General features: G+C 47.6%; 6 protein-coding genes and 1 non-coding gene across 8 annotated transcripts in view; 1 reads left to right on the top strand and 6 right to left on the bottom strand.

The window, feature by feature from the left end:
* Window positions 1-25,050: 25,050 nt before the first annotated feature.
* On the bottom strand, window positions 25,051-32,257 carry LOC136464542 (uncharacterized). Its single transcript, XM_066463492.1, has 14 exons — window positions 31,851-32,257; window positions 30,975-31,051; window positions 30,250-30,408; window positions 29,389-29,602; window positions 29,223-29,309; window positions 29,004-29,143; window positions 28,729-28,809; window positions 28,141-28,205; window positions 27,810-27,985; window positions 27,235-27,365; window positions 27,055-27,142; window positions 26,648-26,861; window positions 26,264-26,370; window positions 25,051-26,075 (listed from the first exon to the last, which is right to left on the bottom strand). Exons 1-14 carry the CDS (start codon window positions 32,016-32,018, stop codon window positions 25,590-25,592), a joined length of 2,193 nt encoding a protein of 730 aa, XP_066319589.1. The 5' UTR covers window positions 32,019-32,257; the 3' UTR covers window positions 25,051-25,589.
* Window positions 32,258-36,148: 3,891 nt separating this feature from the next.
* On the bottom strand, window positions 36,149-37,579 carry LOC136466161 (uncharacterized). The gene has a single exon (XM_066464612.1). The coding sequence runs from the start codon at window positions 37,577-37,579 to the stop codon at window positions 36,149-36,151; it is 1,431 nt and encodes a 476-aa protein (XP_066320709.1).
* An 871-nt stretch (window positions 37,580-38,450) lies between these two features.
* Window positions 38,451-39,492, bottom strand: LOC136467781 (24.1 kDa heat shock protein, mitochondrial-like). Of its 2 annotated transcripts, none has more exons than XM_066466565.1 (2): window positions 39,137-39,492; window positions 38,451-39,026 (listed from the first exon to the last, which is right to left on the bottom strand). In XM_066466565.1, exons 1-2 carry the CDS (start codon window positions 39,387-39,389, stop codon window positions 38,614-38,616), a joined length of 666 nt encoding a protein of 221 aa, XP_066322662.1. In that variant the 5' UTR covers window positions 39,390-39,492; the 3' UTR covers window positions 38,451-38,613. The 2 variants fall into 2 exon arrangements, with proteins under 2 accessions (XP_066322662.1, XP_066322663.1); XM_066466566.1 differs by having other exon boundaries at window positions 39,140-39,492.
* A 302-nt stretch (window positions 39,493-39,794) lies between these two features.
* On the top strand, window positions 39,795-47,952 carry LOC136467782 (polyadenylate-binding protein 2-like). The gene is made up of 6 exons (XM_066466567.1): window positions 39,795-39,984; window positions 40,069-40,168; window positions 41,503-41,573; window positions 47,179-47,370; window positions 47,466-47,587; window positions 47,663-47,952. The coding sequence occupies exons 1-6, from the start codon at window positions 39,880-39,882 to the stop codon at window positions 47,709-47,711; spliced, it is 639 nt and encodes a 212-aa protein (XP_066322664.1). The 5' UTR covers window positions 39,795-39,879; the 3' UTR covers window positions 47,712-47,952.
* An 8,368-nt stretch (window positions 47,953-56,320) lies between these two features.
* On the bottom strand, window positions 56,321-60,333 carry LOC136467780 (F-box protein FBW2-like). The gene is made up of 3 exons (XM_066466564.1): window positions 60,066-60,333; window positions 58,787-59,648; window positions 56,321-57,478 (listed from the first exon to the last, which is right to left on the bottom strand). The coding sequence occupies exons 2-3, from the start codon at window positions 59,167-59,169 to the stop codon at window positions 56,821-56,823; spliced, it is 1,041 nt and encodes a 346-aa protein (XP_066322661.1). The 5' UTR covers window positions 59,170-59,648; window positions 60,066-60,333; the 3' UTR covers window positions 56,321-56,820.
* A 7,120-nt stretch (window positions 60,334-67,453) lies between these two features.
* Window positions 67,454-67,540, bottom strand: TRNAY-GUA (transfer RNA tyrosine (anticodon GUA)). Its single transcript is given in 2 exon segments — window positions 67,454-67,489; window positions 67,504-67,540. It is a non-coding gene; the product is annotated as a tRNA-Tyr (tRNA).
* Window positions 67,541-69,120: 1,580 nt separating this feature from the next.
* Window positions 69,121-70,081, bottom strand: part of LOC136464541 (protein PHOSPHATE-INDUCED 1 homolog) — a 1,211-nt gene continuing 250 nt past the window's right edge. The window contains exon 1 of the mRNA XM_066463491.1: window positions 69,121-70,081. This exon is cut by the window's right edge and continues 250 nt beyond it. Within this exon, the coding sequence (XP_066319588.1) occupies window positions 69,284-70,081 (798 nt within the window). The 3' untranslated portion in view covers window positions 69,121-69,283.

Here is a 70,081-nt window from a genome sequence, read left to right as displayed (position 1 = left end):
GGCGGTTCATGCCCTAACCGTCCAGGGGGTTCAGGCATATGAGATGAATGTGCGTATGGATGTATGAATGATTTGTGAAGAAATAGAGGGGGTTTTGGCAATGTTTACCTTGGCGACTAGAGTGATGGGGCTCGAAGAGCCTAAGTCAGAAAAGTCCGACTTGGACCTTGACGACCTGAGTGACGGGGTTCGGAGAGCTTTAGTCAGAGATGTCTGACCGAGACCCATGCTCGTCGTCCGCGACGGAGTCGGCATGGCCTACATGGGGCGCCCTTTTGCTTCCTTACCTATCATCCGGTGTCTATCCTTACCTGTTATTCGGGTTCCTTTAGGTCTAGCCTAGGGAAGTGGGGAGCCATCCACGTGCGGTGGCGCTTCGGTTCTTGTGCCCGTCGTGTGGTAGTGGTTAATCGTGTGGTAGTGGTGGGCCACGGCCAAGCCACGTCATGTTCGATCAGGAGCCATTCCATCAAGCGGGGCGCGTCTCATCGGTTCAGGGCACGTCTTATCTGCATTAAATGAAAGAAAAAGAAAAACTTGCCTCGTCATTCTGGCTTCCCTGATCAGCGTGTCCCTCCATAACCGCTGCTCCCTTTCCCTTAAGTAGGAGAGGGGAGAGGGTTTTTGTTTCGCTTTTTTGTCTGTTCTTCGTCTGCCACCGCCTTCTCTCTTCCTCTTTGTCATGAGCATTCCTGAGAGCCACGTAGGTTTCTAGGAAAGAAGGGGAGAGGGCGAGGGAGAAGGGAGGAACTTACCGACATGTCGGCCTGGAGGTTGTCCACCATGAGGGCATCGGTGCTGGAGGCATTCGTCGCGAAGGGGTTCCTGCCGCCGCAGGAGGTGGCGCACTGGAGGGTCCCCAGGAAGGAGGAGGAGTTCCCGCAACCTCATTCTGATGAGGTGGTTTCTTTCCTTACCTTCCATGAGCGTGGGTTAGGATACCCCACGCACTGTTTCCTGCGCGGTCTCCTCAATGAGTAGGGTCTGGAACTGCAGAACCTCAATTCGACAGGGGTGCTACACATCGCTGGCTTTGTCACCGTCTATGAGGCTTTCCTCTGGATGGAGCCGCATGTGGATCTCTTCCGGCTCTTCTTCTCCGAGAGAGCTATGGTGGATTGGAGATCGTTCGAGATCGCGCCAGTCGAAGGCTTTGCCCTACAGAGGAAGCCGCGTGTGGGAGGCTCGTATCCCTCATATTCCCCATGTGACTCCAACCGGGGATGGCATGGGGAGTGGTTCTACATCAGGAATCTGGCAGAGGCACCATTTCCAGCATTCACCAGTGGGAGGCCGGTGAAGCAGAAGAGTTGGTCATGGGGTTGCACCCACACGGAGAAGCACAAGGTGGAGGCCATCGAGGAGGAACTCTAGAAGCTCATAAGGGGTGGCCTCGATGGGGTGTGGGTGTTCCACACCCTTTACCACCGCTGGGTCACGCCGTTGGTGGAGAGGACGCACCCGATGTGGATGTATGACGGCCGATCGGACCCAGACCGTGCATCGCCGGAGGAGCTGGCGGACGATGAGATCTAGAGTCATGTCGGTCGAGTGCTGCAGCTGGGGCCTAGAGAGACGGTGGTGAGAAAACCCATACCATTCAATGCCTCGATCGTGCCCACGCTGGTATGCTCCCTTATTTTGTTCGTGCTTTTTTCTCTGCCCCTTCTTTTTTTATTTCGGTTCATTCGTTCTGCAGGGGCTTGGAAGGTACAAGTCCCGGCCACACCTTCCCAAGGGGCCAGCGGGCCGGGCTCGGTAGGCCACCCAGAAGGAGGTGGCAGACGCCCGGAAGAAGAAGAAAACCAAGGGGGTTTATCGGAAAGAAGAGAAGAAGGAGGTCGCCCGGCGCATGAGAGCCAGGGAACGTGCGAGCGACATCGAGTCGGAACTCGTGTCTGATGATCCTATGGATCTAGAGGGCATGGTCTTCTCTGATGAGGAGAGTCGGGAGGTCGTTGCGACCTCGGCGGTACGTCGCGACCCTACAGCGACGTCCGCTGGCGAGGAGCAGGAGGCCACGCGACGTGCGGAGGTTCCTGCGTCGAGGAAGCATGCTGCGAGTGCGGATGTCGTCGGTGAATGGGCAGCGAAGCGAACACGGTCACCGCGCCCCTCTGTGGCGTTGCCAGCTTCGTCGTCGCCTGTGGCGGACGCGATTGGATGAGTCGGGCGGTCTGAGGAGCGGCCCAGCGACTGTGCGGCGACGAGGCTGGTGCCAATGCTGGACTTGCGGCCAGAGGAGGCCCTGCCTGCCATGGGTGTGGTCGAGCAGTCCGGGCGGCCTAAGGGGTAGACTGGCGCCCGGTCGACGCGCGACTCACAATTGGGGGACGCCCCGCCCGCTGCTCTGGTCGGGGAGCCCCGAGCTAGAGGTCGTAATGACCCGCAGGCCAGGCAGGAGCGGGTTGGGATGACTCCAACCCCGTCTAAAGTGAGGGGCACGGGTCGTAGTCTAGGAGCGGTCCTCGTCCGGTGGGTCCGTCGTCATCGGAGCCTATCTTCAGAGTAGTGTCGCTCGCCACCCGATATGTTTCCTTTTGTTGCTTCTTCGACTTTTGGTGGTTGAGTCTTTTTGGAGTGTGGCTTACCCATGATTTTTGTCAGCGGCCGGGGGACGCCGGGGTTGAGCATCGCCCCAGCCTCCATGTAGGAGGTTTGGAGGCCCACTGTGCGGCGTGTTGCGGCGAGCGAAGGGGGCAGCAGGGCGGCGGCGAAGCCTTCCCTCCCGAGGGTGGTGTCCCCTAGGGCGGCTGCTGATAACGTGACAGCGGCGGCAACGTTGTTGGCGGCGATCCCAATGCCGACGGCGGAGGTGGAGTCAGAGGTAACTCTTGCGGACCCTCCTCTGCCGATCGCATTGGAGGAGACAAGGGGGGCAAGCTCCCCACCTCGCCGGGTGGAGGGCTGCATGACCCATTCTTGCCGTCGGAGCCGAAGGCATAGGAGGGAAGCATGGTCGGGACAGAGTTGGGACGCCAGGTGGCATCCCATGCGAACGTGCTGGTGGAGATCTTGTCTGACGATGAGGCGAATACCATGGTGGAACCACCGGTGTCGCCGTGGGAGCTGGCGGTGTTGCCACGGGAGCTGGCGTTGTCGCCGCGAGAGCTGGCGCTATCATCACGGGAGCTGGTGGTGGTCCGGTCAGAGGCTGGGCCCTTCGGTGGTTCATCGGAGGGTGACCTGGAGTGGCCCTTCCCCGAGGACCCATCAAAGGCGAGGTTCATCCTCCAGGATTCCTGGGAGCACCAGCTCTAGGACATTTTTGGGGGGCAAGGGCATGCTACGGTGTCCGAGCTCACCAAGTTGTCCGTGAAGCTGGAGAGTGCCCGGAAGCAAGCTCAGTTTGCTCGACAGCTAGTTGAGGTCGACCTACAGCTCACCGCGGAGGTGAGTTTCTGGTACTTCCCCTTGCCCTTTGAATCTTTCATCGGTTGTTTTTATCATGCCTATTTTTCACAGGAAATAAGGAAGGTGTCATCCCGTAAGTCTCACTTCCTCTGGGCGGAACACGCTCGGATGCCCGAGCTTGAGCACCGGGTGGAGTCCACCTGTCGCGAGTCCTAGGTCCGGGTGGCCAAGGCGGCCACGGCGCGGGCGGAGGGGGAGCGGGCGGCGGAGCGGGCGACTGCTGCCGAGCAAAGGCTCGAGACGGCAAAGGTTCATTAGGAGGAGACTGAGGTGGGGCTACAGACGTCCCTGGCGAACACCGAGGCAGCGCTTTAGGAGGCCCTAGCAGCCCTTGAGCCGGAGCGGGCCACCCTGGAGTTAGCACAGAAGGCCCTGGAGGTGGAGCAGAGGGCCCGGTCGAAAGCGAATCAGGAGGTGCTTGTGCTCCGAGACCAGGTGATGGGGATGGAGGACGCGAGTGCCCGGCTGCGCGAGCAGGTGGCTCGGTAGGTAGAGGATTTCTCCACCCTTGAGGCCTCTCACATTGGTGCATACCTTTTTGTTTTCTCATGGTGTTGATTTTTCCCCCAGCCTATTTCTGAGCTTGTTGCCCTTCTTGCAGAGCTGGGCGAAAAGGTGAAGGCACTGGAGCGAGACCTGGAGATGACCAAGGTGAACTTCAGCCAGAACATCAAGGAGCTGGCCAAGTCCCATGAAGAGCGACATGCTCTCGAAGGGGAGCTCGGACAGATCCACAACGCTGCCTAGCTCATCGTCTCGGAAGTCTTCGGGTCGGCGCCAAGTACCAGCGCCCCCACGGTTCAGCTGGTGGAGGTCCCGTACGCGGTGAAGGACCTTGTTAGGAGCGGGCTGTTTTATGGAGCGTCAGGGTTGCTAACTTCGGTGGTGACATACCACCCGAATCTGGACTTCGCCACTATCTACAGCGGGTATGCTGAAGGCCAGAGCATGGAGGCCATCCAATCAATCGGGGAGAGCTTGTTGCCGCACGCGCAGTCGGTGTCAGAGCAAGTCTCTGCCGAGTGGGTCATGGATGTTCGCCGTCAAGACATGGCCCGAAGCATGCATGGAGAGGATGCCTCCGAGCCTACAGATAGCATGGAGCCTGGTTCAGGGGGGAACATCGCCTTGGCCCTGATTGAGCCGAACATCGTGCTACCGAGGAGCGAGCAGCCTGCGCCTTCGTCGGTTGCGACGTCAGTAGATGCCTCCAGGCCAATTTAATACCTTGACGAATATAAGTAGTTAGTAAATGTAAGAAGTTTAAGTTCATGGGGCGAGGAACCCCTTTGTAAAACGTTCATGTGTGTTTAAATGACTGTAATCGGTTTTTGTTTTTGTGATGGAGTTGCTCCGTTCAGAGAAGCTTGTTCCCTTTCGTTCCTTAGTTTTCCCTTAGCATAATTTTGTTTTAAATTTCTTTTTTTCTCATACCTGCCTGTTTGTTCTATTGGCTGCAACTTTGCGAGCCCGGGGCGTGGCCCGCGAGGCTCGGTAGGTCGTAACTGTAGGAAAAGGCGGGGTGCAATCAGTCGGAATGTTTCAAAGCAAAGCTACATAAGGTAAAACAAAGGAACGAACTGCCCTTTTGTTTAGGTAGGAAGGAGTTTCTCAAAAGTAAAAGAGTACTTGAAGTTAAAAAACAAAAACAAAGGGGTAGTAGAGCCCCCTAGTGGAGCCCCCGAGCGCCCTGAGCCGAAAAGTGTTCGGGTCGGGGTGCTCTTATAGGAGTGTTCGCTAAGTAAAGGTAAGACTGAAACTTAGGAAAAGAAGAAAATGACATAGCTATTCCATGGTCCTCAAAGAGAGCGTCATCGTCGTTGTCCTTCAGTCGGTAGGCTTCTGGTCGGATCACTTCATGCTCTAGTCGTCTGGATCCTTGCCCACTACGCCCCCTTCTTCGGTCGCTGTCTCCTCGCCTTTTTCCTCCTTGGCCTGCCGGCCTACCTCAGTAGGCGCTTGAGGAGCTGGCAGTCCTTCTAGAGATGGTTGACGGGATAGTTGTGGTTGGTGCATGGACTCTCCATGAGCTTGTGAAAGTGGCCTGGAGGGTCTTGTTGGGGCTGAGTGCCCGCGTAATCTGCCACGGCAACCAACGCGGAGTTGGCCGATCGGCGGCAATCCTTTCTGTTCTTTTTCCCCCTCTACGTGGAGGGGCCCTCATCTTGATCCTAGCGCTTGGCCTTACCTTTGTCACAGCCTCTATTGAAGCGCGGTAGGAGCGGCGCTTGTTGGAGCGGTTGGACAAAGGTCTGTGGTAACAGGCGGTCAGGGCTAGGACTCCGTTCGACGCTGCACGCGTCTCGGTTCGGCCTGAGCCGCACGTAGATAGGCGGTCGGCATAGGGTGGTCGTCAAGTCAAGACGAGGTGCGGTTGTGGCTTCCTGTGCTGCACCCGGTGGTTGTGATGGTGACAGGGTGTAGTGCCCCATCTGCTGCATCCCTGTTCCCCGGACGGGAGCGAGGTCGCGAGTCGGCGTCGCGATACCGAGCACTCCGCTTGTTGAATGGCAGCGGTCTCCACCAGTGCCCGGAGGTTCCGGTGGATCGCCTGTTCACGAGGTCGTTCGGCTCGGACAGGCTGCACACAGGAGCATTGCCACAGCGGCAATGTTCTGACAGGCCCGAGAGAACTGTGGAGGGTCCGGTCCCGTCGAACCAGTTGTTGCGCCTAGGGCTGACGGGAGTGAAGAAACACCGAACGCCGTTCGCTGAGTCTATGCGCATGGGGCGTAGTGTGTGCGCCGAGGCGGCCTGGGTGTAATTGGTGGCTGATGCGGCCACTAATCATCGTAGATCCTCCCCGTGCTCACGGTGTGAGCTCGGGGGTCTTCGCGTGAGGGCCCGGTAGGGGCGTGGGGTCCGGAAGGACTCCGTTACCCCTAGCGGCTATTCCAGGGCGTCCACCATAGCGTACTCCCAGGGCCGACAGTGGCTAGGCGCCACGTCTCCGATGCTGGAGTTGTCACTCCCAACGTCATCATCCATGATGTCACGGAAATAGGTGGGAGCATAGCTCGCCATCCCCACGAACTCAGATGTGAGAGGGTGCGGCGCCAGCAACCTTTTGGAGTCCCCGGGCGTATGTGTTCGCGGAAGACGCGAGGCCATAGGGGAACCGGTCGTATGGCGGCTGCGACGGGACAACGGTAACCGCCGGGTATTTGGCGGAAGATAGAGCGTGGTAAGTAAACAATAGCATGTATATTACTCATAGCGGGGTTTGAGCAGAGAGTTTGCCCGGAATGAAGCGCAGATGCCACGTCGTTGAAGTCGCGTGTCCCAGAGTTGATGGAGGACGTCCCTCCAATGGGTTGCCAGGTCGCGAGTCTCCTCACAGAGGTGGAGTATGCCAAGCTAGTCGGCAATGAAGTCCAGGCTCCCAAAGCGGAAGGCCTAGGATGGCTCGAAGACAGGTGGAACCCACATCCCGGCGGGCGAGAGTGCGGGAACTCCAGTGAGCCGAAATGAATCATATCACCCGAGCCCACCACGACGGGGGGTGGCAGAAAAATGGGCCATCTGATGACCAAAAAGTGTTGAACGTACAACGTCTTCCCCACGGACAGCGCCAACTGTCGGGGCAGAAATGACCAACTAGTGAATATTTGTAGTTTTGCTGTACGTTGTGATCGGAGGGGGCCCTAGCACTCAATGACATAGGATTTATACTGGTTCAGGCAATGTGCCCTACATCCAGTTTTGGGTTAGTCGGTGACTTTATTCCTGAGCCTAGGTGCTCGAAGTTTGTAGTGGGGTTGCAAACGAGAAGGAGAAAGGAGGGGTGTTCAAGAGGTCCGGTCGGCTCCGACCGGAAGGGTTGCGGTCAGAACTTGGAGGTCCTACGGTTGTGAGCTATCGATCTAGTGAGTCTAAACTTGAAGAAGTCCGTCCCCCTATAGGAGGGAGCGCATCCCCTTTTATAGATGAAGGGGATGGCTTTACAGGCGAGAGGGAGAGAGTACAGATGTTTCTAAGCCTTGTTGCCCACGCTGATGAAGACTGAATAATGGTAGGCGCCCCCAACACTGTTGATGTCACTGTAGAATGTCAGCTGCGCACGGGAGGTCGAGCTATCTTCTTTAGGAAGGATGGACGCCGGTACCTACAAATACTTCTTGATGCCTAGCGGTATGTGAGGAGCCACGCTATGTTCACCCGGTATGGCAAATCCTGGAGCCCATACTGCGATCGATGTCCAGAGATACATGGGGGGCTTACCGTATGGGAGTTTTGAGCGGCCCCTACAATACTTTGTGTCTAGGTGGCTGCAGAGCACTATTTCATGTAGGGTATGGTCCCTAGTACAGTGGTTTTGACTTGTGAGCCATGCCTTGCCTTTCTCTGCACGTCTTCTGGTTCCTTCCGTACGGGGTGCCCCCGGTCGGATGGCTCCAGTCAGCTCTTAGTGCACCGGTTGGAGAAGAGTAGTGAGCAGGGTTCCCATGAGCCCCGGTCGTGGGGTCGAAGTCGCGGGGTCGGAGTAGGAAGCAGCGTTTTGGGCCAGGCCTTCCGATTGGAGAGACCGCTTGGAGACGGCTGGTGCCCGAAGCGAGTGCTCTGGTAAAAGAGGTGGGCTGAAGAAGCTGACGAACGGGCACTTGTTCTTTTGGGTAGACCTTCTGATCGGCGACCGGACTGCCCTTCCGGCCCGTTGTGTTTTAGACTCTTGGGCCAGCCCATGAACTATATGTTGTTTTCCTAGGCTGAGCCCAGGCGTGGAAGCCGGTCCTCGAGGGACCCTAGGTTTATGAACCCGGCAGAAGGCAAGCACTCCAAGGTGGATTTCATTACCTTCTCTCGCCTTCTTGGTTTGGGTCACACCGACTGCATTGCACCTAAGCTTACTGAGTATGAGGATGTGGCTTTGGAGGAGTATCAACACATGTACCTTGATGGATATCCAACTGATGGACAGACTGTGTATCTGAAGCCCTACTACTATGTTCTGAGCAACATCCTATGACAGATTTTGTATCCAAAGAGCAGTGACTCCACTTTCCTTCGTGATGACTCTTAGAAGGTGCTTCAGCGCTTTGGTGATGATTTTGAGCAGTTCTCCATTAGCCGATACATTTGGAACAAGATACATCATGCCAGTGAGGATCCTATGAGGCACCTTCTGTATGCCCCCTACATTATGCATGTGATTGAGCAAGTATCAGGCATCTGGTTCCCCATAGATTCCTAGCACAAGCTCCTCAAAATTTCCAACAAGACTTCTATCACAGCTACAAGGGACCTAAAGAAGAAAGCTAATGTAGCCAAAGGCAAAGGCAAAGGTCCTGCGGGCTCTCGCTCTCACCGTGGTGCTTCTCCTCCTGCTGCTTCTCGCACTTCTAGTGTTGAGCCACTCTCTTCTTCCTCCTCTGGTAAGAAGCCCAAAAAGTTTAAGTTCCTCATGACCTACATGTTTGGACAGTGTTGTGCTAGTGCTCAACATGAGCATGACATGCAAGAGAGGCTCTATTGTTTGGAGCAGCAAGCTGGTATTGAGTCTTCTCCTCCGCCGCCGTTTGTGCCTCCCCATGATCCTTTGGCTCTTTATGATAAGGCGTGTGTGGCGTATGAGGACGATGCTGCTTCTAGCCCTCATGGCTAGAGCAAGGCCACTGTAGAGGACGAGGACTATGTTGAGGAAGATGATGATGACGACGACGACGCTGGTGGTGATGATGGTGACCATGATGATGATGACGACTACGAGGATGAGTAGTCATTTCTTTCACACGGCCTACCCCTTTTGGCACTTGTTGACAAAGGGGGAGTGTTAGGCTTTGATCTATCATGTAATAAGTTAGTTGGTCACTTAGTTTTGAGACTTTAAAACTTTTAGCTTGTATGAACTATGTCGTGTGGTGGCTAGTGTGTGATGGACAACTATATATGTGTTTGTGATGGATGATTGTAGGACAGGTAATGGTTATCTATCTATCTTATTAGCTTGTGTTTGTCTATACTTGTGTTGATGAATGTTTTATTTTGGATGGCCATGTATTGCTTCAAGTTTCTACTTTGAATTTTTGGCCATCACATTCTCTTTTACTTGTTGTGTGAAGATAACATGTCATATTGCATCGATTGCAAAAATTAGGGGGAGCTTTTGTCTTGATGTATGCAAATCATGTATAGATGGTTCTAATTGAAATTTAAATTCATGCATACATCAAGGGGGAGCTCTTCATAAATTTTGGGGTTCAAAAGGTTTAAATTCTATCATTCTTATAAAAAGCCTAAGTTGTTTGTCATCAATTACCAAAAAGGGGAGATTAAAAGTGCATTTGCCCCCTATGTGGGTTTTTGGTGTATTCATGACATCCAAATTAGGCACTAATATGATCTTAATGAGATATGTCGCAGCAATTAGTCCCATGAAAGATTTAAAGAGTTGATAAAGATGAAATGGTGTCCCTCAATTCTTGAAGTTGAAAAAAGCGTCGAACTCAAAGCGGATCTTCAAGTTTACATTTTATGCTTTTGAGTTTGGGTATGCCATACTATAAAGAGGGATGCAAACTTAATTGGTCTGAGGAAGATAGAGTGCTCAAGTATAAAATTAAAATCAAAGAGAGACACTCTAGCACTTCACGAGCACGTAGAATAATTTTTTGTGACTTTTGGTGTCGAAAGTCCCGACGTAAGCTAGAACTCCCGATCGTCGGAATCACGACTCACGCCGGAAGTCCTAACGCCCAGTCACTTAGCCTGCGCGGTGACTGCAGCTGTTGGAAGTCCCAACGTGAGTCGAAACTCCCAACGGTTTGAAGTCCTGACCCAAGTCGGGAGTCCTGACACCCGGACTTAGCTGGCTAGCTGACTACGCCCGTCAGAAGTCCCTACTTAGGCCAGGAGTCCCAACACTTGGCCACCTGGTTGCCCTGTAGACAGTGCGCGTCGAAAGTCCCGACGTACGTCGGGAGTCCCACCGTTGGAAATCTCAACGCACGCCAGGAGTTCCAACATTGACATGTTCATAATGACTTTGACCTTGCATGAACAATGTTTTGTTTATAGGTCGGAAGTCCGGAGATCTAAGTTAGAACTTCCAACGTAGATCTAGATGGTTGGATTTCTACCTTGAGTATAAATAGCTCTCTCCTCTATTCAAACCGTTACTCACTCATTCATTGCAAACTACTCATGGCCAAAACAGCTCTCAAGCATTCAAGACTCCCCTCTCCTCTCCCCTTTGCTCCAATCTTCGATCCCCCTAGGGGTTTGAGTGAAAGGAGAGTGGATTGAGTGAGAGCATCACTTTGGCAAGCTTGAGCACTCGATTTCTTTGTCAAGCCGGTTGGATTTGCGTCTATTACTCTTGGGGCTTTGCCCCTAGCTAGCTAGGCATCGTCCAAGAGCTTCCATCTTGTGGAAGGGCCTTAGGAAGTTTGTATTACCCTCGATTTCTTAGTGGAAACCTTGAGTGACCTTTGTGGTTGCTTTGAGAGAGTCAATGAGGTGAAAGAGACTCCGACCATTGTGGTCACCTCAACAACGAGGACGTAGGAGCTCCTTTGTGGCGTTACCAAACCTCGAGATAAATCCTTGTGTCTTGCATGCTTGTTATTGTTGAGACTTGTGCTATCACTTTTATTCTTGTGTCTTTTCCTCCCCAAAGATTTTCTTAGAGTTTGGACTCGATCTATATAGTGGTGACCTTTCGGCGTCAAAGGAGCAACCCCAACACGTTACCTTACCACTAGGAAGTGGGGTAGTGAGTTATCAAAGTCACAAAATTCATTTTAGCACTTGTAGTACATTTCCCGTAGGTGTCGGGACCTCTGACAGTTTGCGTCGAAACTTCTGACGACATCGAGAGTTCTGACCCAAACTATCGGGACTTCCGACAGTTGCTGACAAGTGACTGTAGAATTTTTTAGATACGACAATTCACCCCCACCTCTAGGCATTGTTTAGATCATTTCACTTCATAAGGGTGCGTGTGCTTGGGTTATGAGTGTTTGAGTTGTATTGTGTAATCACAAAAAAATGTACTCTCAATTTAATATAACTAGAACCATATCTCTTTCGTTGTAGCGGAAATCACAAATAAATGTGGTTTGTGCTATGCTAACATAAATAAATAATATAGATGCCGTGAATTGCGGACATGGACAACTTGCATGAATAAATTATTCATAATTGCATGCGCTAATGAGCTAATGATGTGGGGCAGTACGACCTTGGATACCCACGGCAGACTACATGGGCTGCGTCCCTAGGGGTGGCCCTGCCCACAAGACAAGGCCTTGCGGAGCACGGTGCTACTCGGCGTGCCCCGCAAGACACCGGGAAGATATCTTGAAGATACTACGAGATCTGTTAGGATACGTATGATCCTATGATTTCTGTAACCTGTTATTACTTTTTGGTTATCTCCTAGATCTAACTGACTTGTAACCCTACCCCCTAGACTATATAAGGTGGGCAGGGACCCCCTCAAAACACACGTAATATCATACGGAGCCAATACAATCCAATAGAGCACAGGAGTAGGGTATTACATTGCGCTGACGGCCCGAACCTGTCTAACTCTTGTGTCTCTGTTGCCTTCTTGTTCTTGATTACACGCACCTCTGTCGATCAATCTACCATCATGGGATACCCCTCAGAGGACTGCCAACGATATTCTATCGATAGTTGGTGCGCCAGGTAGGGGTGTGTGTGTTGTTTACATGTCGAACAAGATGGTACGTTTTGTAGGCTCTTCGTCCCTCCCACTGCCCGACCAGATCTTCACGGTCGGATCTATCTCCTAGGCCATCAACGCTGACGGAGACGGAGAGCTCATCGAGCCAGTGCAGATCGATTCTGTGCCGATCACCCCAACGCCTGCGACTGTAGATTCGATCTCAAAACCGCCTCCGAGGTCATCTTTACCAACAATTCACCGCCCGCTCCCTCGCTACCCGAGAAGGCGGATCAACAACGATGATCTGATCGCATCCATCGATCAGGTTGGCCAGAAGCTCATCGATTACCTCTCCATCACAAAATCGGCTCTGACCACTCTGGTTCAGCGCCGACCACCCTCCGATTTAGATCTATCGAAGGCTGATTAGGAAACTCCAGGGGCTACGGCCCTACCCTTTGGGCTCACCAACGTTGCCGCCGCCTATCAAGATGCCTTAAGGGGCAAATTTGCTGACCAGGCAGGAGACATCTATCCTCTCGTCGACTAGATCATTGACCAGCTCTCCCCGACTATCAACATGCTACACGTCGGCCAATGCCCCAAAGCATCCCTCCAAACTATCATGGAGGAAAATCTAGACTCCGAGTCCTAAGGCTCTATGGAGACTATCGCCGAAACCACCGCCGTACAACCTCCTTTCCCACCCTTCTGTGGAGGCAGAATTTTCAATGTCAGCATCGACAGCTCCCCATGGGATGGGGAAACCGACGAGGACTGCATCGCTCGTGTCAATAGGAACGCCAACCGTGCACAACACCAAGCAAACAAAGCCACCATTGTGCTAGCCAAGGCTGCTTGGAACGAGCAGCTCGACTCACAAGGGAGGCCACGCCCACTCCAAGCAACCTCAACGATGAATTTGTCCTTGTTGATGGCCATGACGTCTACAGAACCCCAAGCCCAACTTGGTCGTGGCTACCAATGAGCTCGCCCGGCTTGAACAAACGCCAGAAGTCGCCAAGGTCGCCGCAATGCTCAAAGTTGCACACTGCTAGGTCAACGAGATCTGCTAGGATTAGAGACCTTCCTACTCGATGAGCTCGATTCACCGTTCCGCCGCACTAAGATCCAATCACCGCCCTAGCCAAAGTCGTTTCGCCGACCAGCACCGCGATGATGGACAACCTCTCCAGGGGGAGCTAGGGGGAACCACATCGACTACCCTCGCCAATACGACCAAGAAGTCGACCAAGACATCCGAGCACACATCAACAATCTCTAGGATGTGCGACGTCATATTGACGGGTGTCGTTTCTCTCGCCATGAAGAAGAAGTACACCGACATCAAGAATACGAGCAAGAGTTCAGTAATCTGGACTCAGCCCTCTAGCCACTCAACGTCGGCAACGCCGTAGATCATGACGGCGATGATCCCAAAGGGCCCCGAGCATTCACAAGGGCACTCCAAACACTCCAGTGGCCCCATGGTTTCAAATCACGAGGGTCGAGCCCTATGAGGGACAGATGAACCCCACATAGTGGCTACAAGCTTATGCCACTGCTGTGCGCACCACTGGAGGAGATACCAGTGTCATGGCGAACTATCATCCTATCATGCTCACACCAACTGCGATGAACTGGTTCACAAGCCTTGCCTCGGACTCCATCGGATCCTGGGAAGAGCTGAAGAAGGTCTTCACAGACAACTACATGGCTACTGTACTTGGCCGGACACCAAGCATGATCTAAATCGCTTCTACCAAAAACCGTCCGAGCTCCTCCGTAGCTACATCAGACATTTTTCCAAGATGAGGAATTTTATTCCCAACATCACAGAAGCTGAGGTCATCACCGCCTTCGTCCGAGGATTCCATCACCGTGACCTCCGCTCCAAGTTCAATCGCAAGCCGCCAAAAGGTTGGCGAGATGATTACGACTGCCGATTAGTACGTGGACGCCGACTAGGCCAAAGTGCGCTTCAATGAGGATGCAGGAACTCACAACCCAACTCGCCGCAGCGACGAGCATCCGACGACCGATGCCCCATCGGGACAGTGGTCGTGATCGGCCAAAAGGGGCTAAATGTAGTCAATATCGCCGTCGCCGACCACCACATCGTCGCCGCCGCTGATGAACCTCGCACCAAGTGCAACTACAACAAGTAGTACAAGAAGATCCTCGAAGGCTTGTGTCCCCTCCACAAGAATAGTAAGCACAAGATGAAGGACTGCCTTGGCTTAGCTAAGGAGTTCCAGGCAAAAAGTTGGACGACAACAACAACGACGGAGCCAGAGGCCGCCGACCACCTAGGGACGACAACAACGCCTTCTAGGATCATGACAAAGTGTCGCCACTATCTTCGGGGGCTCGCGCCACCGAGAGTAGAAGAGATCAGAAGCTCACCGCCCACCGGGTGCTCGCCATCAATGCAGAAGACGCCATAGCCAACCCCATTATAGCCCCTGGTCTGGTCCCTATCACCTTTAGTAGAGCGACCAATGGGCGGACATCCCTTATAGGGCATTTCCCCCTCGTTCTTGATGCAAGCATTAGGAAAGTGCTTTTCAGGAAAGTACTCATCGACGGTGGAAGTGCTCTAAACCTCCTCTTCGCCAGATCCCTAAAGGAGCTGGGCCTTGGGATAGGAGACCTCACACCCTCCAATTCCTCCTTCTAGGGTGTGGTACCTGACAGGGCATCCAAGCCGCTTGGAGAGATCACCCTCCTAGTACAGTTCGGCACGACTAGCAACTACCGCATCGAGCACATCAACTTCTACGTCGCCGACTTCAACACCGCCTACCACGCCATACTTGGTCGGCCGGCTATGGCCAAGTTCATGGCCATACCGCACTACGCCTATCTGTTCTTGAAGATGCCTTCGCCTATAGGAGTTCTGGCTTTGCGAACCAACCTCTCCATTGCTTACGCCTGCGAGACAGAGAGTCTCACCCTCACCATAGCCACCGACCTCTCCATCTAGATGGCTAGCGTGGTCATCGACGCCAAGACGGTGCCCGTTGATGACCTAAAGATCCTAGCGCTAGAGCCCCCTCGCGCCTCCGACAAGTCCAAGGAAACAAAGGAGGTCGGCCTCGGCCTCGATGACCCCTCTAAGACCGTCAAGATTAGGGCTCACCTTGACCCTAAATAGGAAAGCACGCTTGTCTCCTTCCTACGTGCCAACACCGACATGTTTGCCTAGAAACCTAAAGACATGCTAGGGGTACCATGGGAGAAGATCGAGCACTCCTTGAATGTCTTGCCGACCGCCAAACCGATCAAGCAGAAACTCCGACGATTCATGCCAGACAAGAAGGAGGCTATTAGGGTAGAAATAAAACGGCTCCTAGCTACTGGATTTATTAAAGAAGTGTATCATCCTGAGTGGTTAGCAAACCCTGTTCTTGTTCAAAAAAAGAATAAAGAATGGAGAATGTGCGTTGATTACACTGATCTCAACAAACACTGCCCTAAAGACCCCTTCGGTCTGCCTCGGATAGATGAGGTTGTAGACTCCACCGCCGGCTACGAATTGCTCTCCTTCCTCGACTGTTACTCCAGCTATCACCAGATATCCCTCAAAGAAGATGACTAGATCAAGACATCGTTCATCATGTCTTTCGGTGTGTATTGCTATACCACCATGTTCTTCGGACTCAAGAATGATGGGGTGACCTACCAAAGAGCCATCTAGATGTGCCTTGACCAACAGATAGGCCACAACATCAAAGCTTACATCAACGATGTGGTCGTCAAATCCAAAACCGTCGATAATCTTATCGCCGACCACAAAGAAATGTTCGCCAACTTGAAAAGATATAGATGGAAGTTGAACCCTACAAAGTGCATCTTTGGAGTTCCATCCGGCATACTCCTGGGCTACATCGTCAACGCCTGTGGCATCGAACCCAACACCGACAAGGTCTCCGCCATCACCAACATGAAATGGCCAACCTACATAAAGGACATATAGAAGCTTATAGGTTGCATGGTTGCTCTTAGCCACTTTATATCGCACCTCAGTGAAAAGGGACTATCGTTCTTCAAACTCCTCAAGGCATCCGAGCGTTTCTCCTGGTCGAAGGAGGCAGATATAGCTTTCGAGCAGCTCAAGTTGTTTCTAACAAAGCCTTCGATCATGATGGCGCCTCGACCAGACAAAACCCTATTGATCTACATTGCTGCCACTTCTCGTGTCGTTAGCACAGCTATCGTCGTCGAGCGCGAGAAAGCCAGACACGCCTATAAGGTGCAATGTCCGATCTATTTCATCAGCGAGGTTCTTAATGAGTCCAAAACTCGTTACCCTCAGGTTCAGAAGCTGTTGTATACCATTTTGATCACGTCACGCAAGCTCCACCATTACTTCGAGTACTACAAGATCATTGTGGTCACCGAGTTCCCTCTGAGGATATCATCCGCAACAAAGAGGCCAATGGCCACATCATCAAGTGGGTTGTCGAGCTTGGCACTTACTCCATCGAATTTAGAAGCAGGCCTACCATCAAGTCACAGGCGCTCGTTGACTTCGTTGCTGAGTGGACTGAGATCCAAGAGCCCATCCCCGCTACTTGCCTCGAGCACTGGGTGATGTACTTCGACAGCACCCTTAACATCAATGGTGTTGATGCTAGCATTTTATTCAATACGCCGACCAAGGACAAGCTCCAATACGTTCTCCGAATTCATTTTCTAGCCTCCAACAACACCGCCGAATATGAAGCATGTCTCCACGGACTCCGTATAGCCGTCAAGCTCGGCATCAAACGCCTCATGGTATACGGAGACTTCGTGCTAGTCATCAACCAGCTCAACAAAGACTGGTCCTATTCCAGTGAGAAGATGGACGCATATTGCGCCGAAATCAAGAAACTCGAGGGGAAGTTCTACGGTATCGAGTACCACCACGTGGTACGAAATCAAAATCAGCTCGCCGACCACCTACTAAGATAGGATCTTCTCATACCGTGATTCCACCTAGGGTCTTCGTTCAAGACCTCTTTACACCGTCTATTAAGGAAGAGAAAGAAGTTCAAGAAATCCCCCTCCCCCGCCGAGTAGCTAGTACTTACGGTACCTTCGCTGACCGCCAATTGGAGGGAACAATTCATCAAGTACCTCACCAGCGCCGATGTACCCACCGACAAGACCGAAACTAAATGCCTAATCCATCACAGCAAGCATTATATGCTGGTAGACAGAAACTTGATGAAGAAAAGTGCCAAGGAAGGGATACTACAGAAATGCATCACCCAAGAAGAGGGAGTGAAACTACTACTTGAAATTCACTCTGGTTCCTATGGCAATCACGCGGCCTCGAGAAACCTGGTCGACAAAGCTTTTCGAGCTAGTTTTTATTGGCCCACGGCCATCGCCGACGTAGAAGACCTCGTTCGATGTTGTGAAGGATGTCAAATTTTCACCAAGTAGATACATGTGCTGGTGTAGGAATTGCAGACCATCCTAGCTTCTTGGCCTTTCGTATGCTGGGGACTGGACATGATCGGGCCTTTCAAGCTAGTGCCAGGTGGTTTCCAGTATGTGTACATCGCCATTGACAAGTTCTCCAAGTGGATCGAATACAAACCGCTTGTTTCGGCTACTACAAAGAAGGCAGTCAAGCTCTTCAAAGATATCATACACAGATTCGGTCTTCCGAACAGCATTATCACCAACCTCGGAACTACATTCACTGGTCATTATTTTTGGGACTTCTGTGAAGACCGATGCATCTCCATCAACTACGTCTCTGTTGCCCATCCTAGAGCCAACGGCCAGGATGCCGGGTCAAACGGGCGAATGACATGATCCTCGATGCCCTCAAAAAGAGGCTATATCAGAAAGAGGAAAAGCATCTGGGCAGATGGCTCAAAGAGCTCCCAGCTGTGGTATGGGGACTGCGCACTCAAGCTAGTCGCAGCACCGATGTGTCTCCATACTTCTTGGTCTACGGCTCAGAAGCCATACTTCTAGCGGACATTGCCTTCTGAGCACCTAGGGTGGAATATTGCAATGACGAGCAAGCCACAGCTGTTCGGACAGAGGACGTCGATAGGGCCGAAGAAGAACACCTGATTACTTGCATCCGCATAGCCAAATACCTAGAAGGCTTGCGAAGATACTACAATCGCAACAACAAAGGTTGTTTATTTGTTGTCGGCGACCTCATTCTCCATAGAAAATAGAAAACAGAAGGGATACACAAGCTCTCCTCCTTCTAGGAAGGGCATTACATGGTCAAAGAAGTTACCCGACCAGGGTCTTACCGGCTATGCGACCTGGACGGAATCGATGTCCCCAACTCATGGCACATCGAGCATCTTATACGTTTCTATCCTTAAAACGCTCTAGATATGTACTCTCCACTCCATAATGAATGAAGTTTTTGTCGCCATAATTTGTCTCCATTATTTCTCCACTAAGGTTTAATCTCCATTTGCGGTCGCCAGCTCTAAGCTACTCCCTAACAAACTCTGGTTTAAAACTCCAATACGTGATCTCCATAAAAGCTTCGCCATGTTTCTCCATACTAAAATATCTCTAAGATATCTCCATACTAAAATATCTCTAAGATATCTCTAAGATATTTCGCACATGTTCCGCTCTGTGTTCTTTGGAGAAAACCCAGTCTTCGATATCTCCCTACACGTGCTACGGGCTCTGCGCTCTGCGTTATGGGTGGTCGGCTGTGGTTCCTCGGTCACGTCTGTTCCTCCTACACGTGCATGGGCTCTGTGCTCGACGTTATGGAATATGGGCTAGCCAAGGCCAAGAGCTCAGTAATGAACTAACTACTCGGAAGCTACATATACCACGTATAATTGCTTTAGGGTTAACACTACATCGATTTTTCGCCAAAAGTGCTGGCAAACTGCATAAACAAGCATATGTCACTTTACAACATTTATACACATACATAAATGTTTGTCTACGCCCTAGCTCATTTTACTATCCTCTCTAGATGTTCTATACAGGATACTTTCCGAACAAGTCATTGCGTTTGGCCCTCTCCGTCCACCTCGCCGAACAGATCGACGTCACTGGCTAGCTTCTTCGCCACATCCTCCACCTCATCCTCCAGTTGCTGCTGCTTCATCGCACCCGTCCCTCTGGCAAATCTGGCCCCTATCGCTTGAAGATCGATGGCAGGGTAATGAGACCAGACTATCGCTAGGGCATGGGTCATGGCGGAGACAGTGGCATCTCAGTTGAAGCTCTTGAAGTTCTCCCACGCCGCCTTGCATCTATCGATGATGGTGTTCGGACACAGCGGCCTATCGTCGAGCTGAGGAGCTTCCTCCATGTCGACGCGGTCGAGCACATGCTTGACCTCGGCAACCACGGCATCAAGTTTCCCCCTCAGGGTTCTAGCCTCTAGCTCCAGCACATTGAACTACGCCCTGGTCCATTGGCGGTATTCTGCAAGCACCGAGAAGACCCGACAAGCGAAGAAGTCTCTTCAGCAACAACTCTGACCACGAACTACTCACCTTTTAGCTCCTCGGCCAGTTTCTTCGCTCACCTAGATGCCTTCTTCTCCTCCTCTTGAAGTTGATCGACAACTTGACGCAACTGATCGAGCTCCGCGTCTTGCTCTACAAACATAACGGTCGTCAGCAACAATAAGACTGTTCGGCAATGCAAAGCAAATTTGCCGATCCGCCATACCTTCCTCTGCTCGGAGACATTTCTCAGCTGCTTAGAAACACTCATCAGCTGCTCAGAGACGGTGGCCAGCTGCTCGGATAGGATGCCCTTCTGGAACTCTAGATCCTTGGCGTTAGACTCAGCAAGATCCTGCTTGCACTGAGCCCTCTGGATGTTCTTCTCCATCAGCTCATCACTTCACCACCTCCTTAGTTTCGTGTTCTCCTCGGCAAGGGGCTCCATCCTCTTAATCAGCTACTGCCGGTGTACGGTAGTTCACGCTATGCCCTACAAAAGCACCAAGACCATGACGAACTCCAATCTTCAACATCAAAGACGGACATTGCCGACGCAATACTAACCTTGATCTACTTCATGATTGTGGAAAGGGTGGACTCAAGCCTCCTGACCTCCCTGGTGGTGTCCTCCTCTTCCACGACCACCACTTCATTCCCCTGCTTGCGGAGGATCCGGATGGCTTGAGGTCATGATTCCTCATGCTCAATCTCCTCCATCTTGTCCTCTTCCTCCGCAGCTGGTGGCACCACCTAGGGGCTCGGTGGCCGCACAGCGCGTCCAACCACGCCCTTCGACATCTCAGGGAGTGTCGCTTGCTCTTCCGGCACCACCCCCCTGCCCCAGACTCCAGCGCGACGTTGGCAGCTCCCACTTTCGAAGATTCGGCGGCTCTCGCTGTCGCTCCTAGTGTCTCCATCGCATCGGCCGCCGTCGTCGTCAACCGTTCTTCACCACCAACTCCATCAGCAGCGGCAGTCGACTCCTCCGCAGGTCACCAAGCGCCCGGTGACTCTGGGATAGAGTCTGTCGAAATTGCCTCCGCGCTAGGACCAGCCCTCGACTGCTCGCTAGTCTGGACGGATGGATTTAGATCCTCCGTACGCTTTGCTCTGCATCATATTAGCTCATCAATCGCCGCAACTATAAGGATCCAACAGCAAAATGAATCCAACGCAAGGATACTTACATGTTGGCCTCCTGGTACATAGTTCTGAACCGACGCTGCCTCCCTAAGCACCCAGGCACAGCTCTAGGGTCAACCCACGTGCCCTGGGCGGGAGGTCTTGTGGCCCCCGCCATCGGCCTCTCCTCCGCCCATTGCTCGAGGACTCCCGCCCCTCCTTTCGACTGCACCTCTGCGCGCGTGTTGCGCTGTGGCGCCTTAGTGCTCGGAGGAGGAGCTGCTGGAGCCCCATCGCCGTCCGACCACTCGGACATCGCTGCACTCTACGTTCGAGTGGTCTGACCGCCGCCAAGGGAGATGTTGCATGGCTTACGGGGAGCTACACTCGCTATCGTCCTCTTCTTGTGGGCCAGCTCATCGATCGCCGCCCTTTTCCCCCAAACCTTCTCAGACACCCGGGGGGGACTCACCTTTCGACCAGCACCTTCGCCTTTGGACTTCGACGAGGCGCTGATGGAATCTTCCTCCAGCTGAGTGGTTGGCCGGGCGTCCACTGCCTTTGGCCAATCGCTGCTCAGCACGCCTAAGAAGTAAGCAGCTCATTCCTACAAATGGATCTTTTCACAAGTGAATCAGTTTACTGCTCAGCACCAGTACAGGATAAAAAGCATCAGGAACAACAGTTGAGATTTTTACCTGAGGAGGTGGGTTCATGCAGTTGAAGGCTCTCGTCTGCCCTGGCATGCTAAACGGCGCGTTTGGAGCGAATAGTTCGGCTACTTGGCGTACCACAGCCTCCTTCGATAGCCTCTCCATCCTCTCCCAGGTGCCGTCAGTGTCTCCCTTGAAGTCAAAACCCACATGGGCCCTCTCCTTGCAGGGCTGGACGCGGCGCACTATGAACCTCACCGCCACTAGTGCACCGTTCATCTTTACCCCTTTATCAGGTCGAGGAGCTCCCAAACCTGATCCATATCAGCACTGCTCGGTTTCTCCAACAAGCTCCTCTGGTTCTCTGGAATGTGGTCGACGTCACAGCGGATGGTAGGATGACTCTGCTTCATGTAGAACCACCTAGCGTTCCACCCCGTCAGCGAGGTGTTCAGTGGCACAGTGATGTACTCGCCAGCCATCCCGTCGCGGAGATGCAGATACACGCCGTCGACTACTCTAGAACCGCCATCACCTTTCTTCTTCAGCCAGAACAGGTGTCGGAAGAGGTTGAAGTGGGGAAGAATTTTGAGATATGCCTCATAGAAATGGATAAAAATGGAGATGTGCAAGATGGTGTTGGGATGCAGATTGCATAGATTCACTCCCTAGAACTCCAACAGATCCTACAAGAAAGGATGAACAGGAAATCCTAATCCGCGCTAGAAATAATCTTCAAATACTACGACTTCGTCGGTATGCGGCATCGGATAGGGCTCACTGTTGGCTAGACGCCATCCGGCGGTGACACGGTCAGGGAGAACACTCGCCTCCACCATCCCATTGAGCTCCGCCTCCGCCATGAGTGACAGCACTCATTCCTTGTCACGACTTGATCCGGCGTCCGCCTTCTTCAGGTTACCTACTCCCCTCTTCGGCGCCATCTATCATATCTGCTTTGGGATTGGTGGGGGAGGCGCGTGTGAATGTGAATCGGGAAGCGCGAGGGCTGAGGAGGAAGACAAAGTGGCGAAGTGGTAAAGGTGGGAGCGTGAGGTGCGGCGACGCAGTTATAAAGAACCCTCCCCATTTTTCGCATTCTAGGATTTTTGGGAAACCGCTCCATGATTTGCGCTTCTCCGAATTCTCCAAAGCGGCATGGTGGGCCGTTACCTGGGCTTCTGCGCAACTATAGCCCATATCACTCATTTTTCGCCGCAACTTGTTACTGCACACTGAATATTCGCCGACTTCTCCGCAATATCATTAAGGCTCAGTAACTCCTACTATACAGCCATTACTCCAGATTTTTCTCCACGATTTGATTTCTCCAAGGTTTTCACTAGTGGCTCGGGGACTGCGTCAATCACTACGACTTGGTTCCTCACCACACTGGGGACTTTCTTCTATTTACTGTTGTTTCTGACCTTGGCACCACGTGACCACGTCACCTACTGTCAGACTCGGGGGACTAAGTGGGCACACTTCACCTTACGGTGAATGTGCTTTTCTCATGTCGGGGCTCCGCCCGAGGACTGGCTGCCTGCTCGGCTGGTTTTCTACTTTTCTTCTACTTTGGACCCTGTCACCACGTGGCTGTGTCACCTACTATCAGGCTCATGGACTAAGTGGACACACTTCACATTGCGGTGAGTGTGTTTGCTTTAATCTGGAAGACTCCACACCTCCTGAAGTTGAAGAAGACTATCTCCCTTTCTCGTGGTCGGACTCTAAGTGGGCACACTTGATCCACTGCGAGGAAATTTTTGATTTTGAACTTGAGCTCCTTACATCCTTATGGCAAACCTTACTTTGGATGCACTGCTCAGCGACGGTTCACAACTGCTCGGCGACTCAGTATAGTGGTCGGACTATGAGTCCGACTACTCGGCTTTGTTCGCACCTGCTCAAACAAGCTCAAGATGGCGTTGCACAACAGATACAAGGCGCTCGGGGACTAGCTGTGGGGGTACGACCCCGGATACCCATGACAGACTACATGGGCTGTGCCCCCAGGGGTGGCCCAACCCACAAGACGAAGCCTTGCGAAGCACGGCGCTGCTCGGCGTGCCCCGCAAGATACCGGGAAGATATCCTGAAGATACTACGAGATCTGTTAGGATACGTATGATCCCATGATTCCTGTAATCTGTTATTACTTTTCGGTTATCTCCTAAATCTAACTGACTTGTAACCCTGCCCCCCAGACTATATAAGGCGGGCAGGGACCCCCTCAAAATACACGCAATATCATACGAAGCCAATACAATCCAACAGACCACAGGAGTAGGGTATTACGCCGCGCTGACGACCCGAACTTGTCTAACTCTTGTGTCTTTGTTGCCTTCTTGTTTTTGATTATGCGCACCTCTGCCGATCAATCTAACTTCGTGGAATACCCCTCGGAAGACTGCCGACAATATTCTGTTGACATGATGTGAATGGCTTGTATATCAAGATAGATTGGGATACTCGAGCCAACACTAAGCAAACAAAGTGAATTGTCGAAGGTAATAAAATAGACTCTATTTCTTTAACAGATGATTAATCTATTAGGCTTGTGTACAGGACGTCTTCTCTATGTTACATCAACCCCAATTCTTTAGTGCTATGAAATCCTATCTATCTATATTTTTTATAAAGATAAATCCCACTATCAATTTATCTTGCCATGCAAAGTGTCCACATCAACATCCACTAGAACATCCCACTAGCACATTCAACTATCTCGCCATGCAAAATGTCCACATCAGCATTCACTAACATATGACATTATGTCTTCATTCAAGCTATTAACATCAGCAAACTACATATATCTCTTATAAAGATAAACCCCACTAGCAATTTATCTTGCCATGCAAAGTGTCCACATCAGCATCCACTAAAACATCTCCTAACACATTCAACTATCTTGCCATGCAAAATGTCCACATCATCATCCACTAACACATCCAACTAACACATAACATTCAAACTATTCACATTAGCAAACAACATCATTTACTAACATTTATTTAGTTTATCCACATCATCAGGATACTATAATATTTATTTAATTATATTAGTAAATATAAGTAGTATAATTTTACCCATGATTCCATCAGCAACGCACGAGGCAATGCTCTGGTTTATAACACGTGCACCCAACAAAAGAGAACTAGTTAATGCATTGCTGACTGACTGTTTGAATGATCCTAACAAAAGAGAACTAGTTAATGCATTGCTGACTGACTGTTTGAATGATCCTAGTTACTTCCCTCCGTTTGTATTTACTTGTCAGTAACTTTTTACTGTAGCAAATTTGACCATCTGTTTTTTTTTTAATCTTAGATACTTCAATGTATATAACACTAATGAAGTATGTTCAATAAAAATCATATACATGAAAACTTGATGTATCTAAAAACCGTTTGTAGAAAAAAAAAACGTAGGGTCAAAATTGCTACAGTAAAAATTCGGTGACAACTAAACAAAAACAGAGGTGGTACTAGTAAGTGGCTACTAAAGTCAGAGTAGCTTCTTGCCGGTGCAATCCTTCCTTTTTCTTTCATTTCAAAAGTGCATAAAAATTATATTGCCAATTCCATTTTAATTATATTCTTTTTTCTTAATGTTAATAAAAAAAAGAAGAAAATTCTGGTTTTTTCTTTCCAAAATTCGATATAGGCTGAGAGACAATCAGATCGATTTTCTCTTCAGCGGGCAGTTCCATATAGAATTTGTTAGAATAAAACAAGCGGGTCCCCCCCCCCCCAAGCAAAGCACAGACTCTACGGAGAAATCATCGAAATGTCCTCGTCCCCAGTACAAATGGGCATTTTTTCGGTCAAGCAGCAGACAAGTGTCCACAAGTTATTATACCATCAAATACAAGTCTGACGTCTGCCACACATAAACACTTGGGGGTACGTTTTTACTGGTTACAACTCAGGCATGTTAACCTTCACATGGAATCGTAAGTACTACACATTTACATTCTTTGGCTTCGATCACATATCAGCATCTCCAATACAGATTCAAAAAAGGTGAGAGAATCTGAGAATCAGCAAGTCAACAATGTTACCTGCATGTAGTAGTGTGAAGTAGAGAAGTGCCAAACCTTCTTGGTGGGAAAATTTCAAGCCTTTCTGCAAAGGCTGTCATCATATCGTACTTCCGTTTTGTAGTTTTCCAGATGGGCAGGCGTCTTGAGCTTCCAGGAAGCACACCAAGCCATCATCAGATCTATACATCCTATATCTTCCTTCGAGCATCTAATGCTACCAATTCTTTGTTTTTCTGTATGCATATTCTAAACCTAAAAGAATATCACAACCTATTTCATTGATACTGGAAATGCAGATCCATATCTCCTGTGTTGTCATCATCGTCATCGTCAAGGTAATCCACAGGCACATTTGCAGGCCGCCGTTTCAACCTTTGGAATATGTCATCAAGAGATTCAGGTGAAGAGACATTTGAATTCAGAACAAATCCTGGATCTTGGTGCAAAGGAAGAAACTTCTTCGAACCCATATTTGCTTTGAAATTTTGAAAACCAATCTTCATTGAGGCCCATGTTGCAGACACACCAGTTGGTGGTACACCCACATTGGACCGCTGCTCGGAATTTCTTTCTTCAAGCAAAGATACAGAGTTCGGTGAAATTTCCTTTCTCGCTGCCTTCCCTGACTGCCGGTTCTGTTCTCTAATAGAAGTGTATTTGCTGGCGATAGTCTCCCTGTTGTTTGCATATTTCAACTGACCGGCTCTCCCGTCATTTCTGGAAGAGGTTGCCCCTACTTTCATCTCCATCGTGTTTTCAACCTGCAACACAGTAGCCAAATGGAAACAGAAACCAGTAGGTACTAAGTAACAAAAATAAGCTAAAATTCAGCTGGAAATGACCGAAGGCTAAAGAAGATATCAATCCATCTCACCCACTAAACTATCCCTAGACTAAAACATACTGATAGTTGAATCTCCTATGTAAACGAAGGAACGATTCTACGCACCAACGGCACATTTTGTGATTCAATATCTGTGTTCACGCCATTGAAATTCCTTGCCAATGGAATAACTTGCTCGCCCACTTTGCACCCTTGATCAAGCCAAGATCTCTCTGGACAAAAAGAAAGAAAAAAGCATTCAATTATTAAAGCAAATCATGCTTTCAGAAGAACTAAATGCCAGTCTTTGCAGCAACAATTCAACAGTAGTTACACAAATATTCATTCCCAGTAAAAGCTAGGAAAATCATCGATAATCATAGTTCAGGATCCTGATTTGCCTTTCACTAACAAAGGAAAATAATGGAAGTATGAAACTGAAGTCCTTCAGGAAACTTAAGAAATAAAAGAACTCCACTTCTCCACATGCAACATCTGTGGAGCCCTTACCTTTTTGTAGAATAATCATTCCAGAGGGATCTAAACCATCTATATTCTCTTCTTCACGTTGGAACTTGAACATTTTCCAGCTTCCCAAAAAGTCAATCACACGGCCAAAGAAATTACTAGCAACCAATAGCGTATAAACAACCATAATCAGTGGGTAGATCCTGTTGAAGCCTCTGCCAAAGAAAGGGACTGCATCATCAATGTTCCCCATTCTCTGAAACAGATAATTTGTCAGCGATTAGGAATGAATTTTCTATTTGGTAAACAGAAAACATAATACATAAATGTTAGAGAGAAGCCAAAAACCATTCCCTTCCAGGTGACAAGTAATAAGGCATGCTCATGTACAGAATTGATATAGATATACCACAAACAATGAAGAGCAGCAAAAAAAACACAACTATTACCTTCTCAAATGTAGTTTTAGCATTGCCACCAAGGCGGATGAGATTCAGAAAGTTATAAGAAATAGGAGGTGCATATCTTGCAACCATTCTGCAAAACAAAATTTGGTGAATAACTAAAATGACCCGAGTGGTTTTGGAATAGAAACACATCAAGCATAAAAATTAAGGATTGAGACTTACGAACAGATCATAAGCAAGCTGACAGAGCTGGTTTGTCTTGGAGTCAGAGAATAGAACATCAACATACCAATCTTGAATAATGAATAATATGTGCAAATGCACATATACATCAAAGGGACAAAAGCAGCAACCTGTGAACAAACCTAAAGTTCATAAAGATGACCTCTTGTCTAAAAAAAAGTTCATAAAGATGACCAAAAAACTGAAAATTATGAAGTTATAACAGAGTTAAACAAAAGAGTGACTTTTCCCCAATGGCAATAGTGAAAAGGAGTTAAAGGATGTCACTCATTTCATATGCTCCAATTGTCGCCTAGTAACTATACTCACATATATAAAGCGTACATGTGTTTGTTTGAAATTTAACTAATCAGTTGGTGACAGATGAACATGATTGTTGTGTCCTATGCAAATAAATTATCTAATGTCATCACTAAGACAAGATAGTAAGTATTGCAAAGAGACAAGATAGTATTGCAGAGGGTAGTCAGCCTCACAATTAACAAAATTTTTTGGTAAACTGGGGAGGTAGAAAATCACTTGTAAGTTTTTAAATAAAGTGTTCAGTTCCTTACCTGAACTAAAACCTCTTGCTTTCCTACAGCTTTTATAAGAATAGAAAAGAGAGATAGATCAACACCACTTGGAAGTAAAGTAGCTTCAGCCAACAGTATAGCAGCTGACATACAGCAAAGGATAACAGCAAATGCTTTTTGAAGCTGCTTTCTCAGTATACAGCGCCAAATGAACTCTGGAAATGCAACAAAGTATCCTTGAGTCAGCTCCATCAAATGTTAACCACATGTAATAAATTTACCAAGAAAGTAAGAATATAACCTAACTGAGATGCTTGTTGTAACGAATTATGAAAAGCAAAAAAAACTGCAGTGAAGGTAAGAAGAATACCAATAGTGTCCAAAATTGATCCAATTTTGCCCGAACGACTCTCTCTAAAACTTGATACATATTTCCTGTTAAAAAAAAGGTAGATCAATACTAATATTGGTTCATCTATCAGACAATCCTGGATAAGCACAACTTGTTTGCAGTACATATTGCTTAGAGTTTTCCAAGCAGTTACTAAGAATAGAATTGATGTCTGTGAAGTTCCTCAGGTTGACAAGCACAAGCATCAATAGCAATTGGACAATTCGCCAACATTCAAGTATTCTTGGTTAGCAGTATTGCTTGCAGTATAAAACTTTTGTAGAATGTAGAACTGTTAAGAGTACAGGCAGCACACAATTTGCTCTTTTTTTTTTGTAATTTACTAATTTACACATTAAGTCTTCCCTCATGATGATCATATATCACTTGGCATAATTTATTTGACAGATGCAGCACTAAGATACAAAAGGAAAAAAAACAAACTCCCAAAAGGTATCATCATGCAAATGGGACAAAATAATATTCCTATAAGATTGAAATGCTACTTGCAAACAATATTTTTAAGGCAACGAGATTACACTGCAAACATAAGATCAATAAACTCACCATCCATTAGCATCACGGCATTCATAATTTTTTATCGTGTCTTCTAGCTTGAGGGCTTCCATGACACAAGTCATATACTCACTGCACAATGACAGCACCCAAACTTAGTGGTTAAATAGGGCAGCACCAGTTACACTTTTAATGTTATTATCTGTTCTATACTCTAGTATTTACTGCTTACTAGCTTTTCACAAACCTGCATGTGTCATATTTGACAGTCCACAACCCCATATTACTACTAAACGAAATATATACAATGGCTTATTCTATAATACCTTTTGCACCTATAGTACTCCTCATGAGCCCTCCTGAGTTGCCGCCGAAGTGTGGCCATCGATTTATCATCAGTATCATAGTCCATATCATTTTCACCTAATCTACCACCAGAAGGTTTAAAGGATGGATCCTCCCGCAGCTGCGAGAGACAAAAATAATAAGATATTTTGCATATATAATAAGCAATATTTAAATTACACACTAGCAGATTGCAGTACCATTTGAGACATCATGTTATCAATAATATCCATGTAAGGCCTCAAAATGTCACGTTTTGACATTTGATTTGATGTAGCTTGAGCAACCTGAAAATTGACCGACACTTCAGAAACATGAAGAAACTGCATGTTACGTATTGCTTAAAAATTTATGAAATATACATACAACAATTGCATTTGAATATTCTTGATGGCCATTATCAAGCTTTACAGCCATCTTGGCAACTCTATGAGAAAGTACTTTTTGGCGGTGAGACCAGTCTGCGTTTTTCCAAATGTTTCTTGGAATTTCGCTTAACCCAAACCCAAGAAGAAAAGCACCAGTCACCAATCCAAAGGTATTTGAGCATGCCATTGCAAATCCCACAATACCACCATCCCTGTCAAGAAAAGTTATTTTAGGTCAAACGCCCTACTAGATACATGTATAAAGGACAGCTAGTTTCAGAAGAAATATACTCATTGGGGATGAAAGCAAAGCATCATTCTTTGGGAATGAAAGCAGTGCTTTGGTAGTACCACTGATTATATTTTATTCATCTCAAGAACCAAAAGTGACTGTGCAACACTAATCTAGGCACTAAACAATTTTTTTCTGGAACACGCAAGAGATTGTGCATCATTTCATTAAGAGAGAAAAGAGGAACTGTACAAAGGAGGGAGAAGAACCCTGCCCAGACCAGAGCAACTAGCCTTCCACAGCTAACATGACCCGTGACTATGAGAATGAGACACAACACAAGGCCAAAGAAACTAGTCGAGTAGGCTAGGAGACAAAAAGCACTCAACAGAAAACTTAGGGAAAATTAACCCACAACATCTAGGCACTAAACATAATGTTTTGAACTGCTTTTTTATCAAAACCTATATAGATGTTTCAGTAAACAGTTCGCCATTAGCTTGGCAGCATCAATACCATGAAAATGACAAAAGCATAATGGTGAACAATATTAAAGTGACACTACAAGGTTATGTTCAGATATCAGATTGTAGTGTGAAATGTTGCTCAAGTAAAGATTGAACATACCAAGCTCTATGCATGATTAAGAGTAGTATGAGACCAATAAGGCCAATGGCTCCCACAATTGAATAAAAAAGCAGGTTCATATGAATGCTAGTTTTCAGCCTTTCTTTAACAGTGAAGTCTCCTGCGTCTTCATAGCCCTGGATAGTAGGAACTACAGCCCTGTTTGAAGAATAAAAACAAGCCTTGTTTAGAAATATCAACACCAACGCAAATGTTCAGACTTCAGAAGAAACACTAGTGCATCCAGCCATTCAATAAAATTTGCGACTGAAGATCCAAGCAAACCATAACTATGATTGTACAAGAGAATTAAGTTCACACTGAGCTGCCCTACTAGAAAATGAGTAAGCTACAACGATACATTCAGCATAAGATTAGATACCCTCAAAATCTAGCAGTTAATATTGGTTGTATTATATGAACAGGGAGAGAAATTTTCCAGCATTTTTTCCTTCTACAGACCATATAATGTATAGCCAATGTTTTCCCAAGTACCAACCTAGTTTGGATAAAGCCAAAAGAGTTGCTTTGATGCCCAAATGATGGAGCAGCATAGAAGGCAGAGATTGGACATTTTGAAAATAGTACTAAAATCGTGGTTATAACTGGAAATGGATGTGCCAAGTCATCAAATAGATGTTTTTTCTTTGTTTTTTTTATGACACTAAGAATCAGGGAAATTCAACCATCGGGAGAAACTTATGCAAGACATGTTCATAGCATACCATGTTAGGATAAATGTGCTCCAATAGGACCAGCTCCAAAAGAATCCAATGCCGCCCTTCGCACTGCCAGTTAATGTCTGCAATAGAAATGATCGAAGGGTTTGAACCAAAGGAGTATAAAAAGGGAATTTTCCAGTCAGTAGATAATAAAATTTGTCATTTCATTACCGCTAATAAATTATCGATATGATTTAATGGATACATGTATCTTTTTTTGAAAGGGAAGGGAGGTTGGCTTTGAAAGATTAAAAAGAACATCACAATTGACTTGTGATCAAATCGGTATTACTAAAACACCGACACAAGATAAATGGCAAGGACATAACATTAAGGTAGGCCAAGTTTGCTGCTAGGGTTTCTCAGTAGCCAAACAATTCTGAATTGACAGAATACTGGGTTAACCCCATAACTATAACAAACAAAAGAAGATGTTTTGAAGAGGTGGCATCAGGACTATAGACTATAGAGGGTGGAACCGCAATCAGTTATTCAGTTATGAAGACTTGAATAGTGTAGAAACAGAGTTCTCTCAACGTAAATTTGCCTCAGGGACAAGGCTTACACTGCATTTGTAAGAGGCTAAGAGCTATGCAAACGAACTGGTGGCCACTTAAATGGACAGCAGGGGTGAAGCCAGTCTCCCAGTCATTCGTAGCAATACCATCAATTCAAAGCGTGCTCCAGCCGTAACACGAAGTTTGTGATTCAATTCGTACATACACTCAAAAATTGCAACGCAACTAGAACACAAAACGAGCTCCACCCGGTGGATCTAACAGCACCGACAGCCAAACCGGCGGAGCCCGGGGCCGACGATGGCCGGAACCCGGGGCGGTGGATGAAGAAGTGGGGGAGGGACGCGGCAAGGGATCTGACCTGCCAGATGTCGGCGGGGACGAGTATGATGATGGAGAGGGAGCAGAACCATGCGTATCCGACGGTGACGACAACGTAGCGCGGCACGGCGGGGCCGGCGAAGTAGCGGAGCGTGACGACGACCATGCCCAGCGTCAGGGGCAGCGATATCAGGTAGAACACCCACATCTCGCCGCCCCGACGCTCTCCGCTAATCCGCTTGGACGCCGCGGCGGCCGGAGGGAAAGGAAGAGTCGGTGGAGCCGGGCCGGCTGGGAACCGGAAGCTTCTCCGTGTCGCAGGGGCGCGGGCGGGGAGGTGGGGCCCGGGAGATCGCGGGGCTCTTTTGTCTCCGGGGAAGTGGAGAAGCGCGCACGGCTGGGGGAAGGAGGAGGAAGGTGGAGGTGGGCCGAACGATCTCGTTCGGCGGAGTTTGGAAATGTCGGTCCGAGGGTAGTACTGACACGCACGCAAAGATTGTCAAGTGTACTGGACGAAAGAATTTCGACTTCGGTGGATCGTTTAAGTCCCTGTTTAGTTTTAAAAAAAATTTACTCCTACAATAAAAGAGCATGTTTGGACATATGCATGGAGTACTAAATATAGACGAAAAAAAACTAATTACACAGTTCTCGACAAAATCGCGAGACAAATTTTTTAAGCCTAATTAGTTCATGAAAAGCCTTAAGTGCTACAGTAACTCACATGTGCTAATGCCCGATTATTTAGTATCATTAGATTCGTCTCGCATTTTCCTGATGGGTTCTATAATTTGTTTTTTATTAGTATCCAAAAACTCCTCCCGACATCCTTTCGACACATCCGATGTGACACCCAAAAACTTTCACCTCCCCAACTAAACACACCCTAAACTTTCCTCCAAGGTCTTGTTTGTTCGTGGATTTGAAAATCATTCTATGAATCACATTCCATTTTATATTTCAAAAATATTTGAAATGGCTAAAAAGTTATTTAAATCCATTCCAAATTTGTGGTGTGGCTAACCATAAACGACCCGTTCGGCTTACCTCATATTCGACTTGTTCGGCTTCTTTTTTCAGCCGAAACAGTGTTTTTCTCTCACAACAATTCAGCCAGAACAGTGTTTTCAGTCAGTTTCAGCCAAGTTTCAGACCAGCGAACGAGGCCAAAATATGTTCGGTAGAAACAAATTTAAAATAGTTAATTGGCAATGCAAAGAATCACACGTCAGCTCAAAGAGCTCTCTAGCTGATCTCTCTCCGCAAAGAACATCGTCCACATCTCTCCTTCCCCATCCCTCCTACTGTCCTACAGTCCACAAAAAAGAAACCCCTTATTTTCATACATTGCCATCATAATTTAATATCAGCATCTATCCTAAATTATAGGTTGTTTTGACTTTTTTAAGATAACTTTATCTGGGTTTTGCTATGCATCTAGATATACGATATGTCTAGATACATAGTAAAAATTATATATATATATATATATATATATATATATATATATATATATATATATATATATATATATATATATATATATATCCAGCTACAATATTTGATAGCTACCCACCCCGGTGTGTTAAATACCCGCCTGGATCACAGGTACTCAAAATGGAAAATAGTCTCAAAAGAGCTGACAACTTTGCTTTACTAGGCTCACAAGGACGTCCACTCGTTTCTATGCGATGCTCTCTTATTTTGTTTCGTAGGTAGCGGTCTCCTTGTATGCACTATCGTCTGCTCAAAGCCGTCTGAACCATTGCTTGAAATAGAACAGTCTGACATAGCAACTACATGTGTACTATGATGCCAGATCAAGAGCAAACAGTCGGTCGTCCGATCCCACAACCCCAACACGTGTCAAGCATCTATCATAGGGGTAGTCACCTTATATATATATATATATATATATAGGCTAAAACGATCTATAAATTAGACGGAGGGAGTAAATATAAACTAAAGCATAATTGATAATACAGAACGTGAAAAAAAAAGAACATGAAATTATCTCTAGGCATTCAGAACAATCCAACTATTCAAGGGTGGAGCCTGCACATTTTTATGCAATCACCGTAACAGCAATGATGTTTTGTGTTTTTCTTTGCAAAATAGTGTTTATAAATGAAGATTCGTCATGGTTTAATGAAGGTGGTAAGTGGTATCAATAACTTTTGAACCTGGATCTACCCCAGCAACTATTATCTTTCAAAATATCATAGGTTCAACAATATTTGCTAACCATTGTTGCAGTAAAAATAGAAATCATTATCTCCCAAGTCTTAGCAAGCATTTGTATTAGGAGTTGCCGCCCTGGAAACGTCGTGCCAGATCAAGAGCAAACAGCCAGCCATCCGATCCCACAACCCCAACACGTGTCAAGCATTTATCATAGGGGTAGTCACCACACCCGGGTTGGTAGCTACCACCCGTTGTAGAAAATCCACACTCATATATATATATATATATATATATATATATATATATATATATATATATATATATATATATATATATAGGCCGAAACGATCTATAAATTAGACGGAGGGAGTAAATATAAACTAAAGCATTATTGATAATACATAACGTGAAAAAAAAGAACATGAAATTATCTCTAGGCATTCGGAACAATCCAACTATCCAAGGGTGGAGCCTGCACATTTTTATGCTATCACCATAACAGCAATGATGTTTTGTGTTTTTCTTTGCAAAATAGTGTTTATAAATGAAGATTCGTCATGGTTTTAATGAAGTAGGTAAGTGGTATCAATAACTTTTGAACCTGGATCTACCCCTGCAACTATTATCTTTCAAAATATCATAGGTTCAACAATATTTGCTAACCATTGTTGCGGTAAAAATATAAATCATTATCTCCCAAGTCTTAGCAAGCATTTGTATTAGGAGTCGCCGCCCTGGAAACGTCACCACCACCACAGTCTCCATCTAGGCCCCTCTCCTTCCTCTTTGCTAAGTGAGGGGAGGTGGCAAGAAGGGGAGAGGACAAATCTCTCTTTTACACCAATTTTTTAATATAGTTTGCTTAAAGTTTACTCAAAATAAATCTACTCATGAAATCAAATGATTTTCAGTTCAAAACTTGTTAGTTGTGATGACCACAAGATTACCGTTGTGGGCGTCGATTTCATCAGTAGGAGGGCAATTTGTGGTCTGCAAGCGAAGGGGTGCTCCTGGGCACGCCCATACAGGCAGTAAATCCAGCTACCGTGGATTCGTAACCACGACTAGTGATTAGTGGTCGATGTGTGGGACTTAGATGGTTAACACTCAAGACACAAGAAGATTCATCTGGGTTCGAGCACGAAGCCCTACGTTTAGCAAAGAATTCTTCTCGTGAGAATGCTAGGGCGAGTTCCTACACTACAAGAAAGCCCCTCTCTACCTACGCTTCATTTGTAGGTTAGATACTTTCATTTCATCTCTACTGAAGTATAGACACGCTTTACTAAAGTGTGTCTGGAGCGTCTCCTTTACAATCGAAAGAGGAAGTAAGAGAGCGTATCTCGAGTTCTGATCTAGGGTTTTGGAAATGAGTTTGATCCCCCACTAAGGGTTCCCTCGATTGTCCTTATTCCGCCTATCCGAAGGGCAAGGGCGTGCAAAGTTTGGGGTTCTCTCAGCTACCTTGATCTCTAAGGGAGCACTAAAGGTTCATTGTCCACCCCTCCAAACCTCATCGCAAGTCGGTAGCCCTCAAGACAGTGGCCAAGCTCCATCTTGCCGTTGTACTTGTCGACATGCCTCGGCGGTTGGAACTAGTTAGGATAGTGTCAGAGGAATGTGTGGCGCACAAACCCACAAATCCATAAAATTGTGGTGTCCGATGGCCTAAATCAAGAAGTCGAATGTGCGGCGCACGAGACCAACTTTTCTTGATGCCATGGGGACGAATTTATCTCTTTGTTGCGCGTTGAAGGATCCACTACGAGTAATTAGAACATACAAGTATACATGATCCAGCCACCAAGGTTCACAATTCTCGTTGTTACATGCCATTTTAAATGGAAAACAAATATTTCAGACAACGTGTTACAGCAAGAAAGCAGATATTGAAACTAGCTAAAAGTTGAAACCACTTCTTATAAAGCCCTTGATTGAATTGATCTTGTTACAAAGCCAGGCTGGTCAGCAGTCAGCACGATGTCAGTTTGCTGCCAACGGCGGAGTGAGATGCTTATGGTCCTTGATCAATCCCAACGGTAACCAGATCAGGACCGCAGGGGTTCTTGCAGTCAGTCTCTATGGAGCAACGTGCAAGTGCCGATCATGTGCTCCATGAATTTGCTGAAGTTCCCGGTTGGCGACGCACGCGGCTCACGGCTGTCGTCGCCGCTGCTCGTTCGCCTCGTTGGTCTCACGCGCCATCTCGTGCTCTAAACGCACCCTCCCCTGGGCGAGCTCCTGCAGTCTCTGGGCAGCGCGGGCGGGATCCTGCCGCCTCCTTGCTTCGTCGACGGCCTCCGCATCTTTCGTCCTCAGCCTATCCACGATGGCCTCCAAAGCGAAGGCAGTGTGATCGCCGCCGTGCTCCAGCAACTGTCGCATATGATTCCATCTGATGTGATACATCTTGGCGAGGTATCCTCGGATCTCGGGCCTCGGGAAGAGCTCATCCAGGGAAGCCCTGGCACCGTTCAGGCGTTCGCGTTCATCCTTCACCTCCTCCGCGCGCTTCAACGTAGCATCCAGCAACGAGTAGCCGGTCTCGAACTCCCAGGCCTCCCTGAACCTCTTCACCTCTCTGACGATGGCGTCAGGTGCCGTCGCCGGCGCCGCGGCCACACGGACAGAGCCTCCCGCCGCGCCGCCTATAAGAGCGTGCCGGCTCATGCTGTCGTCCGCACGAGGTTTCTTGACCCTGCTCGGCCTACTGCTCTTACCGTCGTGCGCGACTGAAACGGCGCACAAGGCGGGCTTGCGTTCCGGCAACGAGCCGTCGTACTCGTACTCGTACATGCGAGGTATCTTGGCCCTGTTCGGCCTGCTGCTCTTGCCGTCGTCCGCGACTGAAACGGCGCACGCGGCGGGCTTGCGTTCCGGCCACGAGCCGTCGTGCTCGTGCTCGTACATGCGAGGTCTCCTCGCCCTGCTCGGCCTGCTGCTCCCGGCTGCGCCCGTGTCAGCGAAACAGGCGGGCGCGGGCGTCGGGCCGACGTCGACGACGCGGGGTTTCTTGGCCCGGCTCGGCCGGCTGCTCTCGGGTGCATCTGCGCCAGCGTAAGAGGGGTGCTTGCGTTCCGGCCTCGGCCGATGCTCTTCCCGCTCCGCCTTTGCGCTCGCGCGAGATGGCGGCGGCGGGCCGTATTTCGTTGGCAGGAAGCCGGCTAAACCCCGGAGCAGGTCGTCGTGCTTCTTGCCGAGGAGTTCTTTGAACTCTTGGTAAACTCGGTGAGCGTCGAGGCTTTGTTCCAAGTCGACGCTGTACAGCTTTGCGATAAACAGATCGTAGTTCGCCGGGCCCAACGCCTTTTCTGCCCGTTTTAAGAGATGCAAACCTTGACGCACCGGGTCGACCAAGGCATAGAACCGGGCAACGAGATGAGGATGGCCCCGGAGGAGATGCACCGCTCGGGCCGAGACGTGCTCGTCGTCGATGATCTCGGGCTTGCCGAAGTCCGCGAAGAGGGCGAATAACGCATCTCTGTTGCCAGGATCATACGCCAAATGGTCATGGATCTCTTGCAAGAAGTCGATGAGATCGTCCGTGATCCCCTGCGGTGGGAACGTCTCCGGCGGCTGCGCCATGGCTGCTTCCTCTGTTCTGCAGCTCTGCTCTGCCAGCGGCGCCGGAACCGGAACAAGGAGGTCGTTTCTCTACGGTGCGTGGCGTGTTGCTCCCGGTATCTATCTATCCTACCTTATATTATTATGTTATTATAGAGAAGACGAAATAAAACAAAAGCGAACGTGTCCGATTACAAGAGGTATAGGAAGTAAAATAAACAACAGACCGTGTGCATTAGAGAGTCCACCGGACTTGACATGAAAAAAAAAGCTAACTCTCAACCGAGTGATTTTGATCCATCCCTCAACCGAATTCTGGCCTGTTGGATCTTACACGTGTCGGCATCTGCTCGGGCTCCTTCGCCGCTCCTTTGCCACCGCCCGAAGGCCGCTCCTCTGCTCGGGCGGGCGCGCACTCCTTTGTCGCTCCTTTGCCGCCGCCCCAGGCTGCCGCCGTCGCCCCGACACGGACGTCCCCGTCGGGTAGGCCGCCGCCGCTGCCCCTGTGCGGACGCGGGTGGAGCGTCCTCGGTGGGCGTCCCCAGCGCGGGTGTCCCCGGTGCGAGCGCCGCCGTCCTCTACTTTCTGTCCCTTTTTCTGCTGCGGGAAGACGAGATGTGCTCTCGGGTGTCTGTTCTTCTTTGCTCTCTCTCTTTTTCTATTTGTAAATTTGTGAACAATTTGACGATATTTGTGAATAATTTGACATATATTTCTCTGGTATCTCGAATCCATAGAAAAAAATTGTTTTTTTTAAATTTGGCTTATATTTGTCTGAGATCTTAGGTTATTCTCAAATTACACCACTCTGTCCTGTATATTACACCGGAGAAATCAGTGTAAATATAGCTAGATGATAGTGTAAGTGCATGAAAAAATTCAGTTAACAGGGTGAGCCAAATCAACTGAATGTCACAGATCCCAGCAAAATCGCCAGAGTACGTTTGCTTATTTCACAAGACGATGGAAAGAGAAGTATGAGTTCAGATAAAAAAAAAAGAGAAAATCTAGTTTGGCAGCCTCATGCTGGCACTTTGACTTCTATTTGGAAATATCTACTCGACGTTGACTTGGAACACGTCCTTGCGCTGCTCCTCCTTCACCTTGGGCACGACCACCTTGAGCACGCCATTTTTCATCTCCGCCTTGATCTTGTCCATCCTGTAAACCTCTGGCGCGAGCTCGATGCGACCGCTGTATCTCGGAGGCGGTACGTCCTCGTCGTCGCCGGACTCCTTCTCGCCCTCGCCCTTGATCACCAGGCTGTTCTGCTCCGCCCACACCTTGACGTGTTCCTTCCCCAGGCCCGGCATGTCCACCCTCAGGTGCAGCGCCTCCTCGTCCTCCTTCGCGTTCCAGCCACGGCGCACCGCACCGGCACGGCCTGGCGCCGCCACCGCGAAATCGTCCATCAGGCTCAGCAGGCGGCCGAGGCTCTGCGGCGCACTGAATGGATCACGGAAAATATCTGGATAGGGATGAAGTCAGCACAGCCATTTCAAATATACGGAGTTCCATCATCTCATTTGAGAGAACGAAGCAAAGCAAATGAGTCTGGCATGGCACGAAGATGACGACTACCTGAGAACAGGCTGGGCACGGCGTAGTCCCGGCCGCCGCGCCGGCTCTCGTACTCGCGGACGCTGTCGTCTTCCGACTCGCCCCCCTCGTAACGTCGGAGCTGAGCACCGGTGTTGTACCCGCGGAGGCCGCCGGCGACTGCCACCGGCCTGAGGGCGGAGCCAGCCCCGGGCGCTGATGACGCGGCAAGGAGCTTCTCCAGCGCGCGGACTAGCGGGACGGCCCTCCTGGAAGCGACAGTGGAAGCCATGACACTCCCCCCCTCTTGGCCTCTTCCTCCCTGGGTGGCTGGGTTGATCTGCTTTCTCCCTCGCTGATGTTCGTGGATTCTTGTGGTGCGAATGCCGTAGGAAAGTGGACGAAGGTTTATACAGCGGCGTGGCTTGGGGAAGAATTCAGAAGGTTCAGGAAGGACCTGCGGTGGCCGAACAATCCAGAAGCCACGCGAGTCGCGAGAGAATGTCGATGCTGCTCCGCTCGTCAGAATGGGCCCACCTGATACTGGATAAACGGCAAAGATCAACAGGCCACTATCATCATCATCATTCATCAATCATCATTGAAATCCCATAAGGCCCATCAAACTTTCAGCCCATTAGAGGCCCACAACCTCTCTCCGTCCGATCCCTTGGCGGCGGTTCCTTTCCTCACCAAGACAGCAAACCCGCACCTGCCGCAAGCCCGCAACTGAATCGGGTCAGATCGGTCCATCGTGGAGGCGAGGGAGCTCACGCGGCGCGATGGACGAGGAGGAGCACGAGGTTTACGGCCAGGAGATCCCGGAGGACGGCGACATGGCCGCCGCCGACGTCGATATGGCCGCCGCCGGGGACGACGCGGCGAAGGTACCACCTCTGGATCCATGTGTCTAACGCTATACCCTAGCCCTAGGTCCTTGCGGGTTGTTGAGTCCCTTGGGTTGCGTGCAGCTGCAGGAGCTCGACGAGATGAAGCGCAGGCTGAAGGAGATGGAGGAGGAGGCCGCCGCCCTCCGCGATATGCAGGCCAAGGTCGCCAAGGAGATGCAAGGTTGTCTTCCTATGTGCTCGCTCACCTTGCCTTTTCGATACTTGGTACCTTTTTGTGGTGCGTTTAGGCTTCATTAGAGCGGTTCGATATATTATATACCTGTGACGATCTGTGTGTACAAGAAGCTTTAAGACTGTTCGAGCGAGCTAAGGTCAGCGTCTGTGACTACGGCCGAATTTGTTATTTGGTTAGCTTGGTAAAATTGCGAGATTGTGACAAATCCTACGTCTGTTCACTTCCTTAATTTTTAACCTGTTCAGCGTTTGTTTAGTATGTGATCATGCCATACATATTTTCTACACACCTTGAATTCTTGATTTAATTTGCTTACATGCTGTACATGTAACTTAGATTTTTTGTTTTCTGATCACAGAGCAGTTAGATTCGAATTTGGGATTTTAGATGTCCTTTCATATTCTGTTGCTGAGGCTCTTTCCTTATGCAAGACCAGGAACTCGCTAAGAAGCTTTTGTGATAAAATTTATATTTCTCATGTATGCCTACCCCTTGTTGTCATACTCGTCCTTAGGCCTCCTATATTTTCTATCCTATTTTTGGTGTTTCTGTCTTATTGGTAGTCCACTTGTATCATTCATATCTTTATTCACTGATCCCCACTATGGCAAATCGACAATCCCTCTGCTATTGCTTACTACATAGTACATACTCCAGATAATAACACTAACCATGGATTCATCATTCATGTACATTCAATGGAACTAGTTCTTTTACTAAAATGTTGATTTCATTCTTCTGAGTAGTTGCGTACTTTGTTCCGTGGGTTGATTTTATTATGTCTTGGGTACTGTTTGGTGGTTTTAAATGAAAAGTTCTTCCGTGCAGAGTATGGACATCTTGTGTATGTAGGGATTTCCTTCTGGTGATCTATATTTATGTTGATCAAATTGATACTCGCTTAAAAATACATGTCATTTTTTGGACATGACATGCTCGACCATTATTTTCTGCCATACTATGAAATTAGTAAAGTTTTTAAGACTAATCTACATTTTTTATATTCATGCTTCTGAACTAAATTTTATAAATAATGATTGTCAAAATTTCAAATGTTTGGCCAAGTATTTGTGATCAGAGGGACTAGTACCTCTTATGTGTGCATGTATCCCATGTTTCAACATAGTGTATATCCGAAAGGAGAATTCAAATATGATGAGGCTTCCAGATTTTGTTTTATGCCTTACTTCATTTGTGTCTTCTGGTGGATATGCTGGTCCAACATGATTTGATTTGGTCAACGGTTTACTTTAATTTTAGATTGCTTGTTTAGTTCAAGATGCAATGTTTCTTGACATAATCGCTCTTCTGTTTTGCAGGAGGTGACCCTAGTGCATCTACAGCTGAGGCGAAGGAGCAGGTGGATGCCCGCTCTGTCTATGTTGGAAATGTAAGAATTTAAAATCTCTCTTATCTCCCTCTCTTTATTGTGAGTATATGCATCCAATGCGTATTAGCATGAATATGTTATGTCACTGTTAAATTTCTATATAACACATATTTTTGTTATTCAACGTGTATGAAGCACGGAGTATTAAACATGGATATATCTATTATGTAATGGCACATACATTGTCTAGTAGCTAATGGATATCTCATTGGCACTTGCTTAGTTATGAATTATTTCTCTCAAAAAGCCAACTACCTTGCTACTTTCCTTCTGAAATTCTATGGTTGGTGCTACTGAAGAATGTTTTAGTGCTGGATGTCTTTACTGGCAGACAGGATTATCAAAGCTTGTTCCTAATCTTCATGTTGCCTCCTTGCCCCCATTCTCGATGTCGCTCCTCAGAATGCATCGCGCTGCTATTATAAAATGCTTTATGTGTGCTTATCATCATCCTTTGCTATCAAAACTACTTTGATCAGTATTTATGGTGTTTCATTTTATTGTTTTCATGCTTTAATTAAGTAATGGTGATGGTCGCAGGGCTAGTGTGCTTGAGCAAGCCTTTCAAATTGACTAATGGGCACCTGTGTCATGTTTTAGAGTTAGCATAGAATGAAAAGAAAAAAAAGAAAAAGGATAGAAGTATCTCTGAAAAAATATTAAAAAAGTGCATGAAAAAAGAAAAGAAAAAAAAGGAAAGAGTAAAAAGGTATAAGATAGATATTATAGGTTAGATGACCTCCCTGGCGAAGCAAAAGAAGGATGGCACTTTTTGACTGGAGCCGCCAGCCGGCATGGTGGGATATGATGTGGTTCGCAGCTGCTGGTCCACTGATATCACCGGAGTGGTGCATAAGCATGACATGTAAGTGTAACAGTAGGAAACCTTAATCTTGACTCTATTCTTTGCTGTTTCTGAACTTGTGCTCTGGCTATCTTCCTACCTTTGTCTTTTTATTCTATGTTTCACCTAACAGTTGTTTTTTTATTGGATAATATAGTGATGACTTCTTTCTCTTACTAACATGAGAATAAATGCTGCCTGGTATTTTGGTGCATACGAGTGAATGCAGATTCACTAAAAAAATAGCAATGGTGTTATGAAAATTGTTTTGCACATCCTTGATGGTGTTAATAAACGCCGCCTGATATTTTGGTGCATGCTAGTGACATGCAGATTTACTGTAGAAATTAGCTGAAATATGAACAGTTCTGGATGCTAAAACGAAAAAAAGGACTATGATGGATCCTTGTTCCCATGGCATTCTTGCATTAGTCTGAAATTGCAAAAAGTCCAGTGCAAAGTTTTAGGCTCCTGGTATGATACTCCCTCTGGTCACAAGATACATTTGACTTTGCACGGTCTTCAATGTGTATCTTTGACCACTGATTACTTCTAGAATATATTCTTGAAGTTTTTCAAATATAAGAGATTTTGAAAGTATTTTGAACACAAATCGACACACATAACTGAACAGTTGTGTTTGGGAACTAGGGAAGTATCGGAATCTGCTTGGTTTGGGAGAAGGCATTCTGCTTCTCTCACTTGTTTTATTCTCCTTTTCTTAATGAAATGACTCGCAGCTCTGCTGCACAGTTTTTGAGAAAAAAAATTGATACATATAACTGACATGCTTCCGAACTAATGTATGTAGTTATTAATGTTTGTATTTTTTATTGTTTCATCAAATCTTGTCCTAAACGTCAAGATTTTGTGACCTGAATTATTGAGTATTGGTTTTTTTTGTATTTACTGTTGACTCGTATCTCCAACATACCCCTTTCTATGTTGTTTGTTTAGGCCCCGTTCGCTGGTCTGAAACTTGGCTGAAACTGGCTGGTTTTGTGAGAGAGAAATACTGTAGCGGCTGGTTGATGAATAGTATTTGCTGAGGGGGATCAGCCGGCTGGTCTGGATGGACCAGACCAGCGAACACGCCCTATATATTAGTCAACTTGGCCTGCCAGTTCTCTCCAATATCCCTTTGTGGTGACATTTGCCTTGTATAGTACATATTGACCTGCAAAAATTGGTACTCGATTTCCCTCTAAATGGCACCTAGACCTAAGCTTCAATACCATTTCAATGCACATTGTTTCTTACTTAAACAGATTCTCCTATTTTGCCGTACATATGCAACAACAACAACAACATAGCCTTTCAGTCCAAGCAAGTTGGGGTAGGCCAGAGTTGAAAACCCACCAAGAGCCCCAAGTCACGATTCAGGCACTTCAATAGCTGATTTTCAAGAACTCCTATTCAAACATAGATCTCTAGGTATATCCCAAGCTTTCAAATATCTTTTTATTGCCTCCTCCCATGTCAATTTCGGTCTTCCTCTACCTCTCCTCATATTATTAGCTTGACTTAGGACTCCACAATAAACTGGTGCCTTTGGAGGTCTCCTTTGGACATGGCCAAACCACCTCAACCGATGTTGGACAAGCTTTTCTTCAATTGGTGCTACCCCTAGGCGACCACGTATATCATCGTTCCGAACTCGGTCCATTCTTGTGTGACCACAAATCCATCGCAACATACGCATTTCTGCAACACTCAGTTGTTGAACATGTCGAATCTTTGTAGGCCAACATTCTGCTCCATACAACATAACTAGTCTAATCGCCGTTCTATAAAACTTGCCTTTTAGCTTTTGTGGCACCCTCTTGTCACAGAGAATGCCAGAAGCTTGTCGCCACTTGATCCACCCTACTTTGATTCTATAGCTAACGTCCGCATCAATATCTCCATCCCTATGTAGCATCGATCCCAGATACCAAAAGGCATCCTTCTTAGGCACTACTTGACCTTCCAAACTTACATCTCCCTCCTCCTGTGCAGCTCCGCCAAAATCGCATCTCATGTATTCGGTTTTAGTTCTGCTCAATCTAAAACCTTTAGACTCAAGGGTCTGCCGTCATAACTCTAGTTTCCTATTTACTCCCGCCTGACTTTCGTCCACTAACACTACATCATCAGCGAACAACATACATCAAGGGATATCCCTGTGTATGTTCCTGGTAACCTCATCCATTACCAAGGCAAAGAGATACGAGCTTAAGGCTGACCCTTGATGAAGTACAATTTTAATCAGAAAGTAATCTGTGTTACCATCGTTTGTTCGAACACTAGTCACTGATGGATATGTCTCTGTGGTCTTTGTGGTTTTTGTTTTGTGGTTTTTGCTGCCATCAAGGACAGCATCCTTGACTGGGACAGAGGACAGCAGCAGCAGCATCCTTGACTGGGACAGCAGCAGCAACATCCTTGACTCGGACAGCAGCAGCAGCATCCTTGACTGGGACAGCAGCAACAACATCCTTGACTGGCATCTTAGCATCTAGGACTAGCATCTAGGACAGCATCTAGGCATATGCTTGGCTGGCTAGCAGCCTATAAATATGTATCCCCAACCCCTCAGGTTGGCATAACATTGAGAAATAAACTAGAAAATTGTCCCAACTCCTAGTGTCATCCTCTCTCGATGAGAGTAAGAATTCTGCTACTTCCAAGAGTGAGAATTCAGCGACTAACAGTCACAACGTTGTTGTACATGTCCTTGATGAGGGTCACGTGCTTTGATGGGACTTTATGTTTGTCTAAAGCCCACCACATAACATTTCTTAGTATCTTGTCATAAGCCTTCTCCAAGTCAATGAAAAACCATGTGGAGATCCTTCTTCTGCTCTCTAAACCGCTCCATAACGTGTCTTATTAAGAAGATTGCTTCTGTGGTTGACCTTTCGGGCATGAAACCAAATTGGTTTGTTGATATCTGTGTCGTTCCTCGCAGGCGCTGCTCGATGACTCTCCCATAGCTTCGTAGTGTGGCTCATCAACTTAATTAGTACAACTTTGGATATCTCCCTTGTGCTTGTAGATTAGTACCAATATGCTTCTTGTCCACTCCTCAGGCATCTTGTTCGATCGAAAGATATTGTTGAACATCTTGGTTAGCCATACTATAGCTACATCCCCGAGACATCTCCACACCTTGATTGTGATACCATCAGGGCTCATCGCTTTGTCCTCTTTCATCCCTTTTAAGGCTTCTCTGACCTCCGATTCTTGAATCCTCCGCACAAATCACCTATTAGTGTCATCAAACGAGTCGTCCAGCTGAACGGTGGTGTTCTCATTCTCACCATTGAACAATTTATCAAAACACTCTTGCCATCTATGTTTGATCTCATCCTCCATCACCAAGAGCTGCTCCCTCTCATCCTTTATGCACTTAACTTGGTTGAAGTCCCTTGTCTTCCTATTGCGAGCCCTACCATCCTATAAATGTCTTTCTCTCCTTCGTACTCAAACGTTGGTAAAGGTCCTCATAGGCCCGCCCCTTTGCCTCACTCACCGCTCGTTTTGCCGTCTTCTTTGCCACCTTGTACTTCTCTATGTTGTCTGCACACCTGTCATGATACAAGCGTTTATAGCACTCATTTTCCTTAATAGCCTTTTTCACATCTTCATTCCACCACCAAGTGTCTTTCGAGTCGCATCTGTTCCCTTTGGTCACTCCAAGCACCTCTGAAACAACCTTCCGAACGCATGTTGCCATCTTCTCCCACATGTTGTTTGCATCGCCTTCATCCTTCCAAGGGCCCTCTTCAATGATCTTTTCCTTAAAGACCTTTGATGCCTCCCCTTCTAATTTTCACCACTTCGTTCTAGCAACCCTAGCTTGTTTGTTCGCACGAGCTTGCACCAGAAAGCGGAAGTCAGTCACCACCAGCTTGTGTTGAGCGACCACACATTCTCCAGGTATCATCTTACAGTCTACGCATGTTCGTTCATCCCTCCTTGTAAGGACAAAGTCGATTTAACTAGAGTACTAGCCGCTACTAAAGGTCACTAAATGAGACTATCTCTTACGAAAGAAAGTGTTAGCTATCATCACATCAAAAGCTATAGCGAAGTCTAAGACTTCCTCTCCCTCCTAGTTCCTACTACCATATCCGAAACCCCCATGAATCACCTCGAAACCTACACTTGATGTACCTACATGGCCATTAAGATCACCTTCTATAAAGAGCTTCTCGCTACTAGGAACAGCTCTAACCAAGCGATCTAAGTCTTCTCAGAAAAGCCGCTTAACACTCTCATCATGGCCTACTTGGGGGGCATACGCACTAATTACGTTTAAGACCATATTAATAATGACAAGTTTAACTAAGATGATCCTATCCTCTTGCCTTCTCACCTCCACCACACCCCTTCAAAAGAAAGTCTATTAGAGAGAACCTTCAAAATGAATAACCTTCTAGGACTGCACCAAGTTTATTTTCAAAAGGAATATTTGTCTTTTAAGAGTTATTAAGTCTTATAAGCATTTCAAAGTTCAGCATCAACTAAATTGCCCCTATACTGTGGTCACTGCTTAAGTGATGGTTTTCTTGATGTATACAAGACTGGCATCAACTATCAATTACTCCACTCAGTTGCATTTTGTGTTGTAGACCTTTTTCACCTGGGTGCTTAGTTTACCTAGTGTGTTGGTTTAATGGTATAACACTTGGTTTATGGCCTTACATTTCTGTTCTCCATTTGGCAGTCCGCACTAAGTTAACATCATTTTAACTGATATACAATCGTATACTGCAGGTTGATTATGCTTGCACCCCAGAAGAAGTGCAGCAGCATTTCCAAGCATGTGGAACTGTCAACAGGGTGACAATCTCGACTGACAAGTTTGGGCAGCCAAAAGGTTTTGCTTATGTTGAATTTCTGGAACAAGAAGCTGTCCAGGAAGCTCTTAACTTGAATGAATCTGAATTGCATGGTCGCCAGATTAAGGTGCAGAAAGTTTTGGCAGAGGCTCAATGTGATCTCATGATATTAAAAAAAAACGTTTCTCAACTGCTTCACCTTTTTTGCTATGTGCTTGACAGGTTGCGCCGAAGAGGACTAATGTTCCTGGGATGAAGCAGCGTCCACCACGTGGGTATAATCCCTACCATGGCTACCCCTATAGATCATACGGAGCACCGTACTTCCCCCCATATGGTTATGGGTAAGTCTTGTGGTGTGCTATTACAATGTGGATTTCCAGTTTTCTTTTCTAACATTACCTTTTATGGTTTTGCAGGAGGGCTCCCAGATTCCGCCGCCCTATGCGCTACAGACCTTACTTCTGAAGTTTGTGGTAGTGAAGTTCAATGCAAAACCAGCCATTGTCACTGCTCAGTCCCGGGAATAATTAAACCTGCTGCTGTATCGTTTGCACTATTTGATAATAGACATTGTTGGCTCAACGCTCCTGTATCAGTTGCCTTTCCTGACCTCTGTATTAAGTGCCGTCATAAGCGACATGTGGTATTGGCTTGTAATACAGGACGTAGTAACAACGCAATATATCCCCGTGCTTTCCCAGTGTTACCATTGTTTGCATTTTCTATCGTTCTTGATTATGACGGTCCTATACAGCTCTTACCGAATGAGATGCAGTGACAGTGACAACTGACAAGCTCTGCGTCGATCTGTTAGGCATGGTTTTTGAGTGGGATTTGTTATATGAAGGGAAAGCATCCCATGCAGTGACAGTTCGGTTACAGTGGATTTTCTCGCAGTTACAGCCGTAATAGCATCAGCGTCCACAATCATTAATGTGTCTGTTGAAGTGTTGAACATATTCTGGTGTCGGATTCCGAGTTCCAAGCACATCCTTCGGTGATGCGTCAAGGCCTCAGGCCTTAACTAATCAGTCCACTTGTTATACCAGAATGGCAGACTAAGAGCAACTCCAACAGAGTTGGTAAAAATAGATGGCTAAACTCATAATTTAGTCCATCTTTAAAATAGAAACCTAGCAAAAAAAAAAACAGAAAACTTCAACAACGTTTTTCATTTGGGTGAGGCGAATGGCTAGCGGCATATGCAAACTATATCTAGCATACGAGAATTCCGGGATAGATGACTTCTATTTTAGAAAGCGAGATATAATAGCTATTGGACTCCCCTCCCCCCCCCCTCCCCCCAAAATACTCAAATATAGATTACACAGCATGGATAGCTCTTCTGTTGGAGTTGCTCTAAGCTTACAAATGCAAATCAAAAGCCAAAATAATAACCAATCTCCCTTTACCAGACTGTTTTACCGCGGGCAAAGCTGATCCATTGTTACCACTGTTTTACCGTGGGCAAAGCTGATCCATTGTTACCGCAGGGCCGACATACTCCCTCTCTCTCTCTAAATATCTGTCGTTTTCGTTTTCCGAAAAATAACTTTGACTATTTATACATTAAAAAATATTAATTTTTATGATACATAATTAGTATCATTGAAAAGATCTTTGAATCTAATTTTTTAATAAATTTATTTGAAGATATAAATATTGTACACATCATATTATATACTCTTATAAAGCTAAACCATACTAGATTTCTCTCAACATGAAAGCTATCCATATCCAATAGAACTTGCAATTATAGCCAACTAGCACATATAATTATGATGGTTATCTCTTCATCCACTAACATGCATTTAGCTGTCCACATCGATGTGTCAAACAATTCATCAAAATTAATTTAAGATAGTTTCATTCGTATAACTATAACTATAAATAGTCTAATTTCTTTTTAAATTATCTGGAAAATCCTCACAGCAATGCGCGGGGTATTCTCCTAGTTTTTTTACAAATCAAAGTCAAACTCACGGCACGTACACTAACGACGACACTTATTTAGGGACGAAGGGAGTAAGGCCCTATTTGTTCACCCCTCTAAACTTTAGGCCCTGTTTGGCATGGCTCCAACTCTAGGTGGAGCTGCTCCACTCCAGAACTCTAGGTGGAGCCAGCTTTGGGTAGAGTTGGAGCTGTCTGATGTAGGTGTTTGGCTGGGAGGATGTCCGCAGCTCCACAAAAGAGGAGTTTGAGGGTAGATTGCCATTCTTACTTCTGGTTTGAATAAATACACTTTAAGCCAAGTCATCCCAAGTCATTGAACATCGATTAATGAAAATACATGCAGACATTTCAAGATACATGCAGTACGGTGGAGATGATTAATGAAAATACATGCAGTAAACCATGGATGTCTTCCAGAGCAGTAACCGGAGATGCAATGAAGCATCAACCATTGAGAGTTCATTGCTGGAGGACTGCTTAAACAGTTTGGGATTCCTAAACATCAAGAAAATTAAAAGGAACCTGCAAACTAATCTTAGCACCTAAAAGCTGCATCACCTCAATTTGTGCAAATATAGATTGGCCCAGTACGCGTCGGTAGAAGCCGTGGAGGACGACGGCGGAGACCGCAGCGAGGATCACGGCGGAGGGTCTGTACGGACGACGGGGGGTAAAGGAAGGGTTTTTTTATCCTGGGATCTGTTCTCATATGCAGTGGATCGACATGAACTCACCAGATTTGGGCGTTGTGGATGGGGATGAACATCAGTAGCTTGTCAGGTCCACCCGACGGCGCTGCTCCGGGGCCATGCCGCGGTGATGGTGCCGCGGGGCTGCACCGCCGAGCCCTGCAAGCGAGATGGCCAGGGGCGCCTCCGCGCGGTTGCCCGGACCCAGTAGCGGCGGCGCTACTGCAGGGTGATGCGGCCACGGCGCGCGGCGGGCGGATGTACGCGCCGCTGCCGTGGGGGTACTACAGCATCGTCGTCCACTTCACCCATGTGCGCGCCGACCTCGACGCCGGGCTGCCCGTCGTCGCGGCGGCGCTGGACTGTGGCAGAACCACCCGGAATAGCGTACTTACGGAGGCGCTCGTCTTCCACCAGACACTAAGCACCCCGAAAGCCACTACCACGAGCGGTATCCGTCGGACACACCCCGAGGGAGAGCCCGAAAGATCCACATTTTTTCTCAAGGATCCAATAATGAAAACGAGTTACAACACAAGTCCATTTCATACATTAGAGTTTCTGAAAAGTACATTATTACAATACCAAATACAGAGTTCGGAAGGATAAACAGCGGAATATAAAAAGATAACATCTAGCGATAAGATAACGAGGATTTCGTCTGAGCCCACCAAATGGATCCTCCACTCAAGAAACTCCTCAAGCGTCACCTGCAACATGGGTAAATAAACCCTGAGTACACAATGTACTCGCAAGACTTATCCGATAGTGGGAATACTTTCCCGACTCCCAGGAAGATGCTAGGCTTTATGGTTGCTGGTTCTCTTTTAGCCAAAAGCAGTACTAATAGTGAGTCCTTATTGATATATTATTATCATCAGTCGTATTAAGTTTTTATCTAGTCAATCTATATAAGCACCTGTGCTACTTTCAAGCAAGAGTTGAGCAATCGATATTGTTCCTTCTCCTTTTCCACTTCCAGTTCTTACTACGGTGCTAAACCGCAGACAAGCCATACCGGATAACCCGGCGATTCGCGAATCAATGTGCCCAGCTGGGTGCCCCGAAGACACACGCCCCGCTTGTACCCCAGGCACAAGCAGGACTAACCCACCACTCTCCTGTTCGTGATCTACATGAAATGACAATGCAATGATTAACACTATGGCAACAACAATTCTAAATGCAAAAGTACTTCTGTTAAATTACTAAGTGAGGTCTACCCACTAAAGTCTAAGCTACATACCAGTACTACTAACAAGTATGACCGTGTCCTACATTCATACGATGACTACGGATATTCATACTCCTAATGCCAGTTTACGATAAAGCACGGATAATAACTACGTCATTAAATGACTCATTCTATGGTTACCATTTTTACAGCAAGTATATAAATGTCTAAGGAACCTACGGTAACGATTTCAAAGCTAAAGTTATCGTCGGTTTACCATAACAAATCATGCAATTAAAGATCGATATACCGCTAAGCTCTCTACTTCAAGCTTATGAGCCTACCATCCTAACAGCTAATGGTGAACTAACTGTACTAACAGGTAGACGACATTTTTGCGAACCCAACAAACTTAGTTTCGCTATTTTTGGACAACCATGCAATTTACTACGATTTATCGAAGTTGAATTCATAACCGGAAATAAATAAGCATTTCAAATTCCAGGAATTAATGAAAACCGAAACCTCCTTGGCCGTCCCACAACGCACGGCCCGATCCAACACGTCACCCCGCCCGCGCGCGACGGAAAGCCAGCGCGCGGCCCACGCGGAGGCGCGGCCCAGCCGGCCAGCGGCCCACGACGGTGACGGCCAACGCGCGGAGGCGATTATGCACGGGCACCCCCGAACTACAACGAAATCACAGCAAACCCTAAGCCACTATTAAATCAGTCAGCGCCTTTACAACAGCACCCTCCGAATACTGCGTCTTCACCGCGGTGAAGTCCCTGACCATCCAGAGCACGCACCGGCGCGACGCCGCGGCACTGGACGTCTACGTCGGCCACCCCGGCCCTCTCCTTACTAAAATAAAGAGCCGATACTCACCTACGTGCGAACGCAAACCACAGGGCGGAGACACACGCGCCGAGACATCGCAGCGAGCTCGGACCACAACGGTGGGCAATCTGCAAGAACGGCGATGTCGTTCCGGTGAACATCAGCACTGCCGGGACAAAACAAGGAGTGGACGAGTACCAGCGACTCACCACGGAACTGGAAGACGTGAAGAAACGATCGGAGATGGCTCAGGCCAAGCCGGCCACGTGCGCGCGATGAGTGCAGCGGAGCACGGCAATGGCACGGCCGTGCCACGGGATGCACTACGGCGGTAGGGTCTAGGATATGGCGAGCATGGTGACAACCGACGAAAGGGGAGGCTAGTGGCGCGAGGAATTTGACCGAGCTGCTTTGGTGGCGATGAAAGCCAACGGCGCCGGCACTCCGGGTCTTAATGGCCCGAGAGCTCGACCCTTCAAAATTGGCGCACAGGACTGAGCTACAGGCGGCTATGAGGGGCAGGAAGGGCTACCGGCTACCCAACGGAGCTGCGGGCAAGACCAATTGGAACGGGGTGCACCCACTACGGCGAATTGGAAGGAAACGCTACGGCGGCAAGGGGACAGCGGAGCCAGAGGAGCTCACGGCGCGGCATGGCTCGTCTGTGGGCGTCAACGTAAGGTATCGCCGTGCTTGGCCATGGGGAACCCCAGGGCGTGCTCCTGACAGCCGTTCGCACGGCCGCTGCAGCAAACAACGAGACTTGGCATGGCACGTCTGCGGACAGCGCCAGGGAACGACACGGCGGACGCGACGCCGAGGTGACTGTGAAGCAGGCAGCCTTCTAACGCTCAAGCGGCCAAAGGAGTCAATGGAGCGGTGCCGAGCGCAGCCGCTAGCGACGCGGACGTGGGACCCCGCCCGACCACGGCCACAGCGGGGCAGGGCAAGGTGCAGGCAGAGCACGGCCGGCGGTCAGGGCGCCACGCGTCGGGTGGCGAGGCGAGCAGCAGCGAGGCAGAGCCCGCAGGCGGGCAGCAGCGAGCAGGTGGTCAGGACGCGCGGGTCATGTGCGTGAACGGCGTCGTGAGCGCAGCCGGGCGCGGCAGTGGCTCTGGCCCGCGCGGCAGAGCGCGCTGGCAAGCCAACCGGGGTGGTGACCACGCCCAGAGCTCAGCCAGGTGGCGTGCACGATTATTAAAGCAGCTAGAAATTGCGTACGCCATGTTCCAAACGCTAATCTAATTTCTCGATGCGAATAGGGGTACACCTAGCCATCACCAGCAGTCGCGACATTGCTCTACTTCTTAAGCCAATTGTTCTACAACTAATGCCAAAGATGGCCTCGTCGACCACTTCAAAGACTTACGCGGAGGACGTCGATCCGAATGGTTTCGCGATGAAATCCAAACCCGACCCCCGGGACGTACTCGCTAGCCCTCCATGTCTTTGACCGCACCTTTTTATCGCCGTTCGCAAAACGTTTTATAACATTTTGTTTTAACAAGAATCCGATTAAGATAATAAACGCGTTATGTGACATGAAACATAACCTTTTTCTTTCCCGTTTCGTAAAAATGTTTCAATGCCAAACATTGATTAAAGAGCCTATCATACACAAATGCACATAAATCAGATGCTTACGAAATGTTTCAGCAAAACATTACAATGTAACACCAGGGTGTTACACTGGACCGCCACGTTGCCGGCGTGCCAGAGGACGAGCTGTGGCGCGCCGTGGAGTGGCTCCACACCCGCCAGCAGCAGGAGGGCGGCGGCGTTCGGCGGGGCTCGACGAACAGGCGGGGCTCGGGCAGCCGGCGACGGGGATGGATGCCGGCCGCCGGTGTGGGTGGCGGTGGGCAAACCCTAGCGGCGGCGGGGGTCGGGCGCCAGAACAGAGCAGTCGCGGATTGGAGGAGGCGCAGGAGGGAGATGTGGCGCGGGGGGGTCTCGGAAGGAAAAGAACGAACCGTTTTTCTGTGTAACCAGTGGCATTGGTGGGTAATTACCCACCAACTCTACGAGGAGGTTCATATTGGGTGGTTTTGGAGCTGCAAAAGAGGTGCTCCAAAACTCCACCTCCATTTGCACTACAGCTGCATGGAGTTGGCAGCTCCATGGAGTTTTAGAGCTGGGGTGTTTGGCTGGAAAATTGGCTGGAGTTGCTGGAGTTCAGCTCCAGAGTCATGCCAAACGGGCCCTTAGTCACTTTTATTCACTAAAATATCAAACACCCCACTAAAATTTAGGGGTTTTTAGTCACCAAGGGGTAGCTAAAAGTGACTAAAGTGTATATGGGACAGCTGCTTTAGTGATTCTTAGTCACTGTAACCAAATATAACTAAACTTTGGAGGTGGAACCATAGTGTCTGAAATAAACTAGTACTACGTACGGAGTACGTACCAATTACCCCCACACGCCCTTTTGCCCATCATTCCAACACACAAAGAATATTGCAGACGGCCTCTGATTGCTCTCATGATGCTGCTGATGCCAATGAGAGTTACAGTAGCAGAGCACAGCGATGGTTACAGGGGCAGCAACAGCTTGATAAGGCTGAGCCGGCAGCCCTACTCCTACGTGCTATTGTCAACCACAAGTCCCAACAGAGAATCTTGCAAAGTTAATAAAGCTAGGGGACAAACAAAGGCGTGGCAGGTGAGGTAAGGACACATGGAAAACACAAAAACGAAAGTGAAAAGAGGCTTGGAATGGCAAGAGTACAGACATCCTATTCAGAAATCCTCATTAACAATCCTGATGCCGGTGTCGATTGCGGATTTCCAAAAAGTTTATGCTTTCCTATCGTTTTGAGACCGCACTAATCAAGAAAGATCTCGGGCACTGGCCCACACAGCCACAGCAAAGTGTAGTGCTGTACAAGTAGGAGTATTTGGCTATTTGCCAAAAACGTGTATGTACTGTAGTACAGTACAGTATCCCCACAGCCGTCTTTTCTATTCAGATCAAAGTCCTTGTCTTTTTGGTTTTCACTGCGCCTCTAGCTCTTCGACTCGAGCATTAAAATGAAAGAGGAAAGAAAATGATCAACTCAAGTTTATTATAGATAGATGTTCATTTACGAATATAGAGGTTCATATACATGGCCCCCTTTCTTCATTTGTTTGTGTGGATCTATGAGCAGTGCAACCCGCTGCAAAAGAACCATTCCTGATACACAGGTTCCTACGTACACCAGCCGCGTGATGTCAAGTAGGCAAATCCTGGCCAAGCGATCTCTGTAGATTAGTGCTGGTACAGAGGCATCCATCCATTTCCATTCAGACCTGACCATACCTCGAGGTAGATTAAAAAATAGGCTGCACCTTGCCCCTGCCCGCATGGGAATTGGGAAAAAAAAACCCGTCAGAATCTAGCGTGCAGCAGCAGCAGCGCCAAGGCTCTCGCAGAGCTGCAGCGCAGGCAGGCAGCGAGAGGGCGGGGCTAACTTGTCTTGCAAGAGACAACCGGCTTGGCAGATGCCAGTGCCATTGCCAGCCACGGACGGACGCCACCCAGGCTAGTAGGCCTACTAGGCACCCATCGATTCCCATTCCCAACCGATTCTGAGGCCTGGTTTAGATCAGCTTCAAATTCCAAGTTTTTTCACTCTCTCTCCATCACATTAATTTCTAGACATATGCATGAAGCATTAAATGTAGGTAAAAAAAATAACTAATTGCACAGTTTGGTTGTAAATCACGAGACGAATCTTTTAAGCCTAGTTAATCCATGATCAGACAAAGTTTGTCAAATACAAACGAAACGTGCTACAGTGTCCAGATTGCAAAAATTTGCAATCTAAGGCCTGAGAAAAGATCCCGCTTTGCCCTTGTTTAGTTCCACCCCAACTTTCAAAAAGTTGCTACAATACCTGTCACATCGAATGTTTACGGCCTGTGCATGGAGCATTAAATGTAGACGAAAAGAAAAACTAATTGCACAGTTTGGTGGAAAATTGCGAGACGAACGTTTTGAGCCTAATTAGTCCATGTTTAAACACTATTTACCAAATAAAAACGAACGTGCTACAGTAACCCCAAAATCCAAATTTCTCCGACTAAACGAGGATCAGCCAGCCAGACGCCGTGGTCCGGTCCGGTCCAAAAGCGGGGTAGCTTTCCTTAGCTGTTTGCGTTGCGTGTGCCCGGGGTCTGCCCTGGCCTGCAGCTCCTCCGCTGGCCGCTGCATTGACATGTGCTGGATGCCTGAGTGATGTGCATCTCAAAGCGAGCGGGGCAGGGAGCAGGGTACTCTTCTCCGCTGCGGTGTCCAGTGTCCCTCGCTTGCGCCTGCGGCGCTGCACGTCGATCCTGTCCAGTACAGTACTCCTATCCTACGTGAGGCCTCAGGCCACGCCGTGCCATCTTTTGCACTGCATTGATATTGTCGATACGATACAACTCATCAGGATACCCTTGCGCTGCCATGTTTGCCTGACATTGATGAACTCATCAGTAGACACGATACAAATATCAGCGTGCGTGTGTAGTTTCTTTCTCTAGGACTAGGCGAGTAGCCGACTAGGATGGGGATGGCATCGGTGAAATCTCACCGGTGCAGCATGCTGATTTCCTTCATGTAAACACCGGAGTTTACATCTAGATTGTTCAATTAGGCCCCGTTCGCGTGCCCTTGAACCCGGCTTGATCCGCTTATTTTTGCATCCGGAACAGTATTTCTCTCTCACAAATTCCTCCAGCATTCCTCCAAACCATCCAGATTCCTCAAGAATTCAGCAGTTCACTTCACATATCTGCAAGCTGAGGAAGATGGAGTGATGTCGCAGGCACAGTACTAGAGCAGCACAGCACACATCTGCAAGCAAAGCTTGGGAACAACACACAAAGACTCACGCACGCACACAGTAGAAGCAAGAACTGCAAATGGTCAACGCAAGCGCATCAGCTCTCACGGCGACGGTGGCCAGTCGAAGCCGGCGAAGCTCTCGCTGAAGCCGCCGCCGTAGAACCTCACCTCGAGGTTCTCCAGTCCCTGCCCGTCGTCCCAGATGGCCTCGTCGTCGCTGCCGACGGCGTAGTAGTCGTCGTCGACGTCGTCCATGAACTCCCACGAGTAGATGGAGGAGTCGTCCGAGTAGTCGGAGCACTCCTCCCAGTAGCTGTTCTCGTAGCAGTCGTCGACGCGCGGGCCCAGGACGCGCAGCCCCGGGTGGCGCTCCCGCAGGAACTTGTCGTCCACGGTCCAGCAGCCGCGCAGGTCCAGGAACTTGAGGTCGCGGCACTGCCCCAGGATCTCCAGCACCGCCTCCGTCGCGATCAGCATGTACCCCATCTCCAGGTGCCGGAGCTTGGGCATGCTGCACGCGATGGCGTGCGCCTCGTCGTGCTGGCACACCTTGTCCACCAGGTCGATCGGGTGCATCACCCGCCGGAGCCCCACCAGGGACTTGCAGTGCTTGCCGAACGCCTCCAGGGCACGGGCTCCGATCTTGGTGCAGCTGCTGATGTCTAGGAAAGTGACGTTTGATAGCCGCGGCGCCACGGTTTCCACGATCGAGTCGCTGATCTCACTCCTGGGAATCTCCAAGGTCCGGAGGGCTCGTGCACTAGTAGATGATCGGCGAACACATGAACAAAATGCAGCAGGATCAGTCAGTGCAAAATCTGAAATGAATGACAGCTACTACAACAATATGCGGACCAACTGATGACTGAACCCACGCTTATGACCTGATCTGACCTGCCAATAGGCAATGGGACGTGGTTTAATTGTGAGAGTCTGATGAGTGTATGACTGTGTGCATGTGCGTGCCAGTACTTGTGTGTTGTGCGTGTACTTGCAAATCCAATAATTTGTAGGAGTATTGCGCATGGGCAGAGAATATATTAGCTCAATTCGGAAATAAATGTCTAATCCTAGTTAATCATGCAAACAATTCAGAACGGTATATATCAACTGATCAACTTCTTTAGTGAATCCATATCCTACGAGTGAGATTAAGACTAAGAGGTGTTTGGTTGTCCTTCCTAAATTTTAGTCGTTGTCCCATCGAATGTTTGGAGTCATGCATGCAGTATTAAATATAGACTAATTATGAAACTAATTACATAATTTATGACTAATTTGCGAGACGGATCTTTTGAACCTAATTAGCCCATGATTTGACAATGTTTGCTATAGTAAATATGTGCTGATGACAGATTACTTAGGCTTAAAAAATTCGTCTCGTGGTGTAATAACGGATTATGTAATTTATTTTTTTATTAGTATCCGAACACCCAATACAACATCCTCCCGACACTCCTAAATTTCAGTAGCGGGATCCAAACACATCATGCTGCAAGCTCTATGGCCCGTTCGGTTTGTTTTTTCAGCGAAAACAGTATTTTTCTCTCGCAACAATTCAGCCAGAACAGTGTTTTTCAGTCCGTTTCTACCATTTTCCTTCTGACATAACATTCTGAGAAAACGGCAGTTTGAATTCATACTCTCTGAGAGAGCTGGTTTTATTTGCTCCGGCCGTCCAGCCCCAAATCTCAAAGTTTGACTAGGCCCACTTCTAGCCTCCTAATCAATCAGAATGATCTCTAAGCCAGCCTGGACAAATCAATGGACCTGAATTTGCACTTCAGAAATTCAAAATAGACAGACTTGTTCTCAGTAAATCTTCAAGCAAACACCCTATCACAGCTCGCACCGCTGAGATAACCGACAGCCTGAAACGGAACCTGATGGAGAGGCTTAGAATGAACGTAGAATTCTAACTACTGATCTACACAAATGAGCGTAGAATTCTTATCTACGCAAATAAATATCACAAGAATTTTGCAGAAATGTTCACTTCGCACAGGAATGGTGACAAAATCAACGGAAACACAAAAATAGAGAGAGCATTGTCAGATTTCACGCTTACTTGTCTCCGATGAACGAGAAGAGCGGATCGCAGGGCAGCCCGGAGACACTGATCCGGCGGCACGAGCCACCGCTGCGGCCGGCGAGTAGCTCGACCATGCGGCCGATCTGCCCCGGCTTGCTCTGCTGCTGGCTCCACTCCTCGATGTCGATCTCCTGCCAGCAGTAGGGGCCGGCGACCACCCGCCCCCAGGACTTGCACACCCGCGGCACGACGGTGAGCACCTCCTGCAGCGGCAGGTTGCGGAAGATGAGGCCCAGCGCGTCCGGCAACAGCTCCTCCCAGCACCTGTACTCCTTGCCGTCCTCGCACTCCCCCATCACTTCCCTTTCTTTTCTTGCAGCAGGCAAAGGACCGGCCTTACGAGCTATCCCATCATCCATTACGACTGAAGAAATGAATGCTTCAACTACCAAGATGAACTGCCGCAGTCCAGGCTAAAATGGGAGTCGGGAATAGAGCTACTGCTACTTCATTTCGTATGCCAATCTTCTCTCATTTCATCAAAGCAAACTGAGAAGAACAAGTCAACTGAATACAGATCTTGCAAGCGGACTGAGGCAAGCAAAACCAGAGAGAAGCGAACAATTTGAAAGATCAGAGAAAAGGAAAGACGATTCTTATCAAGCAACCTCATAAAATTTCTAATCAAAACTTCAGAAATCACGGGGGGATGCGGAGTGGTTAATTCCTTGCTCCACCAACCGAGAACCAAAACATTTTTGTTTATTTCCGTTTCTTCCAAGGGAGTTGGGGGCTGCATACCTTGGAGATCACTCAAGAGCCAGAGATGCTAAAAGTGGCAGCCTCCCAGCAGTAAAATGGCTTTGTGTGCGCTGCGAGCAAACCCAAAGAAGGCAACCTATCCAAGAAGCACGCGAACTGATAAGATGTAAGCATCATCCAAAAGTTGGCAAAGAAAAGGAGCTTCATTAAACACTAATCCTGACTCCAATCACAGGGTACCAGGAAGAGGAAGAAGGCACAACACAGATCTAAAAAGAAGGCCTCTTGCAGCTGCAGGGATGGAAAGCGCAGCGTGCCAATTGGTGGGCATCCCCGCATACTATTTATTTCAACCCATGGCCATACCAAACAAAAGCTACGGCGGCTCCAGATATTTGTGGGGAAGAACGCAAAAGCTTCGGCCTTTTGGGCTCAAAGCTACCAAAGGGGAAGAATATCATCTTTCCCAGCATAATAATTTGCGCGCGAGCGAGAGAGAACAGCGCAAGAAACTCTGAAGCAGCTAGGAGGGAGTTATTGCCCGCGTATTTACCGGATTGGTGGCGTGGAGACGAAGGCTCAAATTCCAATTCGGATCTGCGGGAGGCAACGCCTGATAGAGGAGGGGGGAAGGGGACTGCTGCTGCGGCTGGAGCTGGACTCTCAGAGAATCGAGAGGGCGACTCTGCGAGTGAGGGTGCTCGGGGCAAGAAAAGACTGAAAGCTGTAAGTAGCTTCTTCCGTGTGTGCGTGTGTTCTCGTCGTCGAGAAGGAGAACAGATCGAGGGGCGCGCGGCGCGCTGTGGATGCAGCTGCCCCCCGGGCGCCGATATTGCTGACGGCACGTTGGGATTTTTGTTGGTATAATAAAAGGTAGGCTGTTTTTCTCTTTCCACATAAATTACTTGCCGATATAATAAGACGGTAAAAATGTGAAGGGTAGTAGTAGTATTTTTAGTTAAGAGTAAGGGGGTGTTTGGTCCTGCAGGAAAATTTTAGTCCCTGTCTCATCGGATGTTCGGACACATGCATGAAGTATTAAATATAGACGAAAAAAATAACTAATTGCACATATTGTGGCTAATTTGCGAGACAAATTTTTTAAGCCTAATTAGTCCACGATTTGATAATGTGGTGCTACAGTAAATATGTGCTAATGGCGGATTAATTAGGCTTAATAAATTCGTCTGGTAAATTAGTCTCCATCTGTGTAATTAATTTTATAATTAACTCATATTTAGTTCTCCTAAATAATATCCGAACGTCCGACGTGACATGGACTAAAATTTAGTCCGGGAACAAACATCCCCTAAAATGTAGCCGAAAGAGGGGGTTTCGGTTCAAGATTAAAAAATTATCGGCGGAGTCGTTAGGGTTAGGTAGATTTGATTGATAGTAAAAACTGGCTCGTCGACGCTGCTGGACGTTAGTAATGGATGGATGGATGATGGATCTGTGAGAGCATGCGAGTAAATAAATAATAACAAAATAACCCTACCATTACTTGTTTAATTTGGCTACTAAAATTTAGGAAGTGTTAGGAGGATGTTGCATGGGGTGTTTAGATATTAATAAAAAAACAAATTACATAATCCGTTAGTACTTCACGGGATGATTTTTTAAGCCTAATTAATCCATCATCACCACATGTTTACTGTAGCAAAATATTGTCAAATCATGAGTTAATTATGCTCAAAAGATTCGTCTAGTAAATTAGTCATAAACTATATAATTAGTTTCATAATTAACCTATATTTAATATTCACGTATCAAACATCACCCGAGACCGGCAGCGCACAAGGTCACGTCTGTGTGCAATGGACCAATGCTTTGGCATCCGCCGGTTTGCTGCTGCTGCCATTTCAGCCGTTAGTTGCGTGACGAGCACTGTGTCGCCACAGTCACTGCGTGTCTGCGTCTGTCTGTTTATAAACGCAGAGGAGTTGCGCTACCCGGCGACGCGCCGCCGCCGATGCAACGTGCAGCCAATGCTCATGGTCTCTTCTTCTCTTCCTTTATAAACGCAGTCTCGCTGTCAAGTAAACGCAGCTGCAAGACTGCAACGTCAAACTACACTCATCTACTGTACTTACATAACATGGAGTCTGAACACCTGAAAATCGCAGCTGCAACGTAATTTGCACTGCTTTGTTCAGAACTTTCTGGGTATTGCTCCATTTTAACATCTAGGGCGTGTTTGTAAGGGTTGCCCGTCGGTCCAGCTGCGCCCCCGACGTGCAACTTCATCTGTTTGGGGTACCTCAGGCCCACTAGCGAGCCAGGCTCAAACCGTGCAAATCACCCTCTCTCTCATGGCTCCCATATTATTAGGAAATTAGACTCTGTTCAAAGTAGTGATCTGCTTGGTGAAAATGGAACAAAAAAAACGAGAAATGGAGGTTTATACTTTTTTCTTTGAAAAGTAAAAGGAGGTTTAACCTCTGTCTTCTCGAGAAAAAACGGGACGAGAATTGCGACCAGTGTATGGTCGAATCAGGTGAGAGGGCGAATCAGGTGAGAGGAGAAAAAAGGTGAGCGTCTGCTCCCGTCGTCTTTATATGCTCAATAATGGAGACGCGCCAAGGATGGTGCATTTATGGTAGATTCTACCGGCTCTGGGCTCTGCCCAAGCCCAGCCATGCCTCTCCGATTATTGAGCATATAAAGACGACGGGACTAAGGCCCCGTTTAGTTCTCAAAAAATTTTATACAGTAACTGTCACATCAAATCTTACGGCACATGCATGGAGTACTAAATGTAGACGAAAAAAAAACTAATTACACAGTTGGTCAAGAAATCACGAGACGAAACTTTTGAACCTAATTAGTCCATAATTAAACACTAATTACCAAATACAAACGAAATGCTACAGTGAGCCAAAATCCAAAAATTTTTGGATCTAAACGCACCCTAAATAGGCACAATATTATTAGGCATGGTGACTAGTCGGGCCGTTGTGCCCAACTCTTGTTCCTACAGGCTCTCAGTCGTGTCATGCCGATGAACACAACAGCCTACCTGGCCCGTGCCGGTCCGAGTCGATTCGCACTGTCGCCGTAGTTATGGAGATTCCTCCACTGATTAATGTTGAACACTTATATGATATTTAGTCAATGTTAGAAGGATTGGAACAGAAATATTTTATTATTGATGGGGATATAGGTTGTTTGCTGGGTTATTTGGCTCATAAGAAACAACTCTATGTTTAAGAATTGACAATCAAAACTTTTTTTCATGTTCAGGGTACACATTGACTCCATTCTAGGCTAAATTACGACGCACTGTGAAACTCATGGATCGCCTTGTTCACTCTTGCATGTTATTAGAGTTAAGGTCATTGAAGTTCTTCACCTCTCATAGACATCCTTTTATTTTTTACGGTACATATTGATGTTTGGGTTAGGGCGGCGAATGTATAGCTTGATTTCTTTCGTTAGCATGAGGTCATGGCGTAAAAGGAAGACAAGAGTTCTAGGATTTTGCATGGGCTGAAGATGATAGAGCCACACGACATAACATAACCAAGGAAATATTGGCGTATGTTTTTGGGGAGGTCGCTGAGGTCATTTTATTTTAGAGTTCCACTGTTCTAGAGACAAACTATCTCCGGCAGGTATGCATTGCAACAGGACCTTTCGGTTCATAGCATTACAACGTATAAATCTGTCTTAACAGATAAGTCACCAATTGACAGTAAAACCTTGATCATGTCATTTTAGCCTCATATAACAACCATGTCAACTCTAGTCTATACGATTTCCGTAGGTCACCTCTTGCTAGTACTTATTAACTGTGCGGTTGCAAGATTTATTAGCCTCATTTTCTCGTAAAACTAGGCATATTCGTATATGAATTGCCAGAGCCTCAATCTAGTTCGGAAAGGCATTTGTCAGAACGCTGACCCTGTTTGTTTCGTTGAAATTTGGCTTATGCTGATGTTTATACTGATTTATTATGAGAGAAAAACAATGTTCGTTCGCTGAAATAAGAGTGGAGTGTGCTGATCAATTGACTCCTTCAAAAGCACACTCTGAATGTATCAATATATTATTCAGAGTTTCAGTCATACTCTCATAGGGCAACTTTACCGAATTTTCAGCCACTCATACATTGCATTCAAGCGGTGTCATTCAATCTCATACTTAACAAACTTTCAATTTGAAGCTACTATGTTCTAAATTGTAGGTCACTTTAGATTTGTTTTAAGGTAAACTTTTTAATTTCCTCGACAAAAAGTTATACTTTTAAAATTTAAACTAATTTTTAAAGATATATTAACATATAAAAGTTTAAATAAATGCATAGGCATGTTTCATGAGTATTTAAAGAAACTAATTTTATGTTATAGATGTTAGTATATTTTTCTGTCATCTTAGTCAAAGTTTTGAAAAAATGACCTAAAACGCAAACTAAAACTACCATACACACGAGCGACGAAAGAGAAGGACCATTCTATCGAGGGTAGCTTGCACTGAGTTGAGAGATAAAATACAAAGGACAAGGGAATAATGCCTCAATCTTGGACGAAGGTGGCAGGGACGGTGCTGCTAATCATTGTCCTTCCCAGCGAATCAAATCAAAGCAACTACTGAGAGGAAGGCAACAGTCACGATTTCTTTCTTTTTATTTACTTTCTTCTAATTTTGCTCTGAATTAACCAAATAAAGATACATGCATGCATGGTATTGCACTGTCGTCGCAGGTTTGCAACCGTCTCTGTTGTCTCGTGAAAAAAAAAATAGTGCCTTCATGCATCATGCCTCGCCTGCCACATGGAAATGCAGCTAGGCTTTTGCTCATTTTTAATACTGTCCTGCTTGATGCATCCTTTGGGTCCCAGCTCCCAACCAACCAAAAAAACTTTGGTAACCGCTCACAATAATTATCAGTTTAGCGTGCACGTAGAAGCATGCCTGCTACGCCAGTACCCGATCTCATGCAAGCATCGCTAGAGTGGTGCCTGTCCAGTGTCCACTTGTCCAGCTCCAGCAGACGTCCAGCACTCGTTGCGAAGCTGACAACCAGTATCATGTTTTCGGCTCGTATTTTTAGCTGGAATAGTGTTTTCTCTCATAATAAATTAGCCGGAACAGTGTTCCATCTTGTTTTTTCAGCGAAGCGAACGGAGCTGTAAGCTGTTCATCGCCTTGCAGTGTTTCAGCATGTCATTCCATGTAATAGCTTTAGCTGTTCACCGCCTCGCAGTAATCATTTGCAGCTTACCAAATGCAGTTTCACAATTCACTACCGCGCGATCGAACAAACCATTAATTTTTATCCGTCATTGGCTCACTGCACCAGGGGGGGGTGAACAGGAACGACACAGGAGAGGCAGAGAACACATCAGCAACAGTTCATCCTCATCATCCATTCATCCTACTTCAGGTGTGGTAGGTGATTACAGGAGCACCTGCTGATTACCTGAAACGAGAGGACAGCAGGTACCTGCCTGCCATCACCGGTTACTATTCCGTAATCTGTAAGTTAACGTACGCTGCATGCCCGGCGCTACCATTTAATTGCCCGCGATCGATTTACTGTTTTACTGCCTCCTCGAACCCGATCTATCGGTCTGCAGGCAGCAAGTAGCTTCGTGGATCGAGTTCTGCCTCCGCCTGCTTGGAGAGGAGGACGTACGGCCGAGATGCATGATCGTTCAGTGCATGCGCACACGGAGAGAGGAGGTGGAGATGCCTGTAGCCTCTCTCGTTTATGGTTGCGTCGGCGTCTCTCGCCGTTGCTGCAGCGCAGCGCAGCGCAGTGCAGCAGTGCAGGTGCAGGCCCCGCCCTCTCTCCCTTCTCATCCTCTCTCTCTCTCTCTCTAGCCATCATCCTTCTCATGAAGTGCAGTGCAGCGAAACGCTACGCCTTGCATTGCATCCGAGATTGGGACACTCGCTGAACGCTCATGCAGTAAATGCGCATTCATCCACTCGCCAACCCAGCAGGCAGGCAGCAGGGCCACAGGCAGGCCGCGCGCGATCACCACATGCGTGCATTGGCATGGCGTGCGAGAGGTGAGACCCGGGTGAGGCCTTTCAATTCAAGCTGAATATATTCCCTCGGCGTTCCACTTCTCGGCCAGCTTCCAGTTCTTAGTTTCCACTCTGAAGAAAAAACGAGGCCACTGAGCTCCAGCTGCTTCAGCCTTCTTGGTTGCTTTCTGAATCTAGCATTTCTGGACTTTTTTGAAGTCAAGCAAAGCAGTAAGTAGCTGGTGAGTGGTGACCCACAGGCCACAGGCACAGCAACAGCGAGGAAACAAAGCACAGCTAGCCCTAACTGCTTTTCTGCTTTGCGTTGCAGACTTGCAATCCTGTGTGAAACGCGTCATGTTTGACAGGTTTCTCCTGCCACAATGGAAATGGAGCAGAGCAACGCTGCTAGTTTTTTGGAAAGAATGGACGAACTGGTGGGATCACGCCAAGAACAGGAAGGATTACAGGAAGTCAGGAACCAGGTGGACAGTGCAATGCAAGATGGAGCAAAGACTCGCAGATGACACTGTAAAACACGCGTAGCTGTTGCGCTTTAGGGCCTTTCGGTGACCGAATCTCGTAAGCGGCAGCGAGATCAGCTCAGCTCACATGCGGAAGGGAATCCTGTCGGAGGGCCCCCCTTGTTTTGCAGATGAGACAAGCGGACGCCCTGTTAAGCAATGTGGCTTTACACTGTGCGATCACGCGGCAAAGCATTGGACGGGCAGGCAGATCGATCGGCACGGCAAAGTCATCAGGTGGACCGCCGGAGGAGTAAAGAAATGGCGCATGGCGACCGCGAGGAGTGTTCATCGCAGCGGTCGCAAGACTTTTCCAAGAGACAAACATCTGTAGCTGGTATGCAAAGTTTATAGTAAACTATTCAAAAGCTGCTACAAGTAGGACATGCAAATATGATCGAGGACCATAGCTTTTGCTCTCGGTGTGGTGACAGGATATGAGTGAAGAGGTGAGTTTAGCATGGATCATTGTTTCCGCCATAAGTTAACAGTGAAGTTTATCCACTGTTATTCTGTCCGGAGCTCAGAGCCTCAGACTGTATAATGCATGACACTGAAGCTCTGCAAATCGCATCAGATGCAAAGATACTGCGAGCAGTGTTGTTTTTAGAAGCCTGGACTGTTGCCGACTTGCCGTGGAGCACGCGACCTGCAGAACAGATTCGCGGCGACGATCTGCTCATGCTGTCTGGCGCCATCAGCCGTGGAGGGGAAGTGGGGAACTCCAGGATTCTCTCACGGCAGTTTCACAAAGAGTCCACATTCAGTGAGCGGATACTTTTGCAAAATCATACAAAATTCCTAGTAAAGAAAAAAAAATTCAACCTCCCAGCCCCAGATTCCTGCACCAATAATACCGTGATAATTGTTTTTTCATTGCCTATATTTTTCAAAATGGCATTAGGCAAATAGTTTCAAGTAAGATGGCCACTTGACAGTCATTGTTACAAACTCCCAAATAAACAAATAGGGCCAACGTGAAACATACTCCACTTAACAGTCATTGTTCATGTCGTTGTTTGGTGAATCATTAAGAACTTCCCAATTGGATCCGAGAAAATTGGAAGAGGACGAAAGAATATGGCATCGCCCTGTTCGCTTGGGCTTGTTTGACTTATAAGCCGTACTTTTTCAGTCAACAAACAGTATTTTTTTTCTCATACAAAATCAGTCAATAGTACTTTCAGCTATAGCCAAACAGAGCAAACAGGGCGATGATACTGCCTCACGTCACATCTTTAGAATGGCCAACGCTATCCCTGTCATCTGCACAGCTTTGTTCTATGAGGAATGAATACACACTTTCATGAACATATCAACTCTAGCAGTTCTGATCAATTATTAGTACTTCGGTGTGATACTTGACGCAAGTTCCAAAAGAGGTGATGACTTGTTATTAAAAAGAACAAATATATGGAACCGGTTGTGGTGAAAAAAAAAGTCCGACCTGCCGGATTCGAACCAGCGACCTAAGGATTTAACCTGCTCATACTACAGTCCTCCGCTCTACCAACTGAGCTAAGGTCGGATTTTGTTCTGGTGGCATACAAAGTTATATATATATGTGCCTCCCTGCGAAGGCTAACAAAGATGTCAATGCCATTGGGCTGTGAGTTTTTTTTTTCTCGGATACGTAAAAAGTTTGCGCATCTTTGTATTAAGATCAAGATATAGTGAAAGTTACAACGACGTGCCACGAACATGGCACGCTAGAGTGGGGGTGTTAGTGTTATACAATCGGCTCTGCCCTCCCTACTATAAGAAGATTATGGGTTATTACTCGCTAATCATACCACACAACCATCATCGGCGATCAGACGCACTGACATGTTAGTTATCGTGTTGTTCTTTGAGACAGAAGCTGAGAGCTTCCGGTTCAGATAGCATGGCGTTATGCCTAATAAGGATGCTACTCTATTATTGTCTCTATCTTAAAAAGAATGCGCATCTAGTTTTCCAAGAACTCAACCAATTTCAGTTTTAACTAAACATGTTAGTTTAATGTATTAACATTTATGGTATCGTTAGATTGGTCATGCACTATATTTTATATTTTTTTATAGTAAATCTATTTAGAAACTGGTCTAAATCTATTTTTATAGTAAATATTGATACTATTCATTGACTTTTTGAAAGCGAGATGTGCACCATTTCTGGGACACAAAGGAGTTTTTTTTACTGGTTTTTACTAGTTGTTCTGTTGTGGTCCCAAAAGATCATATTTGCTAAGGCCATTCTCATTTAAGAGTTTCATAGTATTGTTTTTAAGAATGACACATTAAATGAAATACAATAAAATGTGGATGAAACAACCACCCTTAAGGTATAGTTCTATTATATTGTTTTATATACATTTAATTTCATGACTGATCTAGAGTTGAAAACTAAGCCAGAGAATTTCATCTTCATAAAACTCAATTCTTCTCCCTTCCCAAAAATATTGTCATGTCATTCGAAATGTTTGTATGAAAACCTATTAAATACTGATTAAACTCAAATGAAACTCACAGACACTCTGGTCTAATGGTGCTAACCGTCGGCAAAAGAATGTGAAATACTGAGATAGACAGATCGGAGCTTTTTCGTTGGATTGGAAGGCCCAGTCTGGTTAAACCTTCAGCATGCTTTTCTGGGCCGTTGGAACTGTGTCACATTCTGGCCCGACGCAACTCTGGGGGCCCATAAAGTGTACGTATTTTCACTTTGCCCGGCCTCGGTGTCGGCTGTTTCCCAATTCCCCTGCCCTTTTGACCTTTGCAACTGCAACTGGTTTTACAGCACAGCTCGACGGCGTAACATCGAAGCAGGTATCTTTCGATGTACTCGCTGCTCGGCGCTCGCACATGACTTGACGGAACATGCTCGCGGATTTCGCAATTCCCATGGCCGGATAGCATTATTTTTCTGACCAAGTCTTATTGTTTATGTCTTTTTTGCTATCTTTCTTCCCTTGGTACAACGAACATTTACCATCTGCACGAACAGGTGCAGAATAGCACATGATTTCACGCCATACATTCATGCATTTTGCTCATGTTCAAAGATGGCAAAATCTTTGCGGTACCGAGTAAAATTGTGGGCAAAATCGACAAGCATACGAACAGGATGTGCGTGAAAATATTTCTTTTTCATTGAACAAATGAAAGAATCCACCATGGTCACCACTACAAAGTACAAAATTTTAGCCGCGTGGAACACTCTCCACAGCACCACCCACCGCCTCATCACATCAGTCATCACAATCACAAATGCTAATTACGATCCGCGAAATCTACCCCAAGGTGGCGCACGACGACGTGTCCGGGTCCACGAGCGCCGGGACCAGGTACTTCCTCCCGTGGGCCCCGTTGGCATTGAAGCTGGCCCCGCTGGCCTGGTCCAGCAGCAGCGAGCCCGCGTAGCCGGGGTACGCGCCCTTGCCGTACACGCCGGCGCACGCCGTGGCGGCCTCCAGCGGCGCGTCGGCCGAGCCCTCCTGGTAGAACCCGTTGCCGAATGGGTTGGTGACCGTGCCGACGATCATAGACGCGAGCGAGATCACCATGCCGTCGACCCCGACGTCGCCGTTGGGCGGAGTGAGCGGCGCCGGCTGCGGGCCGTACACGGGCTGGTGGAACGGCCACGCGCACTGCCCGGGGCACTGCGACGCCGGGTTGCCCACCCACACGTACGCGAACCGGCCGGAGCGGGACCGCGGGGACGCGCCGTGCGTGCCGCACCGGGACATGCAGAACCCGTCCACGGCCACGTCCGCGGCCGTGAGCACCAGGTTGATGGCGCGGCTCGGGCCACCCTTGGCGGCGAGCCTGAGGAGGTCCCTCTCCGTGAGCCGCTTGCCGAGTGTGCAGTTCTGGTCGACGACGTGGGAACCGAGGCGCAGCGCCGGGAACCGCACCTTGGAGCTGGCGTAGTACTTGCGCGGCGTCTTGAACCACGTGGCCACGGACGGCTCCGGCTGCGCCGCCGCCGGGGCCGCGGACAGCGACGAGACGAAGTCGGTGATCACCGCGCGCTGCGGCGCCGAGAAGTCGCCGTACCAGATGAAGTTGACGGCGATGGGGCCCGAAAG

Source organism: Miscanthus floridulus, chromosome 7, assembly GCF_019320115.1.
Source record: "Miscanthus floridulus cultivar M001 chromosome 7, ASM1932011v1, whole genome shotgun sequence".
Taxonomy (NCBI): domain Eukaryota; kingdom Viridiplantae; phylum Streptophyta; class Magnoliopsida; order Poales; family Poaceae; genus Miscanthus; species Miscanthus floridulus.
The sequence above is the reverse complement of the archived record's forward strand: the minus strand, read 5'-3'. Positions and strand labels throughout refer to the sequence as shown.

Coding starts and splice junctions, on each gene's coding strand:
- LOC136467780 (XM_066466564.1), bottom strand. CDS start 59,169: ATGGATGATGGGATAGCTCGTAAGGCCGGTCCTTTGCCTGCTGCAAGA. Junction 57,479..58,786: donor TTCTCGTTCATCGGAGACAA/GTAAGCGTGAAA, acceptor ATCATCTACTAG/TGCACGAGCCCTCCGGACCT.
- LOC136467782 (XM_066466567.1), top strand. CDS start 39,880: ATGGACGAGGAGGAGCACGAGGTTTACGGCCAGGAGATCCCGGAGGAC. Junction 39,985..40,068: donor CCGGGGACGACGCGGCGAAG/GTACCACCTCTG, acceptor GGTTGCGTGCAG/CTGCAGGAGCTCGACGAGAT. Junction 41,574..47,178: donor GCTCTGTCTATGTTGGAAAT/GTAAGAATTTAA, acceptor CGTATACTGCAG/GTTGATTATGCTTGCACCCC.
- LOC136467781 (XM_066466565.1), bottom strand. CDS start 39,389: ATGGCTTCCACTGTCGCTTCCAGGAGGGCCGTCCCGCTAGTCCGCGCG. Junction 39,027..39,136: donor GCCCAGCCTGTTCTCAGGTA/GTCGTCATCTTC, acceptor ATCCCTATCCAG/ATATTTTCCGTGATCCATTC.
- LOC136464542 (XM_066463492.1), bottom strand. CDS start 32,018: ATGTGGGTGTTCTACCTGATATCGCTGCCCCTGACGCTGGGCATGGTC. Junction 29,144..29,222: donor ATAACATGATGTCTCAAATG/GTACTGCAATCT, acceptor TGTCTCTCGCAG/CTGCGGGAGGATCCATCCTT. Junction 28,810..29,003: donor GAGTACTATAGGTGCAAAAG/GTATTATAGAAT, acceptor GTCATTGTGCAG/TGAGTATATGACTTGTGTCA.
- LOC136466161 (XM_066464612.1), bottom strand. CDS start 37,579: ATGGCGCAGCCGCCGGAGACGTTCCCACCGCAGGGGATCACGGACGAT.